The sequence below is a fragment of the Pongo pygmaeus genome, chromosome Y (genome assembly GCF_028885625.2).
Source record: "Pongo pygmaeus isolate AG05252 chromosome Y, NHGRI_mPonPyg2-v2.0_pri, whole genome shotgun sequence".
Classification (NCBI taxonomy): domain Eukaryota; kingdom Metazoa; phylum Chordata; class Mammalia; order Primates; family Hominidae; genus Pongo; species Pongo pygmaeus.
The window spans coordinates 38,068,957-38,141,045 of NC_072397.2; the positions used below are offsets into that span (position 1 = coordinate 38,068,957).

Sequence of the window (72,089 nt, forward strand, 5' to 3'; positions counted from 1 at the left end):
TGTGCATATGGCCTTCCAGGTTATTCTAGATAACATTAATTGACACACAAAGTGTGTCAGGTACCTTATGTGCATTAGATTGTGTAATCCTCATAAATGCACCATAAGGGGCTACAAAGTTACCATGGTTTTACAGAGGAGAAAACCAACATTAGGAGATTGAGGGCTGCTTGTGCTCAAATTGCCAGTAAGTATTGGAGCTAGACTTAAACTTAACTTCGTTTGATTACAAAACCCTTGTGTTAAAATATACACTTTGGGGTTACCATGGTGTATATCCATTCATACACCTACCCATCCATCATTCATCTCTATTTCAATTATCTGTGCTAGAAGCCATGAAATCTCTTATATTTTTCCCTAGTTTCTTATAGTTCTATTTCTTTTGCCAATCTTTTTACTTTTTTTTTTTTTTTTTTTTTCAAGACAGGGTCTTATTCTGTCCCTTAGGCCACAGTGCAGTGGTGTTATCTCAGCTGCTATTACAGGCATGAGCCACTATGCCTGGCCCAATCTATTAAACTTAGTTGCAAAATCTCTCAATGCCTCAGAATGTATTTCCTTATGGATTATTTCTTCCATCTTTGCCAGAATACAAAACTTCCTTTCTTATAAATTGGTGTTTCAAGAGGCATATCATAGTCCCTTGCATTTGTAAAATCTTACATTTATAGCACACATACTTCAGGTAGAAGTCTGTAGTCTGCAGATCAGTGCAACAGTGTCTCTTTTTTCTAGGTAAGTGACATGAAGTCAAGATGGTTTTAATTACCCCCACAGATGCCTCCTGGAAATTTCCACGGTGAGCTAATTACATCCTTGTTCTTCTCCCCACTCTGTATTGTCCTTAACTTACCACCGACATCTATGAAATCTTCTAGGTGTCAGTTATTGTCCTTAACTTACCATCAACGTCTATGAAATCTTCTAGGTGTCAGTGCTGGTGCTAACTTGTCCAGTTGAAGGCAAGCCCAACTTACTCCACCAGACACTCAGCGTCCCTTGAGCTGAATGTGCCATACTTTCAGATCATGAGAAGTTTGTCTTTGTTATTTCACATTAGAGATTTTCTTATGAAAATATATTGGATTCTATGAGAAATATCATAGTTATATAATTTGTTTATTCCAGAAGCCACATATCTTCACTAGTATACAGGAAATGGTACCAAGCTTACTGGCATCTTCCTCTACAATGTCAGATTTCAGTTAGAAAGCAAAATAAAAGAAGAATTCTACACTTCCTGTTCTTCATTTTTGACTTTCAATATTGACTACGAAAAATATGTACAATTTCACACTTAGTTAGGAGCCCTATAATGAAGAACACGGGGAGCTTCTACTTTGTAATTGTTGGCCACCATGATAATGCAGTTATTAAAAATAAATTTTATCTAGCTGGGAAGGTAGAATCCAAAGTGCAGGCTAAAACTTAAATTTCAACAGAATTTTCATGCCATTAAAATAATATGATGTAATATGATTTTAGAACTGAAAGATATGGATAGATGAGGTAAATGAAATCCATCACAATTAAATGAAGCTTACTCTGGAATCCCACAGATGGATAGACCCTAGCCAGGGAATATCCTTGGAGTTGTTTTATTTATCCTTCAATTCAGCATAGACTAGCATGACCTCTGGCATTCCCATGATATTCAGTTCACTATATCACACACCATGAATTGCTGCTGCTTAAGCACTCAAACATATAGTTCACCTGTAGTGGGTTGCTGCCTTGAAATGCCATTCATGAAAGTTGAGGCAATTTTCATGAATTTGTTTTTCATCAGGAACTACTGGGGAAAAAAAAAACAAACCCTCAGTTACCTTCAGCAGCACTTCCAGGATGGGTTGTGCATGCATGCTTCCCTCCCTAGTGACACCTTGGCAATGCACAGGAAGCTCAAAAGCAGCACCAGAGGTGATGACACTCGCCTTTCTCCTCAAGAATGGTTGAAAAACCAAGCTTGGCCACAGAACATGTTGCCATTCAGAGTAAACAGATTTTAGAGTTTTCACCTGAGAAGAACGCAGCCATTTTTAATTTATGTTTCTAATAAATTTTGGGCTCATTTGCTCTGTTTCTCTCAATGCCTAAAATTGGCTTTGATGCCCTCTAAGGAGTTAATGGTTTAAGTTAATTGTAACATATAATATTCACTGTGTGATACTTTTCAACTCTTCAGGTCTTGTCACCAAAATATGATAGGATTATCTGCCAGTTGTTGTTGCAACATTATTTTCTCATAAGTTGAGAGCACTGATCATTAAAACTTGTTTTGAGTACTTGTAGCAGTATTGCTTTCTGGGATGCCATTATTTATATATAGATTCTGTGCACTCCACTGGCCTTGTGGTGGACAAAGGAGCACACATAAAAATACTTTGTTGCATAAGTCGATTTTAGTTCTTTCTCCTGCTGCCACTCATCTTGTTAAGGCATTTTCGCAATATGCTCCTAATCCTTCAGGATTGATCATCATTGTAAAGGAAAACACTGCTGTGAGCCAGAAAGAGAAAAATGCATTCCTTTAAGGATTCACTTAGCTTTTTCATGGCAACACGAGTGAAGTAAAACATGATTTCACTGTGCAGGCGAATTCCATGAAACAAGCCACCCTCATCCACCCCAGGACTGGGAACAGACTCCTCAGCAAGGAGCCTGTCCTGGTTTCCTGTGGCTATTATAACCCAGTGCCAGAAATGGAGTGGCTTCAGACAGCAAAAATTGACTGTGTCACTTCTGAGGGCCACTGTCTGAAATCAAGGTGTCAGTGGGGCCATGCTCCCTATGCATACAGCAAGACCAGGATCTATTAGGCCTCTGTCCCAGCTTCTGGAAGTTCCTTGGCTTGTGGCAATGTAACTCCAGTCTTTCTGTGGCATTTTTATTCTTGCGTGCATTTCCAAATTTTCCCTTTTTCTAAATACACCAGTGGTTGGATTAGAGACCCACCCTATTGCAATGTAAACTCAATAACCACATCTACAACAACCTTCTTTCCAAATGAGGTTACATTCTGAGGTGCTGCCACTTAAGACTTCAACAAAAACATTTTGAGAGGACACATTTCAAGCCATAAGTGAGGTGTCCTTTAAAAACTCTTATTTCAGTCTTACATTGGAGTAAGGTGGCATTCCAAGTGGTGAATTCCCTCTTTTCATGATAGTCAGACAGTCCCACCTTCTGTTCACTTTAGCCATTTCAGCAAAGGTAAAGGACACTCCCAGCTCTGACAGAACTGTGTCCTGCTGTTGACACATACAACTGCTTGCAGCTGTGGCTGAGCATCATCTCCAGCTACTCCCAGGACCCACTTCCATGTAAGCTCCATGCACTGGAAAGAGGCCTCTTGTAGCCATCACAAGTGCCATTTCAACTGTCTCTACTGCTTACATGGTGCTACTTTGCAAAAAGCCCAACTCTCTCAGCTTCCTTCTAGATGTTGAGGCCTGCTGTAAATGGCACCTTTTCTTCACAAGATATATATTTATACACACATTTTGTTTATTAATTGACTGTTTCTGTTCTTTGAGATTTAGATATCAAATTTAAAAATAAAATAGAATGTGAAAACAGATCTCTTATATTTCTCTTGAAAACAACAACAGATGAAAATCAAATTTTATTCCCCCACAAAGAAAGAACCTATGCAGTTTACAAAATGGAATGTCAGCATTCTTCGTGCCATACAAAAATGTTAATCTATTGTTTCTCACACTGTCATCTAAGACAATAATCAGGATCTGAACGAGTTCATAGTTCATGCTGCTGTCAACCTCATAGATGAGAACATGTGGCTGTTGAACAGCATGTACCTGAAAACTGTGGACAAGATCAATGAGGGATTTGTGTCAGCATTCAACACTACAGGCCATATCGTGACATTTTTAGTAAAGATAACTAAAGTTTGGGTTCACAAACTAGAAGAACACGGAACACAGATGCCACGCTCTGAGTCTGTAGACTTCACAGTCAAGTATAAATGTAAGAGTTTTCATTTATGGGGCTACATTTATTTTACTGGGGAATAGGACATATTGTAAAACAGCTAGTCATAAAACTAAGTTTCACACACACAAAAAAGTTTATCTGAATCATATCACTGGTTATTTTACTGTATTTTATAGTTCTGACTTTAAAAGTTTATATGCTCTTTATGATAAAACTAAGCTAATTTTAAATCCAGTTTTGTGTTCATTTCTCCCATCACTAATATACCACGTTTCTAATTTGAAGACCATTGCATCAAAGAACTGTTTTTTTATTTTTATAAAATATTATGCCTTAATTATATTACATGTGAGATTTATTATGCTTCATGACATAAGGCAAGAAGATGGAATAAAGCACTTCTTTACTGATGTTTATGATTTACATATAAAGGTATGGTATTTCCTATAATTTTTAACATCTGATGATTAAAAGATGAATTTGATCTTTGTCAGGAAACTGGCCTATCGAAGTAATTTCCTTATTTCCTTTGGCTCCACAGTTTACCTTTCAGACAAACTTTTCCACATCAGAGGTATCTCTGGCAACTGTTTTGGCAAGCAAGTCTTCACAGCCAGCTGAATAGGTATTTAAGAACACAACTCATGACAGTTATTTTGAATGATTGTGAAAATAAGTTGTTCTCATTCTTCCCCTTTTGGCATTCATTGTTGGCTTTATTAGGGAACCGTAAAGAGACCAAGGAAACAGTCTATATCAGGGAAAACTACTTCATAATTGAATCTAACATGTTTCCATCTACTTTACAAATAACTTAATGTGCCATTAACAAAGATCATAAACTGGCAGGAATTGATTTTTCTGTGATCAAATAGTCTCTCAAGAGGAATGGTCCCACTCCTTTTTTTTTTTTTTTTTTTTTGAGACAGAGTCTCAGTCTGTCGCACAGGCTGGAGCTCAATGGTGCGATCTTGGCTCAATGCAACTATTGCCTCCCAGGTTCAAGTGACTCTCCTACCTTAGTCTCCTGAGTTGCTGGAACTATACTTGCCCAACATCATTCCTGGTTAATTTTTGTATTTTCAGTAGAGTGGTAGTTTTGTAATTTTTTGTATTTTTATTACAGATGTAAGCCCACTACATCTACTACATGTTGGTCAGGCTTGTCTGGAACTCCTGATCTCAAGTGATTCATCTGCCTCAGCCTCCCAAAGTTCTGGAATTACAGGAATGAGCCACCAACCCTAGGCCTGATAGGTTGATCTTAATGTAACAACCCCCCAAAAAATTTCATACTCTAGATTTGGTAGACAGATTCAAAATAATACTATTCCGCAGTGGGTAATAAAATGTGATAGCATGTACATTCACATTAAATTGTTTATACATTCAGAGATGCTATAAAAATGTATAGCAGCAAACACAGCAGTACTTAAGAAGCCAAAAACACACTTGTGCAGTGGTTAGTGTCACATGTCTGCTTCTGCCAGTGGCTAGGAATAGTGGTCCTGCTACAGTGTGAGAATCTGGATCCCTGTTTGTAAAATAGGAGGCTGTGAGCAGTTGCAGGCCACAGTGAAGTGTGCTGTATCTGTCATTTTATATTCTTATATTTCCTTTCCTTCAGACAGTGAACTGTTGATATTTATTCTTGTGAAATGTTGTAAGACAATTTTTAGAGTAGTAGTTAAATAAAAATTCGATTACATTATAATTTGTACTCAGGCTTTTAGATGCTTCAAAGGCCCTGTTTAAGGCAGTGAAAAAGTTAAGCAGACCATGAATATGAACTGACGCCAACACAGGTACTTTGGTTATGGTAGTTGCATTGTTTGCATTATATATTGGAATTCTAAGTAATACTAGATTTTTAGGTGAAGGAAAGGTGGAGGAAGTGACAGAAGTTTTATAAAACGTTTGGAATATGCCTGGGCATGGTTACTCATGCCTGTAATTTCACGACTTTGAGAATCTGAGACCATAAAACAGAAAAGGATGATAATGATTTCTTTTTCCCTATAACAGCTTACTATAAAATCATTAATGTTCACTGAAAAGCAGGTAATACCACCTGTTACAGAAGAGAACTGGAATAATTTTGTTCCAATCTGAATTGTCTTTCAACAAGTAATTATAAGATTTTCCTTGTATCCTTGTGTTAAATTCCTACCATCATTTTTACTTTATTTGAGATCTTCAATATAGATGTTTGTTCAAGATTGTGGTAGTTTAATATCCTTTTTTGTTTGTTTATTTGTTTGTTTGGTAATGGAGTCTTGCCCCGTCACCCAGGCTTAAGTGCAGTGGCATGATCTCAGCTCATTGGAACCTTCGCCTCTCAAGTAAAAGCGATTCTCCTGCCTCAGCCTTCCAAGTTGCTGAAAATATGGATGCCTGCCACCAAGCCTGGCCAACTTTTGTTTTTATAGTAAAGACAAGGTTTTACCATATTGTCCACGCTGCTCTCAAACTCCTGGCCTTGTGATCCACCAGTCTTGGCCTCCCAAACTACTGGGATTACAGGTGTGAACCACTGCATTCCGCCTAATATGTGTGTGTGTGTCTGTATGTGTGTGTATGTGTTAGTGTGTACATACGTGTGTGTGTGCGCCCCATATAGATACACACAGTATATAATATAGTATATATGTATCTATTTGTGTCTGTGTGTATATATAAGATGTATTCTCACTCTGTCTACCAGGCTGGAGTGCAGTGGTGTGATTTTGGCTCACTTTAACCTCCACCTCTGGGGACCAAGCAATTCTCTGCCTCAGGCTCCCAAGTGGCTGGGGTTACAGGCACCCACTACGACTCCCGGCTAATTTTTGTGTTTAGTAGAGAAGTGGTTTCACCATATTGGCCAGGCTGTTCTGAAACTCCTATCCTCATGTTCCACTCACTTCAGCCTCCCAAACTGCTGTGATTACTGGCATAAGCCACCGTGCACAGCCCCTGACCTACTATTTAAAGTGAAGCCCACCACAACTGTTTTTGTCTTATTTTCTCTATTGGTAGTGTGCAAAGTAATATGATGTCTTAACCTGTTATACAGCACTCAGATTAACTCAAACTAAATACCACAGCTTTGGGAGCAGAAAAAGGTATATACTCATCTAGAAATCTGCAAGTAATTTCAGCAAACACATATTTTTTAACATGGTTTGTTCTGGCCTCTGTGACTGTATAATTCACAGGGCTGTGATGCAAGCCAGCCAAGAGCAGCAGGGTGACTGACAGCGGGCAGTTATGGCTCAGCCGCACAACTTTGGTATCCTGAAAATAACTTTTTCTCCAGGCTGTTGAAGGTGAGGTAGAAACCAGTAGTACACTTCCTGTGTGTATATTACTAAAGTTAAATACCATTTTGTGTGTGTGTGTGTGACTCTTCTTTGAAGGAGCTGGAAGGGAAGTGGAGCATTGAGTGGGACTTTCCAGGTGGGCTGCAAGAAAGGCACTGAGGCATATAGGTAGAACTGACACCTGATAGATAGGAGAAGATTATGAAGAAAGGTAAGTTGGCAAAACTTGGATCTGGTAGGTGATATCCCTTGAAAGTTCTTTAACACAAGAGGAATAGGGTGAGTCTTCTAATCATGCTCCCCTGAGCACATGTATGTTAGCACTAAGTAGGTTATCTGCTTTCGTGCTCCAAGAGTGATCCAGATAAAATACACACTCGAGATTTGTCCTCTTGCTATAGCCGGAAACTTCCTAGAATACTTCCTTTGGCATGGACATAGATACTATCAATTTCTGTTCTGCCCATGCTGTACCTGTGCTCTTCATATTTTCAGTCACTTCAACATTCCCTGTCTGTCAGTCCAGAGTTCCAGAAACCACTGACTGTCCAGACACCATCTTTCTGTGGGTACCACACTGCTGCATTTTTCTACTTAACACTTTACTACTCTACAAGACATGTATACTGTGAGACAACTTAATGATGTTGTCATAATATGAAAGTGAAAACTTAAGTTTGTACAGAAACATAAAATGGTTTTCTCTAAGACAACAAACCGTAGGAATGTTTTAACTCTAACTAAGAATTTTTCCCTAAGGATGAAAAGTAACAAAAATATTTGGTCCATTAATGGATTTGTAATTTTTTATCCTCTGCACAGCACATTGTAATTGTTACATCAGTATGCAAAAACACCTTTGCTTTGCTTGTTCTCAAAGTTCACTAGTTAGTCTCCAAAAAAAAAAAAAAAAGAAAAAAACCTGAACTATTTCAATGGAAAACTTTTCATTCATAGCTAGGACCTCACAGGATCTATGACAGAAGGTATGGAGCAACTCCTGCACCACTGGGCCCCATGCGTTTTTCAAACTATGGAGGATGATCTATGGTTCTTTTGTCTAGTAAGGCTCTGCAGCAGATTCTCACCACTCCAGCTGCACATACTCCACCTGCTTTGTTCTCCAACCATTTTCTGTAAAATGATTTCAGATGGCAAAATCGACCGCTTTGTTAGGACATTAGCCTTTGAAAAGTTTAGCTTACCAGAATGTTTTTACATTGATTCCCAGTGGGTGGGGTCAAGAAGAGAAATGTTTCAATGTAACTTTTCAAAAACCCTCTCCCCATATGACAGCCAGCTCCCTTCACCCAGCATGTTCTTTGATATCCCCATCATTCCCCAGTTGAGGGTCTCATGCACACGCAGTCTAGGCTTTGGTTAGCCTCCAAAGAATCAGTCACCAACTGCACAGCATATGAATTTCATCTATGAAAGACCACAATTTGCTTCAACAAGTCTAATCACTGGAGCAAGTCTTTTTGGAAGAAAAAAAAATCACTGAGGTAAATAACTAAACAGTATTCAGTGATACAGAAGGCACTAAGTAAATTCATGGCTGAATAAAGTTGTTTTTATTTACCCTCTGACAAGTACAATCCTTAGTATTTTCTCTGAAAGCCATAATGTTAGGTTGTCTCTTATGTTTAAAAGGAATGGTTTTACTGCAACTAGGAGGCTTTCACCAAGTTTAAAGAAAGTAACACAAAATATTAACTAGTCCATTAGTGGAACTGTAATTTTGTATCCTCCACACAGCACATTGTAATTATTAAATCAGTTATCAAATGCACATTTGTCTGTTCTCCAAGTTCAGTAGTTAGCATGTTTCTTAAAACTGAACTTGGTCTATGGAAATGATTTCCATTCATGGACAGCCAGTATGTAACTGGATGTATGACAGACTGTATGAGGCAACTCTTGTACACTGGGCGCCCACCCTTCTCCTGGGGCTGTGGAACATGATCTATGGGGATAGAGGTGCATTCGTGGTACATAAGTGATGAGTAATTACTAGTGAGAGTAATTCTAATGAAATGTAGAATAAAAATATGGAAGGCTAAGTCATTTTGAAGAGAATGAAGAAGTAAATGAAGTAACAATGTATTGCAAATACATTAGATTTTAGTCTTCGATATCTAATACTTTTGCTTTAGGAAATTATTTCCTCAAACCAAGAATGCAATGCTAATTGCATAAAAACTTGTACATATAAAAAGTAGTTTTCCAATTCCCCAGGAGAAATTCAGGTATAACTTCTAGAGTAGTCAAGTTTCTTATTTTAATTATAATTAGTCTTGGTTATCTCATTTCTTAGCTCTCTAACCTACATATGCAAGTCAAAGAAATGTTTTTAGAGAAACATTACAATTTATAAATGTACACAGCCATTACTGAGAAAATATGTTCTTCCATGACTGGCTGTCATGGAAGCCCACCAACTAATAAAGCACAACAATTTTGTGCTTTATTTTATTAGTAGATGATACACTGCTGCAAACCCTAATTATTTTTTTTATCCCCATGGTGATTTTGTGTATATCTGTGAGTTGATTAGAACACATCAACAACCTCTAACAATCCACAGCAAGATGAGCTAGTCCTGGGCTTTCGATGAAGATTGACTGTGTCTGTGTGTGTCAACTGATCAGACGTAACATCATCCACAGGAACTCTTCAAACCGATTCCTCAAAGGCTGCTGCCACACTTGTGGCATCTTTTGCACTTGTTTCAAAGTAAGAATAGTTGCTGTCATCCATGCACAAGCTTGGGATTCTCCTGCAGACGCCTGCTGTTTGCTTATGTCAGTCTTGTTACTAAGAATCACAAAAGTAAAGCTCTCATTTCTTCCACATTTGCATAATATATGAATTCTTTCTTTCAGTTACTAAGGTTCTGAAATCTTTGTGAACTGTCCATAATAAAAGTAAGCAGACAGCAGACAGAATCTCTGTAAAATGAAGTCCTCAGGCTTTAGAATCAGTCCTGACCTGCCATGCCCCAAATCTGCATGGCACCAAAATGTTTATCCACTTCCAAATCTTATTTAAAAATTTCATACCTATTGTCATAAAGAGCTGGATATCAAACTTGTTAGTTACATATCTGTTTATAAGTGAACTCCTCTCAACTCCACCATCTCTAAGAATTGCTTTAAAAAGTGATGAATTGCCTGCCATCATTAATCTCAAGAGCTTCAAGAACTCTGTAAAATATAAATGCACCATTGCATTTCTTTATACATACCTATTCTTCTACATGATTCTGTGAATACCAGCATTTAGCTGAAGTAAAATGTATAGCACCAGGGAATACTTAATAATAAGACTTTTGTTTACAAGGCTGAGCATTCATCCATGTGCAGGCTACCATACCAGCAATATTATCTAAAACAGCTGGGAAGGGCTCACTCTTCTCCTTTCTCAGGTCACAGTTGACTGTGAAGCTGGCACTCAAGCCCAAGTCTGACCCCAAAGCTCTTGCTCTGAACTTTTACTCTATGATAAGTCGCTCTCTGCTCATAGTAAGCCCCACTATAGTTGGTTAAAGATGGTTAAGAGATCACAGTTTGCATGTTTCTGATATAGCAATATTTATACTTTAAATGGCATGCTCATGACCAATGTAGAGGAGGTTAGTTTAGAGAGCTGGAAATGTTATAGCTATATACAGGTCAAAAAGAAAAGACTGGTTTGGATGAAACACACCACCGCATTTTAAAAAAGGCTGTCACAGGCTGGGTAAAGTGGTTCATGTTTGTAAGCCCAAAAATTTGGGAAGCAGAGGTGGGTGGATCACTTGAGGTCAGGAGTTCAAGACCAGCCTGATCAATATGGTGAGAAACCCCACCTCTACTAAAAATACACACAAATACAAAAGTTACCTGGGCATGGTGGTGGGTGCCTGTAATCTCAGCTACTCTGAAGGCTGAGGCAGGAAAATTGCTTGAACCCAGGAGGCAGAGGTCACAGTGAGTACAGATTGCACTACTGCACTTCAGCAAGTTGACAGAGAAAGACTCCAACTCAAAAGAAAAAAAACAAAAGACTGTCAAAGCTTATCTGAGTGTAAACTCTAGATCCCAATAGATGGAGAAAGTGCATGTTTTACACAGATTGGAAGCTTCATCCATATTCCAGAAGCACATTTTCTGTATATTTATAGACAATTATACTGCTTTATCAGGAAGGAGGAGGCCAGAATTTATTTAAATGGTTAACTTATGTCCATAGGAAAGACACAAAAGCATTAGCATGCTCTTATCCAAAAAGCTACTCCATAATTTATAAATCTGGGTTGTTATATTTATATCTAGAAAATAGAGGGTTCAGGGTTTCTCAATCAGAGAGTAAAATTCAATATGCAAGAAAATAGCAGTTTATTATTTGTACAGCTCTGAAGTTTATCTTTTAAATCAAAGGGAAGGGTGAAGATTGGCAAAGACAGGAAGCCCACATGCAGCCCATGTTCCCAAATCCACCCCAAGAAAGCCGTCAAGCTCATGTACAGCCAGGAAGCTCTTATCCCTATCCAAGTTAATGAAGTTTGAAATTTTAAAAGCCAGATATTTAGCATGAGAAAGTTATGAAAAATGCCAGAAATATAGCTAAGATTATATAATCAAGGATCTCACTAGCTATTGAATAAAGCATTCTTTTTCCAGTTATGAGGTCAGCAAATTACTATTCATACCAAGAGCAAAGGGATATACATAAGACCTTCTGCCTACATATTACCTGAATTGACTTTTATTGTTAAAGCTAAATACCCTCAAGTATAAACCTGGAGATCCCGTTTTTTGTTTCTGCTTTTTAGAAAGTTAAGAGTGTTTGGGTTGTTTGAACCATGTCGCTCATATACAAAGAAGGTCTGAGTTTATGAAAGTTAGAATCTACCTACCATAATGACAAGTGGAAGCCAGAGTTTACAAAGGCACTGGGCATGCTCATATCTGTGTCAAGTAGTCAGTGATTATGTAACAAAAACTAAATTTTGACCTCTTATTTCTGTAGTAAATGTATAACTCTGTGTTTGAAAAAGTGTTGTTACATGATATAAGCTCTGGCTGTAGACCTGTATGCTCTTCTGTGAATTTTTCAGTTGCCATGGGTGTAAGATCCTTGCTGCATAAAACCTGTGTCCTACTACTGTCTTGAATATAAATGAACTTGCCCTGTCTCAAAAGAGCAAGATAAATGAGCTTGCCTTTTTGATATTTTGATGTATTTTTGTAGTTCTTTGTGTTTGCAGTTTTTCAGTGCAGCTGATTATACTTTTTCCATAGTGAGTACCATTTGTGTTTTCTGGCACCCTTCATTCTCATTCCTAAATATGAATTCTTTGGTTATTTTAAGTCCTGTCCTTAGTAAAATGTTCTTACTTGTAATGAAAATGACTGGTAGGTACAAACAGCATACTTTTCCTTCCAAGAATATCGCATTTACCCATGTGATTTTTGAAGCCTAGCTTGTCCACATTGAATATAGTGTGTAAAGTTAGCTGTAAGTATTCTTTTTTACATTGCATACATACATAAGTACACACATGTATCTGTATACATAAATATAACATAGGAACACTGACCTACTTTGACTTGTGTATTGACATAGGTGACAAAATGGGACACTTCCTCAAAAAATATATATATTGGAGATGGATAAATGTCTCAAAGGCTTTCATGTATGTGAGAGAAAAAAAAAGGCCAGTGTTCACACAAATTTAAATTTAGCATCTCAGTTCAAAAAACTATAATTCAGAAGATAGCTCCTATGCTTTCTTATTTATATACAAGTATTTTAAAAATTCAAGTGTGTGTGTGTGTATTTGTTCTTTCACAACCAAGAAGCTCACATTAGTGAGCATGTAGTAGTAAACCCAGAACTTATCAGAAAGTTCTAGATCTAGGTCAGGAAAAGAAAAAGTTCACTTTGTATATAGCCATGAAGCTTGAGTTGATTTTCAGTGATGGTCAAAGGCAGGAGGTATAAAGGTAAAAAGAGTGTGTTCCTGTAAAGCAGTTTTCAACATTCATTTAAGAGGGATATAGTTTTATAATCAAACAAGTGGCCAATGTTTCTGTAACACATGGGTTACTTTATATGCAAAATAAACAAGGCATGAGAGTGTTCTTGCAGACATTGGAAATATTCTGCCTAACTGTATCCAATTTATATCAAAATTAGAGCAAAACTACGTTTGATTTACCTGACACTATGCATCCCTGTTAAAGAAGAATAATTGTAATCAATCCCTGTTAAAGAAGAATAACCAAAATCATACTCATAATAAAACCAAACAACCAGGATTTATGCAACCTGAAGGCTTATGATAATACCCATGCACGTATAGCACAGAATTTATATAGTGAGGAAGAATACATGTATGTTCAATAAAGAAGAGGAAGGCCTGTATTGATATAAATATAAGTTTTATCCATTTAGAGAGGTCAGCAGTGTTATAGAAGAGACTCCATTATCTTTGTAAAATGAGCATAGAACGCTCTATTTTTCACCAAGGTATTCTAAAATTGAGCCAATTGTCATCAAGATTAGTGCAGAGTCAATAGAAAACATAAGAACAAGAGAAGGTATTTCCTAGCTGCACCAAAGAAGTCTAAAATTCAGCATCTACAGGAAACTAACACATCAACAAGCAAAAACAGGTAACTATTAAAAGTACTCAAAGACGGTCAGGCGCGGTGGCTGGCGCCTGCAATCCCAGCACTTTGGGAGCCTGAGGCAGGCGGATCACGAGGTCAGGAGATTGAGACCATCCTGATTAACACGGTGAAACCCCGTCTCTACTAAAAATACAAAAAATTAGCAGGGCGCGGTGGCGGGCGCCTGTAGTCCCAGCTACTCGGGGGGCTGAGGCAGGAGAATGGCATGAACCCAGGAGGCGGAGCTTGCAGTGAGCCGAGATGGCGCCGCTGCACTCAGGCCTGGGTGAAGGAGCGAGGCTCCGTCTCAAAAAAAAAAAAAAAAAAAAAAAAAAAAGTACTCAAAGACATGAACAGACCTTTCTGTAAACAAGACATAGACATATAAGTGGCCAATAAATATATCATAAAATATTCATCATCATTAATTTTTTATGAATGCCAATCAGAACCACAATAAGATACCAGGTCACACCAGTCAGAATGGCTGTTATTTAAGAGTTAAAAAAAATTTAAAAAAACAGGAGCTAATGTAGCTGCAGATAATAGAAATGCTTCTCCATTGCTGATGAGAATGCTGAAGAGTTCAGCCACTTAAAAAAGCAAACTGAAGATTTCTCAAATAACTTAAAATGAAGCTAACATTCCACACAGAAATTTGATCATTGGTATGTGTCCAGAAATGAAAAATATGTCATCCCAACAAAAAGACACAAGCTTTCAAATCTTTAATGCAGCACTACACTAATTTTCAAAACCATGGAGTCAACCTAAGTGGAGTGGATAAAGAAAACTAGTATTCAGTTCATCAGTGGTAGATGGGGTTAAAAAAAATGTACCTATGCACGAAGGAATACTGTGCAGCAAAAAAGCAGAATGAAATGATGACATTTACAACAACATGGATGCAGACAGAGGCCTTATTTACTGCAGGAACAGAAAAAAAAAATACCATATGTTCTCACTTATAAGCAGAAGATGAGAATTGAAAACACATGCACATAAATATGGAAGGAGCAGACACTGTGGAAATATACAGATTTAAAAAATGAAGTGGATTAAAAAACTACCTATTTGACACCATGCTCATTTGCTGGGTGAGGAAATTCACACTGCATAACCCACTATCGTGCAATATTTCCATGTAACAAACAAGGACATGTGATACTGGTATTCAAAATAAAATAAAAATTTAAAGAAGAAACAAAAAAGATGAGTGCAGACCTGCCCCATTCAGATGTAAATTGAAATTGGCTGGAAAATTTTTATGTGAAATGCACACCCATACCCAAGAAAGAGACTGGTTTGACATAGTGAGCACATTGTTTCTATGGTCAAGGAAAGGAGGTTGTATTTGTGTGTGTGTGTGTGCGTGTGTGTGTGGTGTTACTTTTCTAACTATATATGTTCAAATGTGTGTGTATATATACATGATTAAATATATATAAATTCGAACAAGAAAAAATAAAAATTGGTGCAGCTCAGAAACTTATTTTTTCCATGATTAAATGATATCCCATATTAATACAGTCAAGAAACCCATCAAGATATATAAACTTATTTACTCAAAAGGATTACTTTATAAGCTAAACTTCTAAACAGTGTTACCGTAGCTGAAAAAATATATCCATGGGCAAAGAGGGGAGAATTTGGGAGTTTTCACACCAGGCCACAATGCATTCATACCCAGAAATGAAAATCAGCACAGATCGTGCAGCTGAGAGTTTGCATTTTAAACTCAAGAACAAAAAAAATAATAATGTGTATTGTCAGCTCGTATCTATATTCAATAATATATGCACTCACATTGGCAGCAAACACAATGTAATGATATGGGGAATAATAAGGTTTGTAAGTCTCCATTTCCATTAAATTCTAGGTGAGAATGAGAACAAGGTTGATTACATAAATTTTCTTACAGTGGAAGAGAATATATTTTATAAATCCTAGATGCTTGCATCTCACAAAAAAAGGGTAAGGTAAAGTTTATACCTGCAAGTTTTAAGGTATAAAAAATATGTAGGTAGTATACTGCCAACTAATTTCTATACATGTACAATATAGGTGGGCTGACAATAAGAATATGCATTAGTCTTCAGGAAAACTGCACAACATATGCACTCCACACAAATATGTTCACACAAGTTAGCCTTTAAGGTTTATACAACTTGAAGTTTTATATACATATGTAAGAAACAGAGAAGAATTTATAAACCTAAAAGGTCATAACATTATTACAATAATAATACATATAAGATTAATGCAGTAACCAAATCTCCATCTCACATTCAAAGGAGACATTGTGCAATATTTACACAGCTTGGAATTTCATAACTTTGTCTTATAATAACGGCTGTCAGCCTGTATTCTGTCAGAAAACTATATTCATAACAAAAGATTGAGGAGCACAGATAATTACATAACTAGGAAATTTACATCCATCATAACAAAAGAACGGTATTGAGATTTATAAAATGATAAAACCATGTATAATTTCAACATGCAGTAACAGGTTGAGGAGAAGCAAGGAGAAGGAATGGGAAATGGAAAACTTCATCAATCGGCTCCCACTTATAGAAGAATCAATATGAACAAATATCCACACTTGAAATTATGTGCTCATACATAAGACTGAAACCAGGTGGCTGATAGCAGTACTGGATGGTAACACAATAAGGAAAGACATTATTAAAAAGAATAGCAATGGGAGTTTTATACTAGTCATGTCATCCTTCCAATAACCTGTTAGCAAAGTGCAGAGAGAGAAAATGGCTGATTGGAGGACAGGAAAATGATAACCAACTTTCCTTCAACCCCAACATCGGCATACCACAGAGCACTGAGAAGGCTCTTAGGGACCAGGCCTCCAGACTGGTACCTCTACTGAAAGATGCCAGACCTACCCTGGCATAATAATGATGAAAAAACAAAAAACCCAGAAACTGAAATGTGTTTTACGAATATTAAAGTAAAAAAGAACATCAATGCCAAATTTGATCCAGCACAAAAAAAACACACTGGGAACTAAAAGACAAGTTATTTCAAAATATAGATTCTCAGAAGAAAAGAGTAGTAAATAAGAAAACAGAGAGCTTGCAGGATTTATGAAACAGCATAAAGACAGTTATATTACTCATCACAAAAATAATCAAATAAGAAAAAATATAAAGGTAGAAATAACATTTTTTAAATAATAAGAGAGAGCTTTCTAAATTGGCATAAAAATGTAAATAGACATACAAAGGTCAGCCTTTTCCAGTCAGATTGATTTGTACAAAACGACACTAAAATATTTTGTAGTGAAGCTTTCAAAAGCTTTTAAAGGACAAAAAACTCAAGAGCTAGTCCTGAAACCAGAAACACACACATACACACACACACCCCCTGAAAAAAAAACAACAAAAATAAAATCACCTACAAGAGAGTACTCAACAGCTAGCAGATTTGTCAGTAGAGACGCTGCAGTTAAGATGTGAGTGAGATAACATTTAAATATTAATAATAATAGGAAGAAAGAAATCTTGCCTACTAAGAGTAATGCACCCAGGAAAGCTTTTCTCCAAAATAAAGGAAAGACGAAGTTCTCCAAATAAGCAAAATCGGAGGAATTTTATTGTCATAAGACCTATCTTATAAGCCATGATAAGTGAGGACTTCATGCTGGAAGAGAAAAACACAAATGAGCACATGAAAACATAAGAAAGGATAAAGCTCACTGATAAAAGCACTCAGTAAAATGAAGAACATTTTGATACTGTAATGGAGGTGTATTAATAACGTGTATCTTTAATGTGAAGGTGAAGAGATAAAATGATTGCAAATGATAATGGCTGCCTTAATTTGACAAGGAACACATATTACAAAATTATATATTTTAAAATTAAATAAATATCTGTATAACTGTGTGTATATATATCTAATGTATGCATATATATATCTAATATATAATATGAAATATATATTATATATGCTATATAATATATAGGTATATACACATACATTTTTCTTTGTTTAAATGTATTATGTATTATATATTATGTATGTTATATTTAATCGATTATATATTTTGTATATGTTATATATTATAAATGTTATATGTTATGCAGTATATATTATATGCAATATTATATATGATATGTTATATATTATATTAACAAATATATACTATATATAACATATATACACATTCATACCTACATATTTATTTTATTTATGTATTATATATTATATAAAATATATTATTCATACACATATATTTTATATAATATGGTATATATACACATATATACTATATAAAATATATATATAGTATGCAGGTATATATTATATATATGCACAGATACATACTATACATAATAATTATATGTAGCCAGACACAAATATTATATATAAATATTGTATATATAATATATATACATGCATATATATATGCAATCAATTTCAGTGATGTTATTATCAACTTACAACCACCACATAGTGCCTCAAACATTTTTACATGAACTTCAACTACACAGAAAATATAAATGGTTTAGGAAATACCACTACGGGAAAACATCAAACACACACATGCAAAGTCAAATAAGAGAGAAGGAAAAGAAAAAATAATCAGAGGGCACAGCAAGGCACACTTTACAAAGTGGCACTATTAAGTCTTCATCAAGCAATAATTACCTTCAGTGGAAGCTGATGGTAAAATTACACAGTGACAAGGCCTAAGGAGTCTGAGTAAGTAAAAATATTTTAAGTCTGTTTTGTCAGAGACTAGGAATGCAATTTCTTTTTATTCCTTTGCTTAAAACTATTGACAGAGTTAAACAATCTACAGAATGGGAGACCAATTTGCAAACTATGCATCTGGCCAACTTCTAATATTCAGCATCTATAAAGAACTTAGAAAAGTATACAAAAACTAACAAATGAATGAACAACCTTATTAATAGCTGGGCAAAGGACATAAGCATACACTTCTAAAAAGAAGTCATACATGTGGCCCACAAACCTGAAAACAAAGTTTAACATCACAGATCATCAAAGAAATGTCAATGAAAACCACAGTGAGGTACCATTTCACACCGGTCCAAATGGCTATTATTAGAAGTAAAAAAAAAAAAAAAAAGACAGATGCTGGTGAGTTTGCAGGGAAAAAAGAAATGATTTTACACTGTTGGTGGGAGTGTAAACTTCTACAATCTTTGTGAAAGAGAGCCCACAGAGACCTATACCATTCAACTCAGCAGTTCGATTACTGAATATGTCTTGAAAAAAATAACACATGTTCTACTATGAAGGCATTTGCCTGTATATGTTCAGTACAGCACTATTCAGAAGGACAAAGACATAGAATCAATCTAAATGGCCATTTAGATGGGCATGATAGCTTGGATAAAGGAAATGTTGTACGTATATGCCTTGGAACACTCTGCAGCCATAAAAAAGAAGCAGATTTTGTCCTTTTTGGGAACATTTTTGGAGCAAAATGTCATTCTACTGGACAAACTAACAGAGGAAAAGAAAAGTGAATACATAATGTTCTCACTTATAACTGGAAGCAAAATAATAAGAAGACCTGGACACATGAAATGGAAGAATGCACACTGGGGTCTGGCAGAGGGTGGAGGATGGAAGGAAAGGGAAAAACAGGAACAGCAACTAATCATTACTTGGCTTACAAACTGTGTGATGAAGTAGTCTGTAATGACAAACCACCACGACACACCATGACCTATGTAACAAACATGCACATCTCACACACTTACCCCTGAACTTAATAAGCATTAAGTGTATTGAGTTAACGTTTATATTAAAAGACTGTATTCAGCTCAACTTATATTGCCTCGAGATATTTACTTCACCTATAAAAACAAGAAAGCCTGAAAATAAAGCAGCAGACAAAGCCATTTGTGCAAACATAGACCAAAAAAGCAGGTGTAGCTGTATTTAGAGCAGACAAAATAGAGTTCAGGTGAAAAATGGCAACAGGAGACAAAAAAGGACATCACATAATGAAAAAAAGAGTCAACATATAAAGATAATATGACTATTATACATATATATGCAACGTATATTGAAACTTGTAAATAAATAGAGCGAACATTGTTAGATCTCAAGGTAGAAATAGACCACAATTCAATATTAGTAGAATTCAACACCCCATCATCAGTAAAGCACAAATTAACCAGGGAAATCATCCAACTAAAACTACTCTTCAGCCTAAACAAACCTAGCAGTCATTTACAGAATATTGCATCAATCAGTTGTAGAAGCCCCATATTTTCTCAACTGCATGTGGCATAGTCCTTAAAATAAATTATATTACAACACCAGAAGCCAATTCTAAGAACATCATAAAATAGATATCATAATAAATGTTTCCTCAACATAATCACAACTACATAGAAAGTAAACAAATTAAACAATCAATGAGTCAATAAAACAGTGATATGGAAATATTTTTAATAAACACCTATATCAACAAAAAGGACTATGTCAAATAAACAACCTAACATTATCTCCAAAGTTAGCAGAAGAAATAGATTAGAAGAACAATAAAATAATTTTGTTCTACAGTACAAAATATCAAGAAAATTAAGAATAGGTTTACTGAAAGAAAGGCAAAATTGACACATGTTTAGGAAGGGTAACTAATATGCAAGAATACTCAAACAATAAATGTAAAATAAAAAATTAACCATGGATACTGCTGGAATGCACATAGTCATAGTGACGAAAATTGACAACTGTTGCAATTACCACAATTGTTTTCATGTATAAGCAATTGCACACAAAACACCAATTAGATAACTCAGAAGAAAGAATATGTTTCTTGGAGTATACACTTACTAAAATTGAATAAGAAAAAATGGAAAAGCAAAACAGATCTTGAATAAGAGAAGCTGGAAACCATCATCCTCAGCACTAACACAGGGAGAGAAAAACAGACACCACATGTTCTTGCTCATAAGTGGAATATGAAAGATGAGAACTCATGAACACAGGATGGGGAACAACACACACTGGGGATTGTCAGGGGATGGGGTGAAAGGGAAGGGGAAGCAAGAGCATTAGAACAAATACCTAATGCATGAAGGGTTTAAACCTACATGACAGGTTCGTAGGTGAAACAAACCACCATAGCACATGTGTACCTACGTAACAAACCTGCAGGCTCAGCACATGTATCCCAGAACTTGTAGCAAAATTAAAAAATAATAATAAAATAAAAATACACCCCAAAATAAAAATAAACTAAGATATGTGATTCATAGTTCTTAAATAAATTTTGAAAAAGGCTTTTGGTATACTGCCAGAAATTAAGAAAGTGAAGGGAAAATAATTTCTGATGAGAGGCCACTTTGTGATTTGGAGAATGTAAACCAAAAAATAGTTCACATAGTTGATGAAGTTACAGTAATAAAATACTCTCCCTTCCCAGTAACTTACACGTTAGGAAAGTTAATCAATGTGCACATTTATAAAAGCAAAACAAGCTTTCAATGACTAATAGATTGATTTATATCCTTTCCCATTCTACCAAGAAGGAATATTTATTTTCTAATTGGCAGATCACACTATTCTCATTAAGAGATATAGTCCTGAAAGGGGGCCTCCCCCTCCACACCTGTGGGTATTTCTCATCAGGTGGAGATGAGAGACTCAGAAAAGAAATAAGACACAGAGACAAATTATAGAGAAAGAACAGTGGGCCCAGGAGACTGGAGCTCAACATGTGAGGACCTGCACCGGCGATGGTCTCTGAGTTCCCTCAATATTTATTAACCACTATTTTTACTATCTTGGCAAGGGGAGTGCAGCAGGGCAACAGGCAGATGGTGGGGAGAAAGTCAGCAGGGAAACATGTGAGCAAGGGAATCTGTATCATGAACAAGTTGAAGGAAAGGTACTGTGTCTGGATGTGCCCACAGGCTAGATTTATGCTTCACTTTACACAAACATCTCAGTTTAGCAAAGAGTAATAGAGCAGTATTGCTACTAGCATATACTGCCATCAGCCACAGGGTGGTTTTCTCTTATCTCAGAATAGAACAAATGGTTGGCTTTACATCTAGACATTCCATTCTCAGGGATGAGCAGGAGAAAGAAGCCTTCTTCTTATCTCAACCGCAAAGAGGCCTCCCTCTTTCACAACTTCTCCTCAGCACAGACCCTTCAAAGGTGTTGGGCTGTGGGATGTAAGGTCTTTCCTTTCCCCCAAGGCCATATCTCTGGCTGTCTCAGGGGGGAAACCTTGGAGCAATACCCAGGCTTTCTTGATAGATGTCCCTTCAGCTTTCCGCAGTGCATTGTGTTCCTGGTTAATAGACAATGGAGAATGACAATGACTTTTACCAGGCATACTGTCTGCAAACATATTGTTCACAAGGCACATCCTGCACAGCCCTAAATCCATTAAACCTTGGTTCAATACAGCACATGTTTCTGTGAGCACAGGGTTGGGGCTAAAGTTACAGATTAATAGCATCTCAAAGCAGAACAATTTTTCTTAGTACAGATCAAAATAGTGTTTCTTATGACTTCCTTCTCTACACAGACATTGTGACATCTGACCTCTCTTACTTTTCCCCACATTTCATCTTTTCTTTTTGACAAAACTGCCATCATCTTCCTGGCCCACTCTTGATGGTCACTGTCTCTTTGGAGCTGCTGGGTACACCTTCAGACTAACAACAGACAGAACTGGCACACAGGGATTAATACAAGATTTACAATAGTGGAACTTCTGATGGTTTTAACCCAAGTGACTGGATTAAGATTTGTGAGGCCATCAGTAGTTTCCATGATTGCCTCAGTTCCTGGCACCACATTTAAATCAGCTTTTGATGCCTCAAAAATTTGAAGTGAAAATGAATCTTTTGGATTTGCTTAGGACTCCTTTTAATACATCCCATGATCAGTCCATGGACACAGGGTTCCACACACCCTCTCTTGCTCTCACTAGTAGAATATGATGTTGCCAATTAAAACTTAAATCAACAGAAATACACAGTCTACAATTATCACAGGTTATAGTTTGGGAATCTGGATTAATAACTATTTTTCCTACAACTAGCATATAAGGGGACTTTACATGACTTTCCAAAGGAATTGTTAGACTGGAATTTAGGTCGATAGTATAAGATGGCCTACAGTCACTTGCTGTTATAGTTTGATTTCCAGACCAAATTCTAAAGCAGTGAGAGGCCACAGTAAGTTCTGAGTGTTCAGGACCAATAACAGGACTAACTAATTTTGAATGAGGTGATGAGATTCCCTTTTCACCCCATTCCCAAGGGTAGAGAGACTCTAACCTTTTGTTCTTATTTTTATCTAAACCTTCTGTTAAGTCACTGTTGAAAGCCGGACTCACTTGTGCACTGGGACACGACTGAGTTTGCCCTGTGCAATTGTGGTAGAATTGACCTCAAGGTGCCCAATCTATAATAGTTCCGAATTCATTGTTTTGTAGTATTACCACACTAACAGCCACACATTCTACCCAAACTAAAACTTCCTTGCCTTCTGATCCTTTGGGAATTTCCTTGGGGCAAGTCTTACCCTTAGGCCTAGCTTTTAATGACCTTTGATAAGAAGGGTCCTGCAAATAATTTACCTGTGGCCTGAGTGACATTCCACTTACCATGTGATAAGTAAATCTACTGGTGGCACTGACAGTAGGTACTTCTACCAACCAATTTTGGGTTGCAGGCATTAAGCATCCTGGTGCACTCCCTAGGCAAATAGGAGGATAACGATACCCAACAGAAATATTCATCATCATTCCTTCTTCCTCTGGTTGGGCAGGACAATGATCATCTGTTTTCCATGCACTATTATTAACATATACTTCAATAGGATTATCCACCCATGGAACTACCCGAATTAAGGGTGGGAAAGGCACATAGTCCCAGTAAGTATAATTAATTGCACCTGCTCCTGCAGACATAGGGAGACTTACCAGTGTTGATACAATCGTCAAAGCTGCAAGCAGCATATTCTCTGTAGTTCGTGTCACCTTTGTGTTATCTAGGCTTTTGTCAGCTAACTGTGTCAGCTTCTTTAACTGTGCCCAAGTCGGCAGCTTCGCTTTCTTGGTGGATGGCAACTTCTCTTCTGATATCCCCATTTTGTTTCTCATGTAAGGGAAGTTTGTTTCATATAGTTTAACTCCTTCCTTAATGTCCTTTAACATTTTTGTGATGAAAGTTTCATATCTAGCAATAGCCACCACAGGTGCTCCTGCTGAAGCCCCTTCCCCAGCCGGTACTGGTTGTAAAATTACCCAGAACTGCCATGCTTCAAGATCTCCCTGTTTTATAGCTTCATCAGTGACCACGTGCTGTGTGCTACTTTGTCCCCTAAGTGGTGCTCCTGGATTAAGTCTCATAGTGGGTGGCTGAGGATACAGCGCCATGCCCTGTTGTGCTGATGGATTACACACCACCGCTGTGGGTTTCTGGTATGATGCCATGCTATTGGGCATGGGACACACCACTTGAGCACTGTGGCCAACCTCTGGAGGCAGCTGATACTGAGGGTCAGCTGGAGGCCACTCTTGATAAGCTACCACCGGTTTGTTTGTTTGTTTTTTTCTACTGGCTGATATTGTGGATATTGTATCTGGATTGGCATTGCCAAGATAGAGACTCCATCCTTTTCTATTTGATATTCTCTCAGGGCTTGTACTTGTTTAACATACATTTGAGAATGTAATGTTACAGGTATTGGAACAGTGGGAGGAGAAGTTGACCATCCTGGCTTAGGCTCTGATGACCCCAACAACTCTGGACCTTTCCCCCCAATTTTGATGATTCAGGATATGCTACCTCCTGTAATTGATTGTAGTCAATATTTTGCATTGACTGAGCCATTACAGACTCTGACACATATTTACAATGTGAACTTTCCATTCCTTTCTTGAATTCTGTCCCTGCCTCTTCTTCACAATCCATTAAACAGCTTTCAGAGACCTCAGAAACTGAAATGCTATCTTCTCCTGTTTGAAACAGTTCTCAAGCTGCATTAATAATGCCCCAATCATTCCATACTGTAAGTGGGATGATTTTACATTCCCTATTTGCTTGTTTTAATTCTTTGCCAATTTTATCCCAATCTTTTAGATATAAACCTCCTTGTTTTGGAAACCATGGGCAGAATTGTTCTATTGTTTCAAATAGCATAATTAGATTTTCTGTAAAGGCTCTAACTTTCCCTCTTCTTAAAAAAATTTAGTAAAGCTGAGATAAGAGGCATATTTACTTTCAGTTTGTCTCATTGTTACCTTGGGTTCCTCAGAGCACACAAGCTTACCGCAAGGCTGACCATGGATGTACAGAGGAATCTCTCATCAACTTGTCTCCAATGATCACGATCTATCATATCTTCACCTCAGAGAAAGGAACCCACGTTTGGTGCCAGATGAAGGGGTACCACTCCACACCTGTGGATATTCTTCATCAGGTGGAGATGAGAGACTGAGAAAATAAATAAGACACAGAGACAAAGTATAGAGAAATAACAGTGGGCCCAGAAGACCAGTGGTCAACATGCGAGGACCCACAATGGTGCTGGTCTCTGAGTTCCCTCAGTATTCATTGATCACTATTTTTAGTATCTTGGTGAGGGGAGTGGGGCAGGGCAACAGGCAGATTGTGGAGAGGTCAGCAGGGAAACCTGTGAGCAAAGGAATCTGTATCATGAATAAGTTGAAGGAAAGGTACTGTGTCTGGATGTGCACATAGGCTAGATTTATGTTTCACTTTACACAAACACCTCAGTGTAGCAAAGAGTAACAGAGCAGTATTGCTGCCATCATATCTCACTTCCAGCCACAGGGCAGTTTTCTCCTATCTCAGAAGAGAACGAATGGTTTGCTTTACACCTAGACATTCCATTCACAGGGCTGAGCAGGAGACAGAAATCTTCCTTTTATATCAACTGCAAAGAGGCCTCCCTCTTTCACTACTCCTCCTCAGCACAGACCCTTCATGGGTGTTGGGCTGGGGGATGTACGGTCTTTCCTTTCCCATGAGACCATGTATCAGGCTGTCTTGGAGGTGAAACCTTGGACAGTACCCCAGATTTCTTGGCAGAGGTCCCTTCAGCTTTCTGCAGTGCATTGTGTCCCTGGTTAATATACCTGGAGAATGGCAATGATTTTTACCAGGCATAGTGCCTGCAAACATATTGTTCACAAGGCACATCCTTCACAGCCCTAAATCCATTCAACTTTGGTTCTATACAGCACATGTTTCTGTGAGCATAGGGTTTGGGCTAAAGTTACAGATTAACAGTATCTCAAAGCAGAAAAATTTTTCCTTGTATGGGTCAAAATGGAGTTTCTTATGTCTTCATTTTCTACATAGACACGGTACAATTTGATCTCTTTTTCCTTTCCTCACATAGTCCCAGTTCCCCTTTGTCACTCTGCTGCAGCCATGGTGATCTTGCCACGTTTTCTACCAAGGTAAGCAAGCTTATGCCAGGATTCTTTATATTTTTTCATCCTCCTGAATAATTACAGTCTAATTATCTTATTCTTTCATTTAGATGTTGACAGTCACCTTGTAAGAAAATTATTTTATAATTTTTTATGTACAATCAAAACATACTTGGTAATATTGAATCCTGCCTATACTATACGGAATTGATAACCTCATTCAAGAGCAAAGCAAAAACTAAAGAAAATAAAGCAAAACCCACACTATAACATAACCGCATAACATTTAGGAATCCAAAATAGTAGATTAACTTATTTTACTTAACATTATTAACAGATAAAGTTATAAATCTTCTGAATAAAAATAAACTCATGTTAAAATACAATTAGTGCTTCATAAATAACAAGGAATTAAAAATTGTCTAGACCCTGGAAAGCAATAATTTTTTATATCAACCAAGAAAACACTTAATCAAGAAAGACAAGTTGAAATTGCTAGGAAACTTTTTTTGGTCTTCCCATTCAACTATCCTGGCACAGATGATGTTTCAAAAGTTAAATTCCACATTCCCAAAGTGAGGCCGGGATTTCTAATATAGGAAGGCATGAAGAATAACTAGTGTGCTAATTTCTAGTGTTTGTTCCACCTTTAGGTGTTACATAGATTATTGATGAAACACACTTATCTCTATTTTGTCTAATGCAGAACTTATTCATGATTAAAAAGGTTAAGAACATGTATCAAACATTTAAGTCCTGGAGCAAAGGATACAGTTGACTTACAAAACAGATAACCTATAAAATAAAGCAAAAGATAAAGAGATCTTTATTTCAAAAAAATCTTGACATTTAACAGCATTTAAATAAAATGAAGTATTTAAAAAAATACATAATTGTAACAGAAGATATTTTCAAAAATGTGCAAAACTCTAAGCATTAATTAAGAAATGTAAGAAGAAAGTGAAGGCTAATGCAAAATTTTAAACTATCTCTCTACATATCAAAGGAGAGTGTTAATACAGTCCCAGTTTTAAAAACTGATCATTTTTATATTACATTCTATCAAAACACTGATAGAATTCAAGTTAAACCTTAAATAATGAAGAGATCACCTTGGAGAAATGAAGAATAACTTACTATCAGAGTTAGCATATTATAATATTTTAAATATAGTGTTCTAAATGAAAACACAAAAAATCCCACAGAAGTATGGCTAATGTGAAGTAAAAACACTAACTGAAAGTGTCCTAGACTTCTGAGACAGAAACTTTAACCTGTAATTTTAAGTATGACCAAACAAGAAAATATTTTATAATATTTTTATTAAGAAATGACAGATGAAAGATAACAGAACAACATGGGAATATCAGTGAGACTGGAGTAGGAGTTTTTAAAAAAGTAAAAAAGTTTAAGCAGAAATTCAGTTACATGTAAGAAAACCCAACTCCCCCTGAGAAAGAGAAAGAGAAAAAGCTGTAGTTCTTTAAAAATTAACTGCCTGTTTTTCTGTGGGTAGTGAACTTTATCTCTCCTCCTTTTCAAGTCATAGTGAAAACCCTGTTTCTCTAGCTGTGGAGCTACAAAGTCACCAGACAGATAAATTCAAGTTGTGAAATTTGTTTTTTCTTGAAAAGTAAGAAATGTAATTCATGTCTCAATTAGCTAAATAACTCTTTCTTGCTTGCTTCTGTAATATGCTTTCCCTTGCACAGATCTCCTCCTGCCCCACAAAATGCTTAAAATGTAACTTAACTCTTTGTTCAGGGATCATTCCTTTAGATGTTAGTCCTACTGGGGTGGTGCAACCAAAAAATAAATATCCTCTTCAATGCCATCCATCTGTCTGATTCCTTATTCAATCCCACTACATTTCCAGGGGCTCATCTGTGATTGGAGATGACAGATTTACTGTATCTTTTGCCTGCAGGACTAGAGCCCAGGGGCAGGGGAAGACCCAGCATCCAAGGTGCACCATAAGGGAGCTTATCCTGGCTTGAGACCATCTCTCCCTGCATCTTGGTCATCTGCCTGGCGGTGCAATGGAACCAGGGACAGGGCTGCAGGGTGTTACCAGCACTTCAGGAGACTGTGGTAAGGAGCAAGGTGCCAAGGCAAGAAAGTCCATCCCATAAGAATGAAGGAGAGCATAATCACCTCCTGGGGACCAACCTCTAATCCAACCCAAAGCAGCTGGGGGTGGCAGGAGTGGCCTGCCAATTTGGATGTACCTCATGTCCCCAGCAACATAGTGAGAGTGGTTCACTGATCTGGAGACAGAGACTGGGGGTGTGAGGGTATGTGTGAACCTACCCCAGTGAGGAGTCCTTGGGCAGGGGAGGTATGTGAAAGTGTGTGAAAAAGATGGTCTTGGGAGAGGTCATCACAAGGAGTAATGTGGGGAGGCACACATGACTTAGTGTGGGCTGTGTGCTCTGAGGCACATTCTTGGCTAAGCAGCTTCCAAAACTCCTGTAATAGGACACTGCCTTGTGGATTCAAGAGTGAAAGTCAGAGTGAAAGTGCACCATGGGGGAGGAAATAGGAGGCAAAGCATAGAAACCAACTCCTTTGGAATGTGTGATAAACAATTTTTAAAAAGGATTTAGAGGTGATTATGGGATGAAACTCTATGCTGAAAAATTAAGGCCATACTGTGGAATAGATTGTCCTGCTTTCAATGTGGGGTGGCCCTCTGAAGGTAAAATAGACAGGGAATTAAATGGTATTTTGCTTAAGTTAGTCACGAGTTTGAGAACAACCAAGATACCCAGATCAGTTTCCCTATATAGACTATTGGCTCAATGTGGCAGAAACTCACCCCAAGTGTCTACAGCCCTGCCTAGAGGGATATTACAAGGCATTAGTGGCTCAGGCAGCCCAAGCAAAGAAAGAAAGAAAAATCAAAAATGGGAACAAAGAGATGGCTCAATTTATAGCTGCTGCACTAGCAGAAAGTAACCATGGATTTGCTAAAGGGCATGGCCAAGGCAGAGGCCGAAGAAGAGGGCAGACAAGACTGGAAGAGAAAAGCCAGTCTCAGTTGGACAGGAACCAGTGTGCAAGGTGCAGGCAAATGGGCCATTGGAAAGACAAGTGCCCTGAAAACAAAAAGGATGGAGATGATGGTCAATAGTCTAACACCCGAGTGTGGCATTTGGTTGCTTGTCATGATGTTTCAAATGCAGATCCTGATCTGGTCAGCTTAGCGGGGCCCTTTTGAGGATTGAGACAGACTGGGTTCAATCATTTTAGGTCCCAGGGACCCTATGGTCTCTATGGAAGTAGGGGGCCACTTAATGGATTTTTTGGTCAATACTTGTGCTGACTTCTCTGTGGTAACTCACCCAATTAGTGCCCCCCACAATAACTGTGCTACTATCATAGGGGATACTGGGACCAAATAAAAGAGACCTATCTGAAAATCCAGATGTGTTATTGGGGGACAAGAAGTGCAGCATGAGTTTCAATATATGCCAAATTGTCCAGTGCCCTTGTTGGGGAAAGACTTACTCCAGAAACTGCAGGCACAAATTTTCTTTACACCTAAAGGAAATATGACCCTTGATACAGGGAAGCCAAAGGCAATGGTATTGACCCAACTGTCTTAGGAACTGAGTAATGGTAGCTCTATGAACAGTGTACCAGGAGGCTGCTGGAGCCAGATACGTAGGGAATGCTTTTCAAAATACGTAGCGAATGCTTTTCAAGATACCAGATGTCTGGGCTGTGGACAACCCCCCTGAACTTTGCTGCAATCAGATTCCCAGTGGCAGTAGGACTTAAAGCTCATGCTGCCCTGGTACGAATCAGTCAGTACCTCCTACCCAGAGAGGCAATTGAAGGCATAACAAAACATCTAAATCAGCTCTATGATCATGGGATTATAGTGAAATGCAAGTCCTTCTGGAATAATCCTCTGCTTCCTGTGCACAAGCCAAATGGTGAATACAGGCCAGTGCAGGACCTCTGGGATGTAAACAAGGCCACTGTCACTATCCATGCCAAAGTACCCAACCCATGCACAATGTTAGGACAGATTTCTGCTGAGGTTGCATGGTTTACTTATCTGGACTTAAAGGATACTTTCTTTTGGTTGAGGCTTGTTCCCCAAATTTAGCCTATATTTGCCTTCCAGTGGGGGCAATCACAATATACCTGGACAAGGCTGCTGCAAGGGTTTAATAATTCTCCTACGATTTTTGAGGAGGCCTTGGCTACAGATCTTGAGGCTACCAAAGAAAAAGAGAGCCCTTCCTATGGAAAAATGAACAAGAAAAGGCCTTCAAGGATATAAAGGAAGCTCTCATCCAGGCCCCAGCACTAGTGTTGCCAGATGTAAAAAGCCCTTCTTTTGTATGTAGATGAATGAAAGGGAATGGCAGTCAGAGTTTTAACTCAGTTATTGGGATCTTGGCATTGTCCCATAGCATACTTATCCAAAAGACTGGACTTGGTGGCCTTAGGTTGGCCACACTGACTCAGGACGTTGGCAGCTACTGCAATTTTTATAGAAGATGCCAACAAGCTAGGCTTGGTCAGAAATTAATATTTCAGGTGCCACACATTGTAGTCTCCTTAATGGAGCAAGAGGATGTCATTGGCTGCCCAACTCTAGAATGGTAAAGTATCAAGGCTTCTGTATGAAAATCCCCAGATAATGCTAGAGATTGTAAATACCTTGAACCCAGGTACCCTGCTGCCTGTGGAGGAACCCGATCGGAAGGATGGTGGTTGCCTCACTGCTGGCAGAATCTTCCCCACTGTTGCATAAATACGGTGGATGAAGTGTTCTAGAGCCAGGAAGATTTTAGAGATATCCCCTCAGAGAGCCCAGAGGTTGAATACTTCACTGATGGTAGCAGTTCCATAACAGATCGGGTGCGATATGCAAGGTATGCAGTAGTGACCCAACACTTGGTGGTTGAGGCTCAAGCCTTACCTTCTGGGACTTCCACTCAGAAGGCTGAATTAATAGCCTTAACCAGAGCACTATTATAAGCCAAGGGGAAAAAATTAAACATATGTAGTGACTCAAAATATGCTTCTGTAACCCTGTATGCCCATGGGGCAATATACAAAGAGAGAAGACTTTTGACTACTGAAGGAAAAAAATCAAAAATAAAGAGGAAACTTCAATTATTAGAAACCATATGAGCTCCAGAGAAGGTGGCTGTGATTCATTGCAAAGGATACAAATTGGGAACAGCTATGAGGTGCAGGACAACAGAAAGGCAGACGGAGAGGCTAGGCAGGCAGCAATGGGCAAGGTTTTACCTGAAGAAAGGAATCTAGCAATGCATCTGTTTATAGAGCTCCCTTTGCCAGAAGTACCCAATTATTCTTCAAGTGAAAAAGCTGATTTGGTTAGGAAACAGAGAAATTTGTTGAAGGTGGATAGTGGCTGTTCTCTGATGGGAGGCAGGCTGCCCCAGAGACAATAGCCACTAGGTTTGTGAAGCAGATCCATCAATGAACCTACATTGGAAGGACAGCCCTAGATACTTTGATAGGTCAACACTTCTATGTATCACAGCTCTCTGCCATCACCCATGCTGTTTGTGAACAATGTCTATCCTGTGCCCAGAATAATACAAGGACCTACTCAACCCCCGGAAATTCAGGAAATGGGAGCTGTGCCTTGTGAGAACCTGCTTGTAGATTTTGCCAAGTTACCTCGAGCAGAAGGTTACTGGTATATGCTAGTGTTTGTTTCCACCTTCTGGGGGTGGGTTGAGGCTTTCCCCACCAGAACTGAAAAGGCATGAGAGGTGACAAAGGTGCTACTAAAAGACATCATACCAAGGTTTGGGTTGCCTTTAACCCTAGGATTAGACAATGGTCCTGCATTTTTGGCTGAAGTAGCACAACAGCTTAATCAACCTTTAAAGATCAAATGGAAACTGCCCATAGCCTACCAACCACAGATTTCAGGGAAGGTGAAACAGCTAAAATGGACACTCAAAAAGCTACTAAAAAAGTTTTGCCAAGAAACTACCTTAAGATGGAATCAGGTGTTGCTCATGGTCCTCCTCCAGGTCAGGTGTACACCTGCAAAACAAACAGGGTATTCACCCTATGAAATATTGTTTGGAAGGCCACCTCCAATCATTAATCAAATTAGAGGGGATTTAAAGGGGTTAAGAGAGCTAACCCTCAGAAGACAGATGCAGGCTTTAGGAGTGGCAATGCAAGAGGGGTAAGGCTGGGTAAGGGAAAGTATCCCTATAAATCTATCAGACCCAATGCATCCACATAAGCCGGGTGGCTCCGTCTGGGTTAAAAGGTGGAATCCAACAACACTGAGGCCCTATGGGATGGGTTCCATATATTGTAATCATGTCAATTCCTACTGCTGTTAAAGTTGCAGGTGTCACACCTTCAATTCACCATAGGTGGCTGAAACCAGTGGCAGCAGTGACTCCTGATGACAACAAGTGGATTAGCCAAGACCCATTATCGCCCCACCTGAATAGTCCTACAGTGAATCCCAACCACTGATAAGAAGTTCAACTGCCCTGCTGTGACCACACCAGAGGCTGGTCAGTCTATGCACGGCTAAAGCTTGAGGATCCCACAAGATCTGTTCTAGTCATATCCTGCAAGATGACTAGTCTACACACAGCCAAAGCCAAGAGGACCATCTTTGGATAAGTAAATGTGGATACAATTTATAAACCTAGTTATAATTCTGTCAATACTGATTGTTCTGTTGTTATGTTATGACTGCAAGTGCTGCAAACCTCTATTCCCAGAGGAAGATTTTCCATGCCCATGTGTAGTGTAAGCATGTTTCTATTACACACACTGATGTTACCATTTCTGCCTATATGAAGAGGGGAGAAATCTCTAGAAAGATGCCCACACGGTGTATGTACTACCTGGGTAAGGAATACCATAATTAAAACTCTACAGTAACATACCTACTATGAACGTACGGGAACAAAGTTAGGAACATGCACATACAACCGGACAAACTATTCAGTCTGTGACCAAGGAAATAATCAGCTATATGCATGTATGTATGTTATGACCCTAAGCGCTTAACCTATGAATTCTGGTTCAAGGTACATATTAAATCAGAGGGATAAAAAGAAGGAGAGCTTATAGACTGAACCATAAATGGTCTCCTTTATGGTCTTATAAAAGACTCTCCTGTAAAGTGCCTATTTTCTTGTAGTTTGTTGCGTGCCATGCTGCGTGTGTTCATCATCTTAAAAAACCAGAAGCAGTCTGCAGTGGTGTGACACAAGAAAAGTTAAACAGCAGCAGTCCTAAACATCTGGATGGAGAACCACAAATCAGGTGCCCAGACTGTAACATTCAGTGGTCTACGCTAACACAGCTCCAACCCTTATATTCAGGAGGGACTACTCTGCTAACTCACATGTCAACCAAACCAAATTGTGAGACAAGAACATGCAATCCTTTAAATTTTACTATCTTAAAGCCAGAGCTACCTTTTTGGTCTAAAGGACAGAGAGCACTACTACAAATTCATAGACAAGGAGCAGGCCTTGGAGTTCCACTACTAACTGTCAAAAAGGCTAGAAGGACTCAAATACATCCAACTCCACAATTCTGGGTCCATGAGTCATTCTGTAAGCCTTTTGATCAGTCAGTGCCTGAGCTTCTCCCAACAACCAAAAACTTGTTTGCTCAACTAGCTGAATACATAGCTGGCAGCTTAGAAATTTCTCATGCTATGTATGTGAAGGAACTAATATGGAGGACCAGTGGCCATGGGAGGAAAAGGAATTAATGGCACAAGATAACTTCACTTCACCTAACCCTGCCAGTAAACCAACAGCCTCAGCCAGTGTTTGGTTGTTACAAACCTCCATAATTGGAAAGTACCATATCACATGATGGGGAAGGGCTTTCACAGAGACAGTAGAAAAAACAACCTGCCTAGGGCAACAACAAAACTCTATAAACACCCAGAACGACTCCTGCTTACCAGATCCAAACCCTTTCTCTTGATTCTCTTCTCTAAGTCACTCTTGGGATCAGCTAGAGGCTCCAAATGCTTTGAAGGCACTCTCTGGCCTATATTGGATCTTGGATCATGGGCATATAGGCAATTTCCAGCTAAATGGACAGGGACTTGTGTGTTAGGAACAATCAAGCCATCCTTCTTTCTAATTCCTCTAAAGCAAGGAGAACTCTTAGCATATCCAGTTCATGATGAAAATAAAAGAAGAGCTAGAAGACACATAATCACAGAAATAGACACAAATATCAAAACGGGTGTGGATATTGGAAACTGGAAAGATAATGAATGGACTCCTGAAAGAATCATTGAATATTATGGGCCAGCTACCTGGGTGCAAGACATGTCATGGGGTTACCGCATCCCAATCTATATGCTCAACCGCATATAGGTTGCATAAGCTTGCAAGCGGTTCTTGAAATTATAACCAATGAAATGTCAAGTGCACTAGATCTATTAGCAATACAAGCAACACGAATGAGAAATGCTATACATCAAAATAGATTGGCTTAGCCAAAGATGCTAAGATTGGCTTAGCATCTTTCTAGAGATTTCTCCCCTCTTAGTATAGGCAGAAATGTTGACAACATCTTAGCTTTAAGAGGAGTAGTATGTGGAAAATTTAATTTAATGAACTGTTGCCTAGAAATTGATAATAATGACCAAATTGTCATGGAAATCACAGCTAGAATGCACAAATTGGCCCATGTTCCAGTTCAGACTTCGTCTGGGTAGTCCCTGGATTCCTTGGTTGGAGGATATTTCTCAAACTTTGGAGAATTCAAAACCCTCATTGGTGGGTTCTTGCCTTTTCTTGGCCTTGGCATCTGCCTCATCCTCCCTTGCATTTTGCTCCTGTTTATTAGTACTATTGAGTCAACTACAGAGGCAATAGTAACCCAAGACACTGCCACACAGTTGATGGCATAAAGAAAACATCAGCCACTGCCAGTATAAAAAGAAGTTCAGCTCCACCAAGAGGTGGCAAATAGTGGTGCTTTCTATTAACATGTTTGTTATAAGAAGCACCAAAAGGGGGAAATGGAACATGAATTAAAATAAATTAAAGAATGAGTAAGCAGAAACTCAGCTGCATGTAAGGAAAGCCAATTCCCCCTGAGAAAGAGAAAGAGCTTGAGTCCTTTAAAAATTAACTGCCTGTTTTTCTGTGGCTAGTAAGCCTAATCTCTCCTCCTTTGCCAGGTATTGTGAAGACCCTGTTTCTCTAGTTGTGCAGCTGCAAGCTCACTAGACAGATAAACTCAAGACATAAAACATGTTTTTCCTTGAAAAGTAAGAAATGATGTAATGCATGTCTCAATTAATTGAATAACTATCTTTGTTTCTTGCTTCTGTAATATGCTTTCCCTTGCACAGATCTCCCCCTGCCCCACAAAATGCTTAAAAGGTAACTTAACTCTTTCTTCAGGGCTCAGTCCTTTGGATGTTAATCTGACTGGGCTGGTGCACCTAAATAATAAGTATCCTCCTCAACTCCATCAGTCTCTCTGATTCCTTAAAAAATCCCACTACAAGACAAATTTAAAAGTAAAATGTGGAAAATTTAGTGATAAGGAGTACAATGACTTGGATTTTAAAAAAATAGTAAATAACTTTAACAACAGATTGAACAGGTGAAGATTCAGTAAATCTGAAGATATAAAAATTGAAACAGCCCAAAATGAGATGTTTTTTGGGCTGTTTTTTGGGTTTTTTCACCTAAAGAGTATGTACCATTAAATTTACCAATTCATGAAACGTGAGTGCCACATAAGTGCCAAAGAAGAGGCAGAAAAAAATACATAAAAATATGAATGGGCCTAGCATGGTGGCTTACACTTGTAACCCCAGAGGTCAGGAGTTCAAGACCAGCCTGGCCAATATGGTGAAACCCTGTCTCTAATAAAAATACAAAATTAGCTGGCTGTGGTGGTGCTTGCCTGTAATTCCAGCCCCTTGGGAGGCTTTTGTACTTTTCGGTATTCTACAATTTATAATACCTCAGATTATGTCTGCATACACTGGGTGTCCATTTAAATAGATTTGTAATGGTCTTATGTAATATTTTTCTACTTGAATTGTAATAGTAATAGTTGTGTTTGCCAGTGTGGTAACAATAATGGCAATTTTCTTTAGAGATTTAATTCTTCCTATGGCTTCAAATTACTCTCTAATGTCCTTTTGTTTTAACTTGATGGTCTTCCTCCCAGCAACCCTTGTGCAGAATTGTTAGTAACAAATTTCATTAGCTTTTTCTTTTCTGGGCATTTTGGCTGGAAGATCATTTTGCAGATACAGATTTCTTGTTTGACAGCTTTTTTCTATTTAAACATTCTCATCCTACTGCTTTCTGACTTCTGCGGTTTGTGCTGAACAGTCATCTGTTAATTTTAAGCAAAACTCCCTTCCAAATAACAAATTATTTTCTATTCCTTTTTTTACAATTCTGCTTTTCTTGGCTCTTCACTGACAATAAAGTTTCTTGATGTGGCTATCTTTGACTATTTTCTGATATTAGATTTTTGCCCTTCTGGAACTTGAACCTGTAGATTCATTTTTTTTTCTCATGTTTGGGGAATTTTCAGCCGTGTGTGTGTGTGTTTGTGTGTGTATGTATAAATGTATGTATATACATATGTGTATATATGTGTGTGTGTGTGTGTGTATATATATATATATATATATAGAGAGAGAGAGAGAGAGAGAGAGAGATTAAATACAGCTTAGCCAGGAATGTGCCTTCCCCTGTCACAGCCTACTGCAGCTGCAAACTCATTTTATCAGCTCTATGCAATGTCCTAGGTCTAATTTCCCCCACACTTGCCTCACAGCACACAGCCTACAGTAAGGAATCTATGCCTCCCCATGTCACTCTCTGCATTGCCTTTCCCAAGACCATCTCTTTCACACACTTTCACAACACTACCCTTTCCCAGGACTCCTTATCAGACAAAAAGAGCCTCCCTCATGTACCAGGTGAGCCTAGTTAGGCTACCACATTCACACACATACACACACCACTTCTACGCCAGGACACTTACCAGATGAAACAAGCCTGTCTTGTATCCTGGGTAGTTTCGCACCCACCCACACACTCCCCATTTATGTCTCCACATCTACAGAACCCCTTTCACTTTGTTACTGGGGACATGAGGTTCATCCAAACTGGCAGGCCACTTCTCCCATACCCAGTCACACTGGGTTAGATTTGTGGTCAGTCCCCAGGAGGTGATCAAACTTCCCTTCATCCTTACGGGATGAGCTTCTTGTCTTGGGCCCTTCCTCCTTGCTGTGGTTCCTGGCATCATCCTGCAGCCCCGTCCCCTGTTCTGTTGCAATGTCAGGCAGGTCTATGGGACATGGGGAGAGACAGTCTCCATCTGGGTGAAGCTCCAATACAACACATCTTGGATACCAGGTCTCCCACAGCCCTGAGGCTCTAGTCCGGCAGACAAAGGAGACAGTAAAGCATTAGTCTCCAATCCCAGATGAGCCCTCAGAAATGTAGTGGGATTTTTTAAAGAATCAGAGAGACCGATGGCAATGGGGTTGAGGAGTATATTAATTATTTGGGTGCACTGGCCCAATTTGGATTAACATCCAAATAACTGAACCCTGAACAAAGAGTTAAGTTACCTTTTAAGCATTTTGTGGGACAAGGGGAGGTCTGTGCAGGGGAATCATATTACAGAAGCAAGAAACAAAAACATTTATTCAATTAATTGAGACATGCATTACATCATTTCTTAATTTTCAAGGTAAAACATGTTTTACCACTGGAGTTTATCTGTCTAGTGACTTTGCAGCAGCACAGCTAGAGAAACAGGGTCTTCACAATGCCTGGGAAAGGAGAAGAGGTAAGGCTCACTAGCCACAGTGAAACAGGCAGTTAATTAAAAAAAAAAACAAAACTCCAGCTCAGTTCTCAGTGTGCTCACCGTCCTGCTGGCACTCAAAACTGCCTGCCTCATCATAGCTGGCATGGCTCAGTGTGTGTAGTGGCCAGAGCCCACACTCACTTATTTACCCCAAGCCAATGTTTGCTATGCTTGATCTTGGCAGGTATGAAATCCAGGCTGGTAATGCAAGCTGAGTGCAGCCTACTGGGCAGAGTGGATAGAAAAAGCTTAGCAAGCCCAAGCAAAACTTGGACGAAGACACCACTGGCCACAGATATGTATGTTTGGCAAAATGATTCCCAAAGTATTCCATGACAAAAAAAAAAAAATAACTAATTTTCTTTAACTACCTTACTTCATTTGAAACTTAGACTGCTGATAATTCGGTTTCTTATATTTTGGTACATTTCTACCCTTTTCTGGAAATTATTATATTTGGAGACTTTTTAAAAATCAACTTTAAGAGAGTGGTTTTTACATTGAACCATCTCATCTCTTACTTACATAAAGTTCTGTGAGAATATATATCTGAAATATATGGCTTTGGGCTTCAGCTTAGCATTACTTTAATAGATTATAGAACTTGCATACAGAACTAGATTTCTGAACACTGGATTTTGACATTTTGTACTCAGATAATTTATTGTTGTGAGAATTATTTGCTGCGCATTGTAGGATGTTGAGCTGCACTTCCGACCTCTCCACTAGTGCCATGGTAACCTCCTTTTCCCATGGCTAAAACATGCAAATATATTTGTATCTTGTAGATGAAAAATACTTTAAAATTTACTAGTCTGGACAGCTCTTATTAAGAAATAAGAAACCATTTGAAAAGAAAGGTTGGTGGAAATTTAACAGAAGTCCTGATTTTTCACCAACTCTTTCCTATCAAAGCTTCTTGCCTCTTTCTATCTCCATCTTATAAGTTGGGCAAATAATAATTTTCTTTTTCTAGAATAGTGTTCAAAACTCAGGTGAAATGGGTATTGAAGAGCTAATACTTGAAGACCAGTTTAGAGTAAGAAAAGAGTTATTGGTCTTTCAAACTCCTGAGGAATGTGTCGCATTTATTGTAAAATAGATGCTAATCTCATTTAAGTAAGTTCTAAATTTTGTCACTAAAACTATTCATCATGGCATCATGAATGTTTGTTAGCAAATCTAATTAAACCTTGTATGTGGTGTCTTTGAGAAATCATCTGGAGTTTTTTGTTGATCTATTTTCTCTTAAAAAGTTTTTTGTCTTAGAAAGCTTAACATCATTAATCAGTAGAGAAATGCAAATCAAAATCACAACGAGATACCACCTCAGGCCCGTCAGAATGGTGACTATTAAAATGTCAATAAATAACAGAAGCTGACAAGGCTGTGGGGAAACAGGTAGACTTCTAAACTGTTGGTGGGAAAGTACGTTAGTACAGACACTGTGGAAGACAGTGTGGTAATTTTTCAAGGATCTAGAAATACCATTGACTGAGCAATGCTATTACTGGCTACATACTCTCAAAACACAAATCATTCTATTAGAAAGATACAGGCATGTGTATGTTTACTGCAGTACAATTTACAATACCAAAGGCATAGAATCAACTTAAATGCCCACTTTGCTCGGAGAGCATTATAGGCTAGATAAAGAAAATGTGGTACATCTACACCATGAAATACTTGCAGCTTTAAAAAGCAATTAGATCATGTCTCTTGCAAGGACATGGATAAAGCCAGAACCATCCTCCTCAGCAAAGTAACACAGGAACAGAAAGCCAAACGGTACATTTTCTCACACATGAATCAGAGCTGAATATCGAGAACACATGACACATAAATACAAAACACACACAGTGGGGCCTGCCAGGGAGTGGAGGATGGGAGAGAATCAGGAGAAATAGCTAATGCATGTGGGACTTAATACCTAGGTGATAGAGTGATAGGTGCAGCAAATCAACATGGCAAATATTTACTTACGAAATGAACCTGCATGTCCTCCACATGTACCCTCAAACTTAAAGTAAAAATAAATTTAAAATAACAAAACTAAAAATGAAAAGCCTTTCATCTCTAAAGAGGTTATAGTAACTTTAAAATTTATGAGTCATTGTATTTAACAGGTTTTGTAAAGTAACTTCAAAGCAGAGTTGTGATAAATGGCTACAAAAAGTCAATAAGTAGTAAATCTCAGTTGTTACTTGATTGGATCTCTTTTTTCTTTTCTTTTCTTTTCTATACTTTCTTTTCTATTTTAAAAAATAGAATGTCAGACTGTTTCCCAGGGTGAGGTGTATTGGTGCGATCTTGGTGCGCTACAATTTTCTGACGCCCAGGTATAGGTGATTCTTCTTTCTCAGACACCCAATTAGCTGAGTCTCCTGAATACGAAAGACCAGTGAGTCCTGACTCTGTGCAATTTGCCAGTCTGTGTCTTTTAATTGGGTAAGTTAGCCTGTTTACATTTATGGTTAATAATGTTATGTGTGAACTTGACCCTGTTATGATGATGCCAGTGGGTTATTTTGCCCATTAGTTGAAGCAATTTCTTTATAGTGTCAATGATCTTTACAATTTAGTATTTTGAAGTGGCTGGTTGTTCCTTTCCATGTTTAGTGCTTCCTTCAGGAGCTCTTTTTTTTTTTTTTAAACATGAATACGTGAAATTTATTTAACATCAGCCAGTTTGAACATACTCCTTGGTAAAGAGGATAAAGATATGATGAGCACAGTTAGGAATATGATGTTATTTGCTAGATTTATTAAAGTGTGCTTATTATTTAAGTCCTTTGGATGACATCTGCAAATAAATATGACTAATGCATTAAATACAATGTCTATATTAAACTTACATTTACATTCTGCACATTTTTGTATTAGCACATGCGTCTTTCACATTTGACATCTATTTTCTGATACTTAGTAATATAGAGTACATCTTTTAATTTATTTTTTAAAGTCCTGATGGTAAGAATTAGAAAACATATTTAACAAGATCTTGTAGAATATCCTCCTCTTCTCACAGTGGTAGAGAAACTCCATGGTGCCTCTCCTTACACTCATCTCTCATGTAACTTATTTAAAAAATATCCTAGCAGATCTGTGAGATTTGCAGCTTCTTTTTGCTCTAAATTCATTCTTTTTTTTTCTTTCTTTTATTATTATTATTATTATTATTATTATTATTATTATTATTATTATACTTTAGGTTTTATGGTACATGTGCGCAATGTGCAGGTAAGTTACATATGTATACATGTGCCATGCTGGTGCGCTGCACCCACCAACTCGTCATCTCACATTAGGTATATCTCCCAATGCTATCCCTCCCCCCTCTCCCCACCCCACAACAGTCCCCAGAGTGTGATGTTCCCCTTCCTGTGTCCATGTGTTCTCATTGTTCAATTCCCACCTATGAGTGAGAATATGCGGTGTTTGGTTTTTTGTTCTTGCGATAGTTTACTGAGAATGATGATTTCCAATTTCATCCATGTCCCTACAAAGGACGTGAACTCATCATTTTTTATGGCTGCATAGTATTCCATGGTGTATATGTGCCACATTTTCTTAATCCAGTCTATCATTGTTGGACATTTGGGTTGGTTCCAAGTCTTTGCTATTGTGAATAATGCCGCAATAAACATACGTGTGCATGTGTCTTTATAGCAGCATGATTTATAGTCCTTTGGGTATATACCCAGTAATGGGATGGCTGGGTCGAATGGAATTTGTAGTTCTAGATCCCTGAGGAATCGCCACACTGACTTCCACAAGGGTTGAACTAGTTTACAGTCCCACCAACAGTGTAAAAGTGTTCCTATTTCTCCACATCCTCTCCAGCACCTGTTGTTTCCTGACTTTTTAATGATTGCCATTCTAACTGGTGTGAGATGGTATCTCATTGTGGTTTTGATTTGCATTTCTCTGATGGCCAGTGATGGTGAGCATTTTTTCATGTGTTTTTTGACTGCATAAATGTCTTCTTTTGAGAAGTGTCTGTTCATGTCCTTCGCCCACTTTTTGATGGGGTTGTTTGTTTTTTTCTTGTAAATTTGTTGGAGTTCATTGTAGATTCTGGATATTAGCCCTTTGTCAGATGAGTAGGTTGTGAAAATTTTCTCCCATTTTGTAGGTTGCCTGTTCACTCTGATGGTAGTTTCTTTTGCTGTGCAGAAGCTCTTGAGTTTAATTAGATCCCATTTGTCAATTTTGGCTTTTGTTGCCATTGCTTTTGGTGTTTTAGACATGAAGTCCTTGCCCATGCCTATGTCCTGAATGGTAATGCCTAGGTTTTCTTCTAGGGTTTTTATGGTTTTAGGTCTAACATTTAAGTCTTTAATCCATCTTGAATTGATTTTTGTATAAGGTGTAAGGAAGGGATCCAGTTTCAGCTTTCTACATATGGCTATCCAGTTTTCCCAGCACCATTTATTAAACAGGGAATCCTTTCCCCATTTCTTGTTTTTCTCAGGTTTGTCAAAGATCAGATACTTGTAGATATGTGGCATTATTTCTGACGGCTCTGTTCTGTTCCATTGATCTATATCTCTGTTTTGGTACCAGTACCATGCTGTTTTAGTTACTGTAGCCTTGTAGTATAGTTTGAAGTCAGGTAGTGTGATGCCTCCAGCTTTGTTCTCTTGGCTTAGGATTGACTTGGTGATGCGGGCTCTTTTTTGGTTCCATATGAACTTTAGAGTAGTTTTTTCCAATTCTGTGAAGAAAGTCATTGGTAACTTGATGGGGATGGCATTGAATCTGTAAATTACCTTGGGAAGGATGGCCATTTTCTTTTTTTTTTTTTTTTTCTGGTTTTTTTTTTCTTTTATTGTAATTATTATTATTATTATTATTCTTATTATACTTTAGGTTTTATGGTACATGTGCCCAATGTGCAGGTAAGTTACATATGTATACATGTGCCATGCTGGTGCGCTGCACCCACCAACTCGTCATCTAGCATTAGGTATATCTCCCAATGTTATCCCTCCCCCCTCCCCCCAACCCACAACAGTCCCCGAAGTGTGATGTTCCCCTTCCTGTGTCCATGTGTTCTCATTGTTCAATTCCCACCTATGAGTGAGAATATGCGGTGTTTGGTTTTTTGTTCTTTCGATAGTTTACTGAGAATGATGATTTCCAATTTCATCCATGTCCCTACAAAGGACATGAACTCATCATTTCTTATGGCTGCATAGTATTCCATGGTGTAGATGTGCCACATTTTCTTAATCCAGTCTATCATTGTTGGACATTTGGGTTGGTTCCAAGTCTTTGCTATTGTGAATAATGCCGCAATAAACATACGTGTGCATGTGTCTTTATAGCAGCATGATTTATAGTCCTTTGGGTATATACCCAGTAATGGGATGGCTGGGTCGAATGGAATTTGTAGTTCTAGATCCCTGAGGAATCGCCACACTGACTTCCACAAGGGTTGAACTAGTTTACAGTCCCACCAACAGTGTAAAAGTGTTCCTATTTCTCCACATCCTCTCCAGCACCTGTTGTTTCCTGACTTTTTAATGATCGCCATTCTAACTGGTGTGAGATGGTATCTCATTGTGGTTTTGATTTGCATTTCTCTGATGGCCAGTGATGGTGAGCATTTTTTCATGTGTCTTTTGGCTGCATAAATGTCTTCTTTTGAGAAGTGTCTGTTCATGTCCTTCACCCACTTTTTGATGGGGTTGTTTGTTTTTTTCTTGTAAATTTGTTGGAGTTCATTGTAGATTCTGGATATTAGCCCTTTGTCAGATGAGTAGGTTGTGAAAATTTTCTCCCATTTTGTAGGTTTCCTGTTCACTCTGATGGTAGTTTCCTTTGCTGTGCAGACGCTCTTTAGTTTAATTAGATCCCATTTGTCAATTTTGGCTTTTGTTGCCATTGCTTTTGGTGTTTTAGACCTGAAGTCCTTGCCCATGCCTATGTCCTGAATGGTATTGCCTCGGTTTTCTTCTAGGGTTTTTATGGTTTTAGGTCTAACATTTAAGTCTTTAATCCATCTTGAATTGATTTTTGTATAAGGTGTAAGGAAGGGATCCAGTTTCAGCTTTCTACATATGGCTATCCAGTTTTCCCAGCACCATTTATTAAACAGGGAATCCTTTCCCCATTTCTTGTTTTTCTCAGGTTTGTCAAAGATCAGATGGTTGTAGATATGTGGCATTATTTCTGACGGCTCTGTTCTGTTCCATTGATCTATATCTCTGTTTTGGTACCAGTACCATGCTGTTTATTGATTCTTCCTACCCATGAGCATGGAATGTTCTTCCATTTGTTTGTATCCTCTTTTATTTCCTTGAGCAGTGGTTTGTAGTTCTCCTTGAAGAGGTCTTTCACATCCCTTGTAAGTTGGATTCCTAGGTATTTTATTCTCTTTGAAGCAATTGTGAATGGGAGTTCACTCATGATTTGGCTCTCTGTTTGTCTGTTATTGATGTATAAGAATGCTTGTGATTTTTGCACATTGATTTTGTATCCTGAGACTTTGCTGAAGTTGCTTATCAGCTTAAGGAGATTTTGGGCTGAGACAATGGGGTTTTCTAGATATACTATCATGTCATCTGCAAACAGGGACAATTTGACTTCCTCTTTTCCTAATTGAATACCCTTGATTTCCTTCTCCTGCCTAATTGCCCTGGCCAGAACTTCCAACACTATGTTGAATAGAAGTGGTGAGAGAGGGCATCCCTGTCTTGTGCCAGTTTTCAAAGGGAATGCTTCCAGTTTTTGCCCATTCAGTATGATATTGGCTGTGGGTTTGTCATAAATAGCTCTTATTATTTTGAGATACGTCCCATCAATTCCTAATTTATTGAGAGTTTTTAGCATGAAGGTTGTTGAATTTTGTCAAAGGCCTTTTCTGCATCTATTGAGATAATCATGTGGTTTTTGTCTTTCGTTCTGTTTATATGCTGGATTACATTTATTGATTTGTGTATATTGAACCAGCCTTGCATCCCAGGGATGAAGCCCACTTGATCACGGTGGATAAGCTTTTTGATGTGCTGCTGGATTCTGTTTGCCAGTATTTTATTGAGGATTTTTGCATCAATGTTCATCAAGGATATTGGTCTAAAATTCTCTTTTTTTGTTGTGTCTCTGCCAGGCTTTGGTATCAGGATGATGCTGGCCTCATAAAATGAGTTAGGGAGGATTCCCTCTTTTTCTATTGATTGGAATAGTTTCAGAAGGAATGGTACCAGCTCCTCCTTGTACCTCTGGTAGAATTCGGCTGTGAACCCATCTGGTCCTGGACTTTTTTTGGTTGGTAAGCTATTGATTATTGCCACAATTTCAGCTCCTGTTATTGGTCTATTCAGAGATTCGACTTCTTCCTGGTTTAGTCTTGGGAGGGTGTATGTGTTGAGGAATTTATCCATTTCTTCCAGATTTTCTAGTTTATTTGCATAGAGGTGTTTGTAATATTCTCTGATGGTAGTTTGTATTTCTGTGGGATCGGTGGTGATATCCCCTTTATCATTTTTTATTGCATCTATTTGATTCTTCTCTCTTTTTTTCTTTATTAATCTTGCTAGCGGTCTATCAATTTTGTTGATCCTTTCAAAAAACCAGCTCCTGGATTCATTGATTTTTTGAAGGGTTTTTTGTGTCTCTATTTCCTTCAGTTCTGCTCTGATTTTAGTTATTTCTTGCCTTCTGCTAGCTTTTGCAGGCAGGCCTGGTGGTGACAAAATCTCTCAGCATTTGCTTATATGTAAATGATTCTATTTCACCTTTGCTTATGAAACTTAGTTTGGCTGGATATAAACTTCTGGGTTGAACATTTTTTCATTAAGAATGTTGAGTATGGGCCCCCATTCTCTTCTGGATTTTAGGGTTTCTGCAAAGAGATCTGTTGTTATTCTGATGGGCTTTCCTTTGTGGGTAACCTCACCTTCTCATTTTTTCCTTCATTTCAACCTTGATGAACCTGAGGATTGTGTGTCTTGGGTTGCTCTTCTCAAGGAATAAGTTTGTGGTGTTCTCTGTTTTTCCTGAACTTGAATGTTGGCCTGTCTTGGTAGGTTGAGGAAGTTCTCCTGGATAATGTGCTGAGGAGTGTTTTTCATCTCGATTTCATTTTCCCTGTCACTTTCAGGTACACCAATCAAATGTAGATTTGGTCTTTTCACATAGTTCCATATTACTTGGAGGCTTTGTTCATTCCTTTTATGCTTTTCTTTTCTAATCTCCACTTCTCACTTTATTTCATTAAGTTTATCTTTAATGTCTGATATATTTTCTCTGCTTGATCAATTCAGCTGTTGATACTTGTTAATGCTTTATGAAGTCCTCATGCTGTGTTTTTCAGTGCCATCAGGTAATTTATCTTCTCTCAACTGGTTGTTCTAGTTAGCAATTCATGTAACCTTTTTTCAAGGTTCTTAGCTTTCTGGCATTGTGTTAGAACATGTTCCTTATCACAGAGGTCTTTGTTATACCCACCTTCTGAAGCCTATTCCTGTTAACATATCAAACTCATTATTCATCCAGTTTCGTTCCCTTGCTGGTGAGAAGTTGTGATCCTTTGGAGGAGAAGAGGAATTCTGAGTCTTTGGAATTTTCAGACTTTTGTGCTTTGGCCCCCACTCCATGAGCTGCACTGACTGTCCCACTTGTCCAAGTGAGATGCACCAGTTACTTCTGTTGGAAATGCAGGAATCATCCACCTTCTGCACTGATCTCCCTGGGATCTGAAGACCAGAGCTGATCCTATTTGGTGATCTTGTCCACTTTAACTCTTAAGGGAAAGAGTTTGAGAAGAATTGATTGAAGTTCTCCTCACATATTTGGTATAATTCAGCTGTGGAATCACCAGATGCAGAGGAATTCTTTAATGAGATACTTGCCAATACTGATTCAACCACTTTGTGTGTGTTTGTATGTGTGTCTGTGTGTGTGTAATCAGAAATGTTAATATTAATGTTTCCATAAGTTTTCAAATGATAAAATTACCTCTTCAATGAGTGATTATTATAATTGAGTGTACATATTACCAAAATAACCTAATATAAAATAAATTATATCAATGCTTACTTAAACATAGTATATCATTACTGGGACTATGTGAGGAAAGAAAAGAAAGATCAGATGGTTACTGTGTCTATGTAGAAAAGGAAAACATAAGAAACTCCATTTTGACCTGTACTAAGAAAAATTGTTCTGCTTTGGGATGGTGTTAATTTGTAAATTTAGCCTCAACCCTGTGCTCACAGAAACATGTGCTATATTAAATCAAGGTTTAATGTATTTAGGGCTGTGCAGGATGTGCCTTGTTAACAATATTTTTTCGGGCAGTACGCCTGGTAAAAGTCATCACCATTCTCCATTCTCTGTTAACCATGGACACAATGCACTGCAGAAAGTGGCAGGGACCCCTGCCCAAGAAAGCCTGGATATTGTCCAAGATTTCCCACCTGAGACAGCCTGAGATATGGCCTCATGGGAGAGGAAAGACCTTACATAATACCCCAGCCCAACATCCATGAAGGGTCTGTGCTGAGGAGTAGTGAAAGAGGGAGGCCTCTTTGCACTTGAGATAAGAGGAAGGCTTCTGTCCCTTGCTCATCCCTGGGAATGGAATGTCTAGGTTTAAGTTGACCACTCATTCTATTCTGAGATAGGAGAAAACCACCTTGTGGCTGGAAGTGAGATATTCTGGCAGTAATCTCTGTTACTCTTTGCTACACTGTGATGTTTGTGTAAACTGAAACATAAATCTAGCCTACGTGCACATCCAGACACAGTATATTTCCTTGAATATATTCATGATAAAGATTCTTTGCTCACATGATTCCCTACTGACCTTCTCCCCACCATCACCCTATTGCCCTTGCACACTCCCCTCATCAAGATACTAAAAATACTGATCAACAAATACTGAGGGAACTCAGAGACCAGTGCCATTGTGGGTCCTCGCATGTTGAGCACCGGTCTCCTGGGCCACTGTTCTTTCTCTATATTTCTCTCTGAGTCTTATTTCTTTTCTCAGTCTCTCATCTCCACTTGATGAAGAATATCCACAGGTGTGGAGGTGCATGCCCCCTTCATCTGGCACCAAACATGTGTTCCTTTCTCTAAGGTGAAGATATGATAGAACGAGATCATTGTGGACAAGTTGATAAGAGATTCCTGAGTACATCCATGGTCAGGCTTTCGGTAAGCTTGTGCACTTGGAGGAACCCAGGGTAAAAATGGGACAAACTGAAAGTAAATATGCCTCTTATCTCAGCTTTATTAAAAAAATTTTTAAGAAGAGGGAGAGTCAGAGCCTCCACAGAAAATCTAATTATGCTATTTGAAACAATAGAAAAATTCTGCCCATTGTTTCCAAAACAAGGAGCTTTATGTCTAAAAGATTGGGAAAAATTGGCAAAGAATTAAAACAGGCAAATAGTGAACATAAAATCATCCCACTTACACTGTGAAATGATTGGGGCTTTATTAATGCAGCTTTAGAACTGGTTCAAACGGAAGATAGCATTTCAGTTTCTGATGTCCCTGAAAGCTGTTTAACAGATTGTAAAGAGAGGCAGGGACAGATTTCAAGAAAGGAATGGAAAGTTCATATTGTAAATATGTGCAGAGTCTGTAATGGCTCAGCCAATGCAAAATGTTGACTACAATCAATTACAGGAGATAGTATACCTGAATTATCAAAACTGTGGAGGAAAAGTCCAGAATTATTGGGGCTATCAGAATGTAAACCATGATGGCTAACTCCTCCTCCTGCAGTTCAGTTACCTGTAATATTACAACCTCAAATGCACATTAGAGAAGTAAAAACCCCAATAGAATATCAAATAGAAAATGATGGAGTCTCTATCTCAGCAATGCCAATCCAGATGCAATATCCACAATATTAGCTGGTAGAAAATAAAACCCAATTGCCACTAAATTATCAATACTGGCTTCTAGCTGAGCTTCAGTATCAGCCACCTCCAGGAGTTCAGTAGAGACCTCAAGTGGTGTCTCCACACCAAATAGCATGACAGCTTACCAGAAACCCACAGCAGTATTGTATAACCCATCAGCATCACAGGGCATGGTGCTGTATCCTCAGCCACCCACTATCAGATTTAATCCACCACCAACACCTAGTGGACAATGTAGCACACTGCACTTGGTCACCTTGATGAAGCTAGAAAATCCGGGGGTCTTGAAGCATGGCAGTTCCTGGTAATTTTACAATCTGTACTGACCGGGAAAGGCGCTCCAGCAGGAGCACCTGCGGCGGCTATTGCTGCATGTGAACGCTTCACCATGAAAATGTTAAAAGACATGAAGGAAGGAGTTAAACTACATGGACCCAACTCCCCTTATATGAGAAAGAAAATGGGGATAACTGAAGAATAGGAGAATTTGCCATCCACCAGGAAAGTGGAGCTAGTAATGTGGGCACAATTAAGAATCTGACACAGTTAGCTGAAAAAAGCCTAGAGAACACAAAGGTGACACGAACTCCAGAGAATACGCTGATTGTTGCTGTGATGATTGTACCAACTGTGGTAAGTCTCCCCATGTCTGCAGGAGCAGCTGCAGCTAATAATACTTACTGGGCCTATGTGCCTTTCCAACACTTAACAAAGGCAGTTGCATGTGTGGATAATCCTATTGAAGTATATGTTAATAATAGTGCATGGGAACCTAGACCCACAGATAATTGTTGCCCTGCTTAACCCGAGGAAGAAGGAACAATGATGAATATTTCCATTGAGTATCATTTTTCTCCTATTTGCCTAGGAAGAGCACCAGGATGCTTAACATCTGCAACCCAAAATTGGTTGGTAGAAGCACCTACTGTCAGTGCCACCAGTAGATTTAGTTATCACATAGTAAGTGGAATGTTACTCAGGCAACAGGTAAATTATTTGCAGGACCCTTCTTAACAAAGATCATTAAAAGGTAGGCCTAAGGGGAAGCCTTGACCCAAGGAAATTCCCAAAGGATCAAAAGGCCCAGAAGTTTTAGTTTGGGAAGAATGTGTGGTTGATAGTGTGGTGACGTTACAAAACAATGAATTCAGACATATTATAGATTGGGCACCTCGAGGTCAATTCTACTGCAATTCCACAGGACAAATTCAGTTGTGTCCCAGTGCACATGTGAGTCCAGCTGTGAACAGTTACTTAACAGAAGATTTAGATAAAAATAAGTACCAAAGTCTACAGTCTCTACCCTTGGGAATAGGGTGAAAAGGGAATCTCATCACCTCCACCAAAGTTATTCCTATTACTGGTCCTGAGCACCTGGAACTTTGGAAGCTTACTGTGGCCTCACACCGCATTAGAATTTGGTCTGGAAATCAAGCTATAAGAACAAGAGATCATAAACTGTTTTATACTATCGACCTAAATTCCAGTCTGACAATTCCTTTGCAAAGTTGTGTAAAGTCCCCTTATATGCTAGTTGTAGGAAAAATAGTTATGAACCCAGATTCCCAAACTATAACCTATGAAAATTGTAGGTGATTTACTTCCACTGATACAACTTTTAATTGGTAGCACCATATTCTACTAGAGAGAGCATGTGGATTCCTGTTCCCATGGACTGATTGTGGGAGTCTTCACCATCCATCCAAGTTTTAACTGACTTATGAAAACAGTTCTGAATAGATCCGAAAGATTCTTTTTTACTTCAAATGTTTGAGGAATCAAAAGTCCATTTAAATTTGGTGTCAGAAATTGAGGCAATCGCAGAAACTGCTGATGGCCACAGAAATCTTAACCCGATCACTTGGGTTAAACCATCAGAAGTTCCACTATTGTAAGTTTTGTATTAATCCTTGTGTGCCTCTTCTGTCTGTTTTTAGTCTGCAGGTGTACCCAGCAGCTCCAAAGAGACAGTGGCCATCGAAAGTGGGCCATGATGATGATGGCTGTTTTGTCAAAAAGAAGAGGGAAATGTGGGGAAAAGTAAGAGAGATCACATTGTTACTGTGTCTATGTAGAAAAGGAAGACATAAGAAACCCATTTTTATCTGTATTAAGAAAAATTGTTCTGCTTTGAGATGCTGGTAATCTGTAACTTTAGCCCCAACCTTGTGCTCACAGAAACATGTGCTATATTGAATTAAGGTTTAATGGATTTAGGGCTGTGCAGGATGTGCCTTGTTAACAATATGCTTGCAGGCAGTATGCCTGGTAAAAGTCATCACCATTCTGCATTGTCTATTAACCAGGGATACAATGCACGGCAGAAAGCTGCAGGGTCCTCTGCCTAAGAAAACCTGGATATTGTCCAAGGTATCCCCTCACTGGGGCAGCCTGATATATGGCCTCATGGGAAAGGAAAGACCTTACATCCCCCAACCCAACACCCATGAAGACTCTGTGCTGTGGAGGAGTAGTGAAAGAGGGAGGCCTCTTTGCAGTTGAGATAAGAGGAAGGCTTCTGTCTCCTGTTCATCCCTGCGAATGGAAGGTCTAGGTATAAAGCCGACCATTCATTCTATTCTGAAATAGGAGAAAACCACCCTGTGACTGGAGGTGAGATATGCTTGCAGCAATACTCCTCTGTTACTCTTTGCTACACTGAGATATTTGTGTAAAGTGAAACATAAATCTATCCTACATGCACATGCAGAGTACCTGTCCTTGAACTTATTCATGATACAGATTCCTTTGCTCACGTTTCCCAGCTGACCTTCTCCCCACCATCACTCTGTTGTCCTTCCATACTCCCCTCACCAAGATAGTAAAAATCATGGTCAATAAATACTGAGGGAAGTCACAGACCAGCATCATTGAGGGTCCTTGCATGTTGAGCACTGGCATCCTGGGCCCACTGTTCTTTGTCTATACTTTGTCTCTGTGTCTTATTTCTTTTTTCAGTCTGTCATCTCCACCTGACAAGAAATATCCACAGGTGTGGAGGAGCAGGCCCCCTTCAGGACTATATCTCTTAAAGAGTAGAGTGTGATCTGCCAATTGGAAAATAAATATTCCTTTTTGCCAGAATGAGAAAGGATATAAATCAATCTACTAGTCACTGAAAGCTTCTTTTCCTTTTATAGATGTGCACATTGTTTAACTTTGATAACTTGTGTAAGTTGCTGGGATGGGATGGTCTTTTGTTAAGGTAACTTCATCAACTATGTAAACTATTTTTGGGTTTATGTGCTTCAAATCACACAGCGACCTATCATTAAATATTATTTTCTCTTCACTTTCTTAATTTCTGGAATTATACAAAAAGTCTTTTCCAAAATTTATTTAAGGTTTAGTAATAACATAATTTATTTTATTATGGATGTATTTTTCATTTTATTATTATTTTTTAACTTTACTACAAGTTCTGGGATACATATGCTGAGCCTGCAGGTTTGTTACATAGGTATACATGTGCCATGGTGGTTTGTTTCACCTATGACCCTGTCATGCAGATTTTCAACCCTTCATGCATTAGGTATTTGTCCTAATGCTTACTTCACTTTCACCCCATCCCCCAACAATTCCCAGCGTGTGATGTTCCCCTCCCTGTGTTCAAGCGTTCTCATCTTTCAAATCCCACTTATGAGCAAGAACATGTGGTGTCTGGTTTTCCCTCCCTGTGTTAGTTTGCTGAGGATGATGGTTTCCAGCTTCTCTTATTCATGATCTGTTTTGTTTTCCATTTTTTATTATTGAATTTTAGTAAGTATACATGAAGGAATGCATTCTTTCTTCTGAGTTATCCAATTGGGTTTTTGTGTGCAATTGCTTATACATGAGAACAACTGTAGTAATTGCAGATGTTGTCAATTTTAGTCACTATGACTATCTGCATTCCTGTGGTTAATTTTTTAGTTTACATTTGGTGTTTGAGCATTCTGTCTTTCATCTTAGTTACCCTTCCTAAACATGTATCGATTTTTTGTTTCTTTCACTAAAGCTTCTCTTAAATTTCTTGATATTTTATACTGTAGAACAGAATTATTTTATTGTTGTTCTAATCTATTTCTTCTGCTAATTTTGGGGATAATGTTAGGTTGTTTTTTTATATGGTGATTTTTTTGATATACGTGTTTATTTATTGAAAACATTTGCACGTATTACTGTTTTATTGACCCCTTGATTGTTTGTTTAATTTTTATGTAGTCATCATTATGTTAAGGAAGCATATTTATTATGATTTCTATTTTAAGATGTGCTTAGACTTGCCTTCTGGTGTTGGAATAGAATTTATTTTAAGGAATATGCCACATGCAGTTGAGAAAATATGGGGTTTCTACAACTGATTGATGCAATATTCTATAAAGGACTGCTAGATTCATTTGGGCTGAAGAGTAGTTTTACTTGGATGATCTGCCTGGTTAATCTGTGTTTCACTGATGATGGGGTGTTGAATTCTCCTACTGATATTGAATTGTGGTCTATTTCTCCCTTGAGATCTATCGATGTTTGCTCTATTTATTTACATGTCTCAATATATGGTGCATATATATGTATAATTGTCATATTATCTTGACATGTTGACTCTTTTTCACTATATAATGTCCTTCTTTGTCTCCTGTTGCCGTTTTTCACCTGAACTCTATTTTGTCTCCTCTAAATACAGCTACACCTGACTTTTTTGGTCTATGTTTGCACGAATGACTTCTGCTGCTGCTTTAATTTCAGCCTTTTTTGTTTTTATAGGTGAAGTAAATATTCCAAGGCAGTGTAATTTAAGTCTGCATACAGTCTTTTAATACAAATGTGAACTCAATACACTTAAAGTTTATTGAGTTCAGGGGTAAATGTGAGTCATGTGCAGGTTTGTTACATAGTGTGTCATGAGGGTTTGTCATTACAGACTATTTCATCACACAGGTTGTAAGCCTAGTAATGATTAGTTACTGTTTCTGTTTTTCTCTTTCCTTCCATCCTCCACCCTCTGGTAGATGCCAGTGTGCATTCTTCCATTTTATGTGTCCAGGTCTTCTCATTATTTTGCTTCCAGTTATAAGTGAGAACATGATTTATTCACTTTTCTTCTCCTGTGTTAGTTTGCAAAGTATAATGGCCTTTTTCTCCAACCATGTTCCTAAAAAGGACAAGATCTGATTCTTTTTTATGGCTTCAGTGTTCCATGGCATATATGTACCACATTTTCTCTATCTAGGCTATCATGTCAATCTAAATGGCCATTTAGATTGATTCTATGTCTTTGCCCATGTGAATAGTGCTGTACTGAACATACACGTGCAAGTGTCTTTATAATAGAACACTTGCTATCCTTTTCACGATATATTCAGTAATCGAATTGCTGAGTTGAATGGTATTTCTGTGTCTAGGTCTCTGTGAACTCACCACACTCTCTTTCATAAAGGTTGTACTAGTTTACACTCCCACCAACAGTGTAAAATCATTTCTTTTTTTTCCCACAAACTCACCAGCATCTGTCTTTTTTTGACTTTTTAATACAAGACATTTGGATTGCTGTGAAGTGGTACCCCACCTTGGTTTTCATTGACATTTCTTTGATGATCTGTGATGTTGAACTTTGTTTTCAGGTTTGTGGGCCACATGTATGACTTCTTTTGAGAAGTGTACTTCTTTGCCCAGTTATTAATAAGGTTGTTCATTCATTTGTTAGTTTCTGTATACTTTTCTAAGTTCTTTATAGATGCTGAATATTAGAAGTTGGTCGGATGCATAGTTTTCAAAATGGTCTCCCATTCTGTAAGTGGCTTAATTCTGTCAATAGTTTTAAGCAAAGAAATAAAAAGAAGTTGCATTCCTAGTCTCTGACAAAACAGACTTAAAATATTTTTACTTACTCAGCCTCCCTAGGCCTCCTGACTGTGTAGTTTTACTATCACCTTCCACTGTAGGTAATTATTGCTTGATGAAGACTTAATAGGGCCACTTTATAAATTGTGCCTTGTTGTGCTTTCCAATCATTTTTTCTTTTCTTTCTCTCTTATTTAACTTTGCATGTGTGTGTTTCATGGTTTCCTGTAGTGGTATTTGCTGAACATTTTATATTTTCTGTGTAGTCAAAGCTGATGTAAAAATATTTGAGTCACTACGTGGTGGTTGTATGTTGATAATAACATCGTTGAAATTGACTGCCTGAACCAATTCTGAATTTTATGCTCTGGATCAATTCTCAACCATATATATTATATATATATATAAAAAAATAAAATATATATGATATACTTTACATGTTTTATATTTTATATAAAAATATATATTATATATTTATATGTATAACATATTATATATAATAATATCATACAAATTATATATAATACAAATTATATACTATCTATATACTACATATAGTATATAGTATATAGATAGTATATAGTATATATAGTATATAGTATATACTATCTATATCTATATATAATATATATATACTATCTATATACTATCTATACGCTATATACAATATACTCTATATATACCATATCTATATACTATATATAGTGTATATATAGTATGTATAGTATATATAGTATTTATAGTGTATATATTGTATATATACTATTTATAGTGTATATATAGTATATATACTATATATACTATATAAAGTGCATATATAGTATATATATACTATATAAAGTGCATATATAGTATATATATACTATATATACATATACTATATACTATATACTATATAATACATAATACATAATGTATATATAATACTATATATAGTATTATATATACTATATACTATATACTATATAATACATAATACATAATGTATATATACTATATACTATATAATACATAATACATAATGTATATATATAACACTATATATAGTATTATATATACTATATACTATATAATACATAATAATGTATATATACTATATACTATATACTATGTAATACATAATACATAATACATAAATAAAGTAAAGAAATATATAGGTATGAATAGTTATACATATATTGTATATGGTGTATATGTGTGAATATAATATATAACATATAATATACAATATTGTATATATTTCTTGTATAAGATATAACATATATAACACATACATAATATAGAATGTATTAAATATAAGATATACATAATATATAATATAATTAAGCAAATAAAATGTATGTGTATACATCTATATATTATATAATATATATTTATTCCACATTTTATATATTTGATATTTTATATATGCATACATACAATATATAATATATATACACAGTTATACAGGTTTATTTTAAAATGTATAATTATGTAATTTTTATTCCTTGTGAAATTAAAGCAGCCATTATTATTTGCAGTCATTCTATGTCTTCAACTTCACATTCAAGATACATGTTATTAACAGACTTCCATTACAGTATCAAAATGTTCTTTATTTTACTAATTTTACCAGTGATCTTTATCCTTTCTTATATGTTCAAGTACTAATTAGTGTTCTACTCTTCCAGCGTGAAGTTGTCTCTTATCATGGCGTATACAATAGGTCTTATGGCAATAAACTTCCTCAGATTTTGTTTATTTGGAAAACTTCGTCTTTCCTTTATTTTGGAAAAAAGTTTTCCTGGGTGCATTACTCTTCTAGGCAGGATTTTTTTCTTATATTATTATTAATATTAAAATGTTATCTCACTCACACATTAATTGCAGTGTCTCTTCTGACAAATCTGCTAGCTGTTGAAGACTGTCATGTAGGTGATTTTATTTTTTGTGATGTGTGTGTGTGTGTGTGTGTGTTTCTGCTTTCAGGACTGGCTGTTGTGTTTTTTGTTTTTTAAAAATTTTGAAAGCTTCACTACAAAATATTTTAGTGTCATTTTGTACAAATCAATCTGGTTGAAAAAATCTGACTTTTGTATGCCTAAATATTTACATTTTTATTCCAGTTTGGAAAGCTCTCTGATATCAATTAACAACTGTTATTTCTACCTTTATATTTTTTTCTTGTTTTGTTAGTCTTGTGATGAGTAACATTATTGTGTTTATGCATTTCATAAATCCCGCAAGCTCTCTTTTTCTTCTTTTATACTACAGTTTTCTCCTGAGACCCTATATTTTGAAATGACTTGTCGTTTACTTCCCAGCATGATTTTTTATGTATGTGTGCCAGATCAAATTTGGCATTGATGCTCTTTTTTATTTTAATATTTGTAAAATATATTTTAGCTTCTGTTTTTTTTGTTTTTTCATCATTATTATGCCAGGGCAGGTCTGGCATCTTTCAGTAGAGGTATCAGTCTGGAGGCATGGTCCCTGAGAGCCTTCTCAGTGCTCTGTGGTATGCCGATGTTGGGGTTGAAGAAAAATTGGTTATCATTTTCCTGTCCTCCAATCAGCCATTTTCTCTCTCTGTACTTTGCTAACAGGTTATTGGAAGGATGACATGACTAGTATAAAACTCCCACTGCTATTCTTTTTAATAATGTCTTTCCTTATTGTGTTACCATCCACTACTGCTATCACCCATCTGGTTTCAGTCTTATGTATGACCATATATTTTCAAGTGTGGATATTTGTTCATATTGATCATTCTATGAGTGGGTGCTGATTGCTGAAGTTTTCTGCTTCCCATTCCTTGTCTTTGCCTCTCCTCAACCTTTGACTTCATGTTGAAATTATACATGGGTTTATCAATTTATAAATCTTGATACTGTTCTTTTCTTACTATGGGTGTAAATTTTCTAGTTCTGTAATATCTGTGCTCCTCAATCTTTTTTTATGAATATAGTTTTCTGACAGAATACAGCCTGACAGCCATTATTATTAGAGAAAGTTATGAAATGCCCAGCTGTGTAAATGTTGCACAATGTGTCCCTTAGTGTGGGTGGAGATTTGGTTACTGAATTAATCTTATATGTAGTGTTATTATAATACACTTGTGACCTTTTAGGCTTTACAAATTCTTCTCTGTTTTTTATGTATATATATACAATTTCAAGTTGTATAAATCTTAAATGCTACTTAATGTGAACTTATTTGTGAGGAGTGCATATGTTGTGCAGTTTTCCTGAAGACTAATGCATATTCTTATTGTCAGCCCAACTATATTGTACATGTATAGAAATTAGTTGGCAGTATACTACCTATGTATTTTTTGTATCTTAAAACTTGCATGTATAAACTTTACCTTTCCCTTTTTTTGTGAGATACAAGCATCTAGGATTTATAAAAATATGTTCTCTTCCATTGTAAGAAAATTTATGTGATCAATCTTGTTCTCATTCTCACCTAGAATTTAATGGAACTAGAGACTTACAAACCTTATTTTTTCCCCATATCATTACATTGTTTTTGCTGCCAATGTGAATGCATATATTATTGAATATAGATATGAGCTGACAATTCACATTAGTACTTTTTTATTCTGGAGTATAAAATGCAAACTCTCAGCTGCAAGATCTGTGCTAATTTTCTTTGCTGGGTGTGAATGCATTGCGGCCTGGTTTGAAAACTCCAAAATTCTCCCTCTTTGACCATGAATATATTTATTCCACTACATTAAAACTGTTTAGAAGTTTAGCTTGTAAGGAAATCCTTTTGAGTAAATATGTTTATACATATTGATGGGTTTTTTGGCTGTATTAATATGGGATGACTTTCAAACATTGGATAAAAATAAATTTTTGAGACGTCACTTTTTTTCTTGTTTGAATATATATATATATAAATGCATATATGTACACATATTTGAACATGTATATAAAGAAAAGTAACACCACACACACACAAACACAATCTCCTTTCCTTGACCATGGAAACAATGTGCTCACTATGTCAAACCAGTCTCTTTCTTGGTTGAATATGGGTGTGCATTTCACATAAAAATTTTCCAGCCTATTTAAATTTACATTTAAATGGGGCATGTCTACACTCATCTTTTTTGTTCCTTCTAAAAATTTTTATTTTCTTTTGAATACCAATATCACATGTCCTTGTTTGTTACATGGAATTATTGCATGATAGTGGGTTATGCCGTGTGGATTTCATCACCAGCTAGTAGGCATGGTATCCAACAGGTAGCTTTTTAGCTCACTTCATTTTTTTTATTCTCTACATTTCATTAGTGTCTGCTGCTTCCATTTTTATATGAATGTATTTCAATTCTCATCTTCTGCTTACACATGAAAACATGTGGTATTTTTTCTGTTCCTGTAATAAATATGGCCTCTGCCTGCATTCGTGTTGCTGTAAATGTCATTTCATTCTGTTTTATTGCTGCATGGTATTCCTTTGAGCATAGAAACATTTTTTTTAATCTCATCTACCACTGATGAACTGCATACTAGTTTTCTTTATCCACTCCACCTAGGTTGACTCCATGTTTTTTCAAATTTGTGTAGTGCTGCATTAAAGATTTGAAAGGATGTATGTTTTTGTTGGGATGATGTATTTTTCATTTCTGGACACATACCAATGATAGAATTTCTGTGTGAAATGTTAGCTTCTTTTTAAGTTATTTGAGAAATCTTCAGCCTGCTTTTTTAAGTGGCTGAACTCTTCTGCATTCTCATCACCAATGGAGAAATATTTTTTATTCTCTGCAGCTTCATTAGCACCTGTCTTTTTTAAAATTTTTTGACTCTTAAATAACAGGCATTCCAACTATTGTGAGATAGGATATCATTGTGGTTTTGATTTGCATTCATGAATAAATTAATCATTTGCATTCATGAATAAATTAATCAATATTTTATGATATATTTACTAGCCACTTGCATGTCTTGTTTAGAGAAAGGTCTGTTCATTAATTTCAGTACTTTTAATAGTTATTTGTTTTTTGCTTGTTGATGTGTTAGTTTCCTGTAGATGCTGAATTTTAGGCTCTGTTGGTGCAGCTGGGAAATATCTTCTCTTGTTCTTAGGTTTTCTGTTTGCTCTACACTAATCCTGATGACAATTGGCTCAATTTTGCAATATCTTCCTAAAAAATAGAGCATTCTGTGCTCATTTTGGAAAGATAATGGAGTCTTTAGTGTAACACTCCTGACTTCTCTGTAAATTGATAAAAGCTTATATTTATATCAATATAGGCCTTTTTCTTCTTTATTGGACATAGAGGTGTCCTTGCTCACTATATAAATCCTGTGCTGCACATGCATAGGTAGTACCATAAGCCTTTAGGTTGCATCAATCCTGGTTGTTCAGTTTTATTATGATTATGTTTATTCTTCTTTAACAGGCATGCATAGTGCCAGGTAAATCAAACCTAGCTTTGCTCTAATTTTGATGTAAATCAAAGTTTGTCGATTGTATACAGTTAGGCAGAATATTTCCAATGTCTGCAAGAATATTCACATACCTTGTTTATTTTGCATATAAAGTAACCCATGTGTTTCAGAAACATTGGCCACTTGTTTCTTTATAATACTGTACATCTCTCCTAAAAGAACATTGAAAACTGCTTGAAGAGAAATACACTCTTTTTACCTTTATACCTGCTGTCTTTGACCATCATTGAAAATCAACACAAGCTTACTAGCTGTATGCAAACTGAACTCTTTCTTTCCTTGTCCTAGATTTAGAACTTTCTGATAAGTTCTGGGTTAATCCTACCAGTTCACTAATGTGAGCTTCTTGTTTGTGAATGAACAGACACATATACACACATTTGAATTTTTAAAATTCTTGCATACGAATAAGAAAGCTTAGGAGCTATCTTCTGAATTCTAGTTTTTTTGAACTGAGATGCTAAATTTAAATTTGTATGAACAATGGCCTTTTCTTTCTCTCAGATAGGTGAAAGCTTTTGAGACATTTATCCCTCCCTAACATATATATACGTATATATATGTATGTTTTGAGGCAGGGTCCCACTTTGTCACCCAGTATATAAATTCACGTTAATATACAAATCAAAGTAGGTCAGTGTTCCTATATTTTATTTATGTATACAGATATATATGTGTGTACTTATGTATGTGTGCAGTGTAAAGAAGAATACTTACAGCTAACTTCACACACTGTATTCAATGTAGACATGCTAGGCTTTATAAATCACATAGATAAATGCCATATTCTTGAAGGAAAAGTGTGGTGTTTGTACCTACCAGTCATTTTCATTACAAGTAGGAAGACTTTCATAAGGCTAGGGCTTAATAGAACAAAAAAAAATCATATTTAGGAATGGGAATGTACAGTGTCAGAAAACAAAAATGGTACCCACTATGGAAAAAGTATAATCAGCTACAATGAAAAACTGCAAACACAAGCGCAGAATTCCAAAAATAAATCAAAATATCAAAAGCTCATTTATCTTGCTCTTATGGGACAGGGCAAGCTCATTTATGTTCAAGACAGTAGGACACAGGCTTTATGCAGCAAGGATCTTACACACATGGCAACTAAAAAATTCACAGAAGAGCATACAGGTCTGCAGCCAGAGTTCATATATATGTAACAATACTTTTTCAAACAGAGAGTTGTATGTTTACTACAAAAATAAGAGGTCAAAATTTAGTTTTTGCTACATAATTACTGATTACTTGACCTGATATGAGCATGCCCCATGCCTGTGTAAACTCTGGCTTCCACTTGTCATTAAGGTAGGTAAACTGTAACTTTCAAAGCTCAGACCTTCCTTGTATATGAGCGACATTGTTCAAAACAACCCAAACATTCTTAACTTTCTAAAAAACAATAACAAAAACAAAAAAAAAATGATCTCCAGGTTTATGCTTGAGAGCTTTTAACCTAAAAATAAAAGTTAGTTGAGGTAATATGTCAGCAGAAGTTCTTATTTATATCCCTGCTCTCCTGTTTTATAATTTGTTGACCAAGTGGGTGAAGGATATGAACAGACACTTCTCAAAAGAAGACATTTATGCAGCCAAAAGACACATGAAAAAATGCTCATCATCACTGGCCATCAGAGAAATGCAAATCAAAACCATAATGAGATACCATCTCATACCAGTTAGAATGGCAATCATTAAAAAGTCAGGAAACAACAGGTGCTGGAGAGGATGTGGAGAAATAGGAACACTTTTACACTGTTGGTGGGACTGTAAACTAGTTCAACCATTGTGGAAGTCAGTTTGGCGATTCCTCAGGGATCTAGAACTAGAAATACCATTTGACCCAGCAATCTCATTACTGGGTATATACCCAAAGGATTATAAATCATGCTGCTATAAGGACACATGCACACATATGTTTATTGTGGCACTATTCACAATAGCAAAGACTTGGAACCAACCCAAATGTCCAATAATGATAGACTGAATTAAGAAAAAGCGGCACATCTACACCATGGAATACTATGCAGCCATAAAAAATGATGAGTTCATGTCCTTTGTAGGAACATGGATGAAACTGGAACCATCATTCTCAGCAAAGTATCACAAAGACAAAAAACCAAACACTTAATGTTCTCACTCATAGGTGGGAATTGAACAATGAGAACACATGGACACAGGAAGGGGAACCTCACATACCGGGGCCTGTTGTGGGGTGGAGGGAGGGGGGAGGGATAGCATTTGGAGATATACCTAATGTTAAATGATGAGTTACTGGGTTCAGCACACCAACATGGCACATGTATGCATATGTAACTAACCTGTACACTGTGCACATGTACCCTAAAACTTAAAGTATAATAATAAAAAAAAATTGCTGACCTCATAATTGAAAAAGAAACTTTTATTGAATACCTAGTGAGATCCTTGATTATATAATCTTAGCTATATTTCTGGCATTTTTCATAACTTTCTCATGCTAAATATCTGGCTTTTATAATTTCAAACTTCATCAACTTAGATAGGGATAAGAGCTTCCTGGCTTTACATAAGCTTGATGCCTTTCTTGGGATGGATCTGGGGTCATAGGCTGTATGTGGGCTTCCTGTCTTTGCCAATCTTCACATTTCTCTTTGATTTAAAAGATAACTGTCAGAGCCATACAAACGATAAACTGCTATTTTATTGCATATTGAATTCTATTTTATGATTGAGAAACCCTGGACCCTCTATTTTAAAGATATAAATATAACAATTGAGATTTATAAATTATAGACTAGCTTTTTGGATAGGAGCATGTCTATGCTTTTGTCTCTTTCCTGTGGACATAGATTGACCATTTAAATAAAACCTGGACTCTTCCTTTTTGATAAAGAACAATTATCTGTAAATATACAGAAAGTGCACTTCTAGACTATGGATGCAACTTCCCATCTATGTAAACCATAAACTTTCTCTGTCTATTGAGATCTAAAGTTTACACTTGAGTAAGCTATGACAGTCTTTTTTTATTTTTTCTTTTGGGATGGAGTCTTGTGCTGTCACCTTGCTGGAGTGCAGTAGTGCAATCTCGGATCACTGTGACCTCTGCCTCCTGGGTTCAAACAATTCTCCTGCCTCAGCCTTCTGAGTAGCTGAGATTACAGGCACCCACCACCATGCCCAGGTCACTTTCGTGTTTGTGTGTATTTTTAGTAGAGCTGGGGTTTCTCATCATATTGGTCAGGCTGGTCTTGAACTCCTGAACTCAAGTGATCCACCCACCTATGTCTCCCAAATTGTTTGGATTACAAACATGAGCCACTTTACCCAGACTGTAAAAGCCTATTATAAAATGTGGTGTTGGGTTTATCCAAACCTGTCTGTTCTTTCTGGCCCAGATATAGCTATAACGTTTCCAGCTCTCTAAACTCCCTTAAATGCTCTTTGAAGTATAAATATTGCTATATCAGAAGCATGAAAACTGTGATCTCTTAATCATCTTTAACATACTATAGTGGGACTTACTATGAGCAGAGAGAGACTTATCATAGAGTAACAGTTCAGAGCAAGAGCTTTGGGGTCAGACTTGGGCTTGAGTGCAAACTTTGCAGTCAACTGTGACCTGAGAAAGGAGAAGAGTGAGCCCTTCCCAGTTGTTTTAGATGATATGGCTAGTATGGTAGCCTGCATACGGCTAAATGCTCAGCCATGTAAACAAAAGTCTTATTATTAGGTTTTCCCTGGGGCTATATATTTTGCTTCAGCTAAATGCTGATATTCATAGAATCTTGTAGAAGAATAGGTAGGTATAAAGAAATGCAATGGTGCATTTATATTTTACAGAGTTCTTGAAGCTCTAGAGATTAATGATTGCAGGAAATTCATCACTTTTTAAAGTAATTCTCCTTGGAGATGGTTAAGTTGGGAGGAGTTCAATTATAAACAGATTTTTAACTAATAAGTGTGATATACAGCTCTTTAAGACAATAGATGTGAAATTTTTAAATAAGATTTGGAAGTGGATAAATATTTTGTTGCCATGCAGATCTGGGACATGTCAGGTCAGGAGTGATTCTAAAGCTTGAGGACGTCATTTTACAGAGATTCTGTTTGCTGCCTGCTTACTTTTATTATCGATGATTCACAAAGCTTCCAGAACTTTGAATGGAATTTCTAGTTCTAGATCCCTGAGGAATCGCCACACTGACTTCCACAAGGGTTGAACTAGTTTACAGTCCCACCAACAGTGTAAAAGTGTTCCTATTTCTCCACATCCTCTCCAGCACCTGTTGTTTTCTGACTTTTTAATGATTGCCATTCTAACTGGTGTGAGATGGTATCTCATTGTGGTTTTGATTTGCATTTCTAGAACTAGAAATTCCATTCGACGCAGCCATCCCATTACTGGGTATATACCCAAAGGACTATAAATCATGCTGCTATAAAGACACATGCACACGTATGTTTATTGCTGCATTATTCACAATAGCAAAGACTTGGAACCAACCCAAATGTCCAACAATGATAGACTGGATTAAGAAAATGTGGCACATATACACCATGGAATACTATGCAGCCATAAAAAATGATGAGATCACGTCCTTTGTAGGTACATGGATGAAATTGGAAATCATCATTCTCAGTAAACTATCGCAAGAACAAAAAACAAACACCGCATATTCTCACTCATAGGTGGGAATTGAACAATGAGAACACATGGACACAGGAAGGGGAACATCACACTCTGGGGACTGTTGTGGGGTGGGGGGAGGGGGGAGGGATAGCATTGGGAGATATACCTAATGCTAGATGACGAGTTGGTGGGTGCAGCGCACCAGCATGGCACATGTATACATATGTAACTTACCTGCACATTGCGCACATGTACCATAAAACCTAAAGTATAATAATAATAATAATAATAATAAAAGAAAAAAAAAAAAAAGCTTCCAGAACTTTAGTAACTGGAAGAAAGAATTCATATATTATGCAAATATGGAAGAACAGGAGAGGTTTCCTTTTGTGGTTCTGAATAACAAGACTGACAAATGAACAGCAGGTGTCTGCAAAATAAGCCCAAGCTTGTGCATGGATGACGGCTACTATTTTTACTTTGAAACAAGTGCAAAAGATGCCACAAGTGTGGTAGCAGCCTTTGAGGAAGCGGTTTGAAGAGTTTCTGCAAACAAGGTTTTGTTGGATCAGTTGACACACACAGACATGGTCAATCTTCATTGAAAGCCCAGGACTAGCTAATCTTGCTGTGAATTTTTAGAGGTTGTTGATGCATTCTAATCAACTCACAGGTACACACAAAGTCACCATGGGGATAAAAAAAGAATTAGTATTTGCAGTAGTGTATCATCTACTAATAAAATTCAAAGAGTGTATTGTCCTGCTATATTAGTTGGTAGGGAGAAGGGACACAGACACTCATGGAAGAACATATTTTCTCAATAATGACACTTTACATATATAAAGTATTAAAATTGTAATGTTTTCAAGCAGGTTTCTTTGATTTACATATATAGATTACAGAGCTAAGAAATGAGATAACCAAGACTAATTATAATTAAAAATAAGAAACTTGACTACTCTAGAAGTTATACCTGAATTTTTTTCTTGGGGAAATGGAGTACTACTTTTTATATATACAAGATTTTATGCAATTAGCATTGCATTCTCGGTTAAAGGAAATAATTTCCTAAAGCAAAAATGTTAGATATTGAAGACTAAAATCTAATGTATTTGCAGTACATTGTTACTTCATTTACTTCTTCACTCTCTTGAAAATTACTTAACCTTCCCTATTTATATTCTACATTTCATCAGAATTACTCTCACTAGTAACTACTTATCATTTCTGTGCTATGAATGCACCTCTACCCCCATAGATCATGTTCCACAGCCCCAGGAGAAGGGTGGGCCCCCAGTGTACAAAACTTGCTTCATAAATTTTGTCATATATCCAGCTAAATTTGGGCTGTCCATGAATGGAAATCATTTCCATAGACACAGTTCAGTTTTAAGAAAAAGGCTAACTACTGAACTTAGAGAACAGACAAATGTGCATTTGATAACTGACGTACCAATTACAATGTGCTGTGTGGATGATACAAAATTACAGTTCCACTAATGGACTAGTTAATATATGTGTTACTTTCTTTAACTTTGGGGAAAGCCTCCTAGTTGCAGTTAGACTATTCATTTTTAACACAACACACAGCCTAACATTATGGCTCCCGAGAAAATACTAAGGATTATACTTTGTCAGAGGGTAAATAAAGACAACTTTATTCTGCCATGTATTTACTTAGTATCTTCTCTATCACTGAACATTGTTTAGTTATTTATCTCAAGAATTTTTGTTGCTGTTTTTGTTCCAAAAAGACTCGCTCCAATGATCAGACTTGTTGAAGCAAATTGTGGTCATTCATAGATGAAGTTCATAGGCTGTGCAGTTGGTAACTCTCTGATTCTACGGAGGCTAACTGAAGCCTAGCCTAAGTGTGAATGAGACCCTCAACTGGGGAATGTTGGGGATATCAAAGAACATGCTGGTTGAGGGGAGCTGGCTGTCATATAGGGAGAGGGTTTTAAAAAATTACATTGAAACATTTCTCTTATTGGCTGCACCCACTGGGAATCAATGTAAAAACATTCTGGTAAGCTAAGTTTTTTAAAGTCTAATATCCTAAAATTCGGGTGGAATTTGCCATCTGAAAACATTTTATGGAAAATACAATAGAAGATTGTTGGAGAACAAAGCAGGTGGTGAGTGTGCAGCTGGAGTGGAGATAAGCTGCTGCAGAGCCTCACTAGACGAAAGAGCCATAGATAATCCTCCATACTTTGATGAAAAGGTGGAGCCCTGTGGTACAGGAGTTGCTCCAAACGGTCTGTCATACATCCAGCAAGGTTCAAGCTATGAATGGAAAGCTTATCCCTTGAGAGAGTTCAGGACTTTTTTTTAAGACTAACTACTGAACTTTGAGAACAGACAAATGAGCTTTTGATTACTGATGTAACAATTACAAAGTGCTGTTCAGAGGGTAAAAAATTACAAATCCATTAATGGACTAAATATTTTTGTTACCTTTCATCCTTAGAGAGAGATTCCTAGTTGAAGTTAAAACATTCCTACTCTTTCTTGTCTTAGAGAAAACCTTTGTATGTTTCTGTACAAACTTAAGTTTTCACTTTCATATTATTACAACACCATGTACGTTGTCTCACTGTATCCATGTCTTGTAGAGTAGTAAAGTATTACGTAGACAAATGTACCCGTGTGGAACCCACAGAAAGATGGTGTCTGGATAGTCAGTGGTTTCTGGAACTCTGGAATGACAGACTGGGAATGTTGAAGTGACTGAAAGGTTGAAGAGCACAGGTACAGCATGGGCACAACAGAAATTGATAGTATCTATGTCCATGCCAAAGGAAGTATTCTAGGAAGTTTCCAGCTATAGCAAGAGGACAAATCTCGAGTGTGTATTTTATCTGGATCACTCTTGGAGCACGAAAGCAGATAACCTACCTAGTGCTAACATAGATGTGCTCAGGGGAACCAAATTACAAAACCGATCTCACCCTATTCCTCTTGAGTTAAAGAACCGTCCAGAGATATCATTTACAAGATCCAAGCTTTTCCAACTTATCTTTCTTCACAATCTTCTCTTATCTATCAGCTGTCAGTTCTACACGTGTCCCAGTGCCCTTCTTCACGACAGCACGCCTGCAATGCTTTCCTCTGCAGCCCACTTTGGAAGTCCCACTCAATGTTCCACTTCCCTTCCAGCTCCTTCAAAGACCAGTCACACAGAAAAATTGGCATTTAACTTTAATAATATACACACAGGAAGTGTATTACTAGTTTCTATGTCACCTTCACCATCTTGAAGAAAAGGTTATTTTCAGGTTAACACTGTTGTGCAGTTGAGCCATGACTTCCCGCTGTCAGTCATCCTACTCCTCTTGGCTGGCTTGCATCACAGCCCTCTGAATTATATGTTCACAGAGGCAAGAACCAACCAAACAAAAAAATACATGTTTGCTGAAATGACTCCCAGATTTCTAGAAGAGTATGTACCTTTTTCTGCTCCCAAAGCTCTGACATTTAGTGTGAGTTAATCTGAGTGCTGTATAACAGGTTAGGATATCATATGAATTTGCACACTACCAATAGAGAAAATAGGACAAAAACAGTTGTAGTGGGCAGAACTTTAAATAGTAGGTCAGAGGCTGTTCATGGGGCCTCAGGCCAGTAATTGCAGGACTTTGGGAGGCCAAAGTGAGTGGATCATGGGGATAGGGGAGTTCCAGAAGAGCCTGGGAAATATGGTGAAACCACGTCTCTACTAAACACAAAAATTAGTCGGGCATTGTGGTGGGTACTTGTAACCCCAGCTACTTGGGAGCCTGAGGCAGAGAATTGGTTGGTCCCAGGAGGTGGAGGTTAAAGTGAGCCAAGATCATGCCACCGCATTCCAGCCTGGATGACAGAGAATCGATCATATGTATATATATATACATAGAAACATACATACACACACACTATATTACATATTGTGTATATCTATGTGGGGCACACACACAAGTATATATAAACACACATACATACACACAAACACATACATTAGACCAAATGCAGTGGCTCACACCTCTAGTCCCAGGGGTTTGGGAGGCCAAAACTGGTGGACCACAAGGCCAAGAGTTCAATACTGGCCTGGACAATATGGTAAAACATTGTGTCTACTATAAAAACAAAAGTCAGCCAGGTTTGGTGGCAGGCACCCATATTTTAAGCTACTTGGGAGTCTGAGGCAGGAGAATCACTTTTACTTGAGAGTCGGAGATTGCAGTGAGCTGAGATCATGCCACTGCACTTCAGCTTCTGTGACAGAGCAAGACTCCATTACAAAACAAACAAAAAAAGAAGGACATTAAACTACCACAATCTTGAACAAATGTCTTTATTGAAGAAATCTAATAAAGTAAAAATAATGGTAGCGATTTAACACGAGGACACAAGAAAAAGCTTAGAATTACTTGCTGAAAGGCAATTAAGATTGGAACTAAACCATTCAAGTTCTCATCAGTATCACAGTTGGTATTACCTGCTTTTCAATGAACATCAATGAATTTATAGTAAGATCTTATCCTAGGAAAAAAGAAATCATTCTCATCCCTTTCTGTTTTATTGTCTCATCCTCTCAAAGTGCTGTCACTATAAGCATGAGCCACAATGCCCAGGCATATTCCAAATGTTTTATAAAACTTCTGCCACTTCCTCCATCTTTTCTTCACCTAAAAAACAAGTATTAGAATTCCAATACATAATACAAATAATACAGCTGTCATAACTGAAGCGCCTGTGTTGATATCAGTACATATTCATGGTCTGTTGAATTTTTTCAAAGACACTAAGCACTGCAGAAGTGTGTTTTTGGCTTCTTGAGTACTGCTGTGTGTACTTTTATACATTTTTATAGTATCTCTGAATGTATAAACAAGTTAATATGAATATACATGCTATCACATTTTATTCCCCACTGCAGAATATTATTGCTTTGAATCTGTCTACCAAATCTAGACTGACATTTATTTTTGGGTTGTTACATAAAGATCAGCCTATCTGGGATAGGCATGGTGGCTCATGCTTGTAATTCCAGAACTTTGGGAGGCTGAGGTAAGTGAATCACTTAAAATCAGGAGTTCCAGCCAAGCCTGACTGACATGTAGTAGAAGTAGTAGGTCTAGGTTTCCAATAAAAATATAAAAAAGTACAAAACTACCTGCCTACCAAAAATACGAAAATTAACCAGGAATGATGTTGGGCACTTGCAGTGCCAGAAAATCAGGAGACTGAGGTAGGAGTGTCACTTGAACCTGGGAGGCAATGGCTGCAGTGAGCCAAGATTGCAACCTTAAGCCTATGCGACAGATTGGAGACTCTGTTTCAAAAAAAAAAAAGGAGTGGGACCATTCTTCTTGAGTGATTATTTGATCATAGAAAAATCAATTCCTGCCAGTTTATGATCTTTATTAACAGCACATTAAGTTATTTGTAAAGTAGATGGAAACATTTTAGATTCAATTATGAAGTAGTTTTCCCTGATATAGACTGTTTCCTTGGTCTCTTTAGGGTTCCCTAATAATGTCAACAATGAATGCCAAAAGGGGAAGAATGAAAACAATTTATTTTCACAACCATTCATAATAACTACCATGAGTTGTGTTTCTAAATACCTATTCAGCTGGCTGTGAAGACTTGCTTGCCGTAAGAGTTGCCAGAGATACCTCTGATGTGGAAAAGTTTGTCTGAAAGGTAAACGTACAGCCAAAGGAAATTATGTTGATAGGCCAGTTTCCTGACAAAGATCAAATTCGTTTTTTAATTGTCATATTTTAAAAATTATAGTAAATATCATACTTTTACATGTAAATCATAAACATCCGCAAAGAAGTGCTTTATTTCACCTTCTTGCCTTACGTCATGAAGCATAATAAATCTCATATGTAACATAATTAAGGCAAAATCTTTCATAAAAATAAAAAACAAAAAGCAATCAGTTCCTTGACGCAACAGTCTTCGAATTAGAAACATGTAGTATATTAGTGATGGAAGAAATGAATAAAAAACTGGGTTTAAAATTAGCTTAGTTTTATCATAAAGAGCAAATAAACTTTTAAAGTCAGAAAATAATTATAAAATAAAGTGAAATAACTTGTGATATGATTCAGATAAACTTTTTGGTGTGTATGAAACTTAAGTTTTATAACTAGCTGTTTTATAATATGTCCCTTTCCCCAGTAAAATAAATGTAGCCCCATAAATGAAAACTTTTACATTTATACTTGACTGTGAAGTCTACAGACTCAGAGCGTCGCATCTGTGTTCCGTGTTCTTCTAGTTTGTGAACCCAAACTTTAGTTATCTTTACTAAAAATGTCATGATATGGCCTGTAGTGTTGAATGCTGACACAAATCCCTCATTGATCTTGTCCACAGTTTTCAGGTACATGCTGTTCAACAGCCAGATGTTCTCATCTATGAGGTTGACAACAGCATGAACTATGAACTCGTTCACATCACGATTACTGTCCTAGATGACAGTGTGAGAAACAATAGATTAACATTTTCATACGGCATGAAGAATGCTGACATTCCATTCTGTGAAGTGCATAGGTTCTTTCTTTGTGGAGGAAAAAACAGTTTGCTTTTCATTTGTTGTTGTTTCAAGAGAAATAGAGACCTGTTTTCACATTCTATTTTATTTTTAAATTTGATATCTAAATCTCAAAGAACAGAAACAGTCAATTAATAAACAAAATGTGTGTATAAGTATATATCCTGTCAAGTAAAGGTGCCTTTTTACATTTACAGCAGCCCTCAACATCTAGGAGGAAGCTGAGAGAGCTGGGCTTTTTGCAAAGTAGCACCATGTAAGCAGTAGAGACAGTTGAAATGGCACTTGTGATGGCTACGAGAGGCCTCTTTCCAGTGCATGGAGCTTACATGGAAGTGGGTCCTGGGAGTAGCTGGAGATGATGCTCAGCCACAGCTGCAAGCAGTTGTGTGTGTCAACAGCAGGACACAGTTCTGTTAGAGCTGGGAGTGTCCTTTACCTTTGCTGAAATGGCTAAAGTGAACAGAAGGTGGGACTGTCTGACTATCATGACAAGAGGGAATTCACCACTTGGAATGCAATCTTACTTCAGTGAAAGACTGA

General features: G+C 37.3%; 3 pseudogenes; 1 reads left to right on the forward strand and 2 right to left on the reverse strand.

Moving 5' to 3' along the window:
• Window positions 1-9,812: 9,812 nt before the first annotated feature.
• LOC129025771 (ras-related protein Rab-9A-like) lies at window positions 9,813-10,439 on the reverse strand (annotated as a pseudogene).
• Window positions 10,440-23,074: 12,635 nt separating this feature from the next.
• On the reverse strand, window positions 23,075-24,383 carry LOC129025772 (endogenous retrovirus group K member 5 Env polyprotein-like; annotated as a pseudogene).
• A 25,010-nt stretch (window positions 24,384-49,393) lies between these two features.
• On the forward strand, window positions 49,394-50,543 carry LOC129025773 (endogenous retrovirus group K member 5 Env polyprotein-like; annotated as a pseudogene).
• Window positions 50,544-72,089: the final 21,546 nt, after the last annotated feature.